This window comes from Dermacentor silvarum, chromosome 4 (assembly GCF_013339745.2).
Source record: "Dermacentor silvarum isolate Dsil-2018 chromosome 4, BIME_Dsil_1.4, whole genome shotgun sequence".
Classification (NCBI taxonomy): domain Eukaryota; kingdom Metazoa; phylum Arthropoda; class Arachnida; order Ixodida; family Ixodidae; genus Dermacentor; species Dermacentor silvarum.
The window spans coordinates 79,424,327-79,496,415 of NC_051157.2; the positions used below are offsets into that span (position 1 = coordinate 79,424,327).

The 72,089-nt window shown below is 45.5% G+C and overlaps 1 protein-coding gene and 2 long non-coding RNA genes across 3 annotated transcripts; 2 read left to right on the forward strand and 1 right to left on the reverse strand.

The window, feature by feature from the left end:
* The first annotated feature begins 8,735 nt into the window (after positions 1 to 8,735).
* LOC125945189 (uncharacterized) lies at positions 8,736 to 11,358 on the forward strand. The gene is made up of 3 exons (XR_007466683.1): positions 8,736 to 8,913; positions 10,223 to 10,310; positions 11,274 to 11,358. It is a non-coding gene; the product is annotated as an uncharacterized LOC125945189 (long non-coding RNA).
* Positions 11,359 to 17,394: 6,036 nt separating this feature from the next.
* On the reverse strand, positions 17,395 to 33,105 carry LOC125945190 (uncharacterized). Its single transcript, XR_007466684.1, has 3 exons — positions 32,907 to 33,105; positions 23,859 to 23,993; positions 17,395 to 19,810 (listed from the first exon to the last, which is right to left on the reverse strand). It is a non-coding gene; the product is annotated as an uncharacterized LOC125945190 (long non-coding RNA).
* A 27,868-nt stretch (positions 33,106 to 60,973) lies between these two features.
* LOC119450294 (protein pinocchio) lies at positions 60,974 to 67,211 on the forward strand. The gene is made up of 4 exons (XM_037713716.2): positions 60,974 to 61,255; positions 63,146 to 63,353; positions 63,848 to 63,977; positions 64,578 to 67,211. Exons 1-4 carry the CDS (start codon positions 61,189 to 61,191, stop codon positions 64,662 to 64,664), a joined length of 492 nt encoding a protein of 163 aa, XP_037569644.1. The 5' UTR covers positions 60,974 to 61,188; the 3' UTR covers positions 64,665 to 67,211.
* The last annotated feature ends 4,878 nt before the right edge of the window (positions 67,212 to 72,089 follow it).

A 72,089-nucleotide genomic window follows, 5' to 3' on the forward strand; every position in this document is an offset into this window, starting at 1 on the left:
AGTGTGCTCATGTAACCTATATGGAACAATCTAAAGAATGCGAGCGCCACCTCTAACCGCAGTAAGGAGGTGGAATTGGCCAAAGCAGCATATCCCATAGGAGATCGTCATACAAGTAAAGCAACACTGTTTTTGTCTCTGCATATTTTCCTATTCGCTGGATAAACTCTGTCTCGCTAACATATTAGCCTCTATTTCAAGACACGCCACAACACTGTCAGTGGTATTGCGAAAAATAAAAATGCGGTCATCGACCGATGTTCCTGTTGGCCCGGGTGTTGGCTTGGAATCTAGGCATTAGTTTTGTTGTTTGCCTCCGAGTTTCGTTCGGAAGGAAATGCGTCGTCGACTGAAACAATAAGTCAAGAACCACAGCACGGGACAAAGGATATCGCGCTGCACTCACCGAAAACGGGACCTGACTTTCACAAACACTGCTCAGACAGCGTATCTCTCGCGTGTCTGCAGTGTGTACCCTTGACAAAAGGGAAGTACGCGCGCCGACACACGGGACGTTGATGAAAAACGGGGTTTCACACTTGTGTGCGCAAAGCCGTTAAGAGCGGCCCGTCTTTCATATCGCCACACACCATTTTTTCACCTTTAATTCCCGAGTCGTACACCCACCACCACACGCGCCCAGACTGTAACACACTTCGTGGCGTCACGTGACCACACATGATCTAGTTTCCCTCCGGCCTTGGCAGAGTATCAATCATCTGCGGGTGCAGCGAAGAATATACACAGATACGACAGGTAGTGTTGGCGTGAGAAGTTTGTAGATCCGAGGATACAAAAAGAAAACAATATTGAAATTTGCGAAACCTGCGCAAAGTCCTAAAATTCAGGAGCCAAATTAAAGAAGTATTTCATTCGTAAAAGTTATTTGTCATTTACCAGACGGCTTTGCTGATAGTATGTACGACATCGTGCACTTGTGAACAATTATAGGGTAAACTAACGCTTTTTTTTTCTGAATCCCAGCCTTGGGCCCGTATTCACAATGCCAATAATACATAATTTCCGTCAATGATAGGGAATTGCCAGGCGATCACCCCGATATAAAGCTGATCGCTATCATATATGGCGAGCGCGCAAACACCGAGTTCGGGAACACATCCAAGTGAGTTGTCTTGCGCAAAAAAAAAAAAAAGAAATATAAAGGCCCTGACAACCTGCGTGCACTTGTACACACAGCGATCAGATTGTAGTACTGCTTTACTTGGCGCTTGCACAAAATCCCCAAGAACACAGTTTTTGGCGGTACCCAGGCCTCGCGAACTTTTTACGGTGATTGCACACGTGCTTGACTTTAAAACAGCGCGCTGTCTCTATATCTGCTTACGTCATGCTCGATGTTTGGCGCTTTGTTTAGATTATTTCGTATCCGTAGGACAATATGAACTTGCTGTTGGGCAGACACAATAAACTTGTTGTGTTATCTGCCATGGAATTGAAAGTGTTAAAGCTGTGTGCTTGGACCCAATGTACGGGACCTTTGCAAAAGTGCGCGCGCACCGTCATCGGCGTCCAAGGCAATATGAGGAGGCGGAGTTCCGGCCACCGCGGTCTCCGGAGACTCAATTGCTCGTTTTGCCTGCAGCGTACGAGCCGCGTGCGGACCGGCACTCCCTTCTCCCACACTAACCTAACTAACCTAACCACCAGTGTCTAACCACACTGGGGTGATTGCCAAGGCTTCTTAGCTATTACTGTCGTAAGACAGCTGTCGTTGTGATAATTTTACTTACTCGATCAAGCGATAGACCGTGAGGACGGATGCTATAACGTCGCACGGCTTCAAGGGTACAGTGAACTACGCAATCATTCGACATGGCATGCATGCCCTTGCATGACATGCGCATGCATGACAGGTAAAAAACGCAATTGACACACGTAGTCTTGCTTTATAGCGTGCGATAAAAGAGAACGTACCAAGTCGAAATACTAAGTGGATGCTTAGCACTCTAAGTGTCCAGTTGCTCCCGATCCTCGTGTTCGGTAATGCCGGCGGTGCTTCATCTGTACATCCGCGTAACCAGGGCAACAGCAGCAGCAGCAGCAGCAGCAGCAGCAGCTCTGCGACACACACGCTTTCCTCTGTTTAGCAGACACGAGACAAGAACGAACTATCGACAAACACAGGCACGGGCTTGCATATGAATTTAATTGAGTTAATGGGCGTGACATGTAAGATACACAACAAAAAAAAGTCGAGTAACCAAACTTATGTGACGAAACTAAAAAAATGAAGATGACTGCAAAATGTAAATCAGAGCTTGAACCCATTAGGCCACAACAAAGTAAATTAGCATAACGAATGCATTAACTTTTGCATAACGACCACGTTATACAGAACTGCGGTAGCAAGTTAATCGCCTGCGCTCAAATACCAGCAATTGTTACAGGAACTGAGTCATGCAAAACTGAATCGTTTTCGGCAAGTTCATTCATTGCGTATATAGAACATGAAATTCCAAGCGCCGTTTAGGAAGTTTCTAATGTTCCTCGTAACAGTTAGTAGTGTAAGCTTCGAAACAAAAGTAACATACTCTTATTCCGAGGGCAGCATTAACTCCTACCTCAGTATCAGCTTCACGGTAGAATGTCCAATTCAGATTAAGGTCGTACCTAATCTCCTTTACACAGCCCATACATTAAGTTCAGGCATTACGTACATTGTAACGAGATGTTTGTGTATGAGGGATCCCCTTGGAAATATTACCTCGAGTAAGGACGCGTTGGAAGGACATCTACGTAATCGGTGCTCTCCGCTAGACACACTCTCACTACCGGGCACAGAAAACAGAACAAAAAAAAACTATAAAGATATAGTCGTCGCTGTCGGTCATTTCAAAAAAATGGTTCTACTAGCCGCGTAAATACTGAGAAAGCCCATCGAATTTGCAATGCAGCTCGCCCTTACATGGAAGTGCCTACGTCAATACCACTACATTACTTTCCTAACACTTTCCCTAATAGTCTGTGTGATGCGCGAAAGTAAGAAAGCTGTGTCATCATTATCAACAGCGCACGCAGTAAATGCAGCCTTAAGACCATATCCCTATCAACTGTGTTCGATATGACAGTAATGGCGACCAGTGCAACAGCGTCGTTCCACAATCACAGTGCCTTCCCAAAAAGTCCGGACTGTATACCGCGGCGGCCATTAAGTCAAGTATCCGCGTCCAGTACAGCCCGCCTCGTCCCAAGCGTCATTATCTGTACGCACACCAAGTGCTCGATTCTCTTTCATGTTCCCACAGTAATGAGCTGACCAGCCGCATAGCCGCTTACGCAACAATAAAGCAAAGGTCGCCGCATAGAAGGCCACTCGAGAAACGACCGCTCGTCTCCACCCCTCTCCCCAGCCACGAACGACCCTTCCTTCTTAAGAGATTGATACGAAGAGGTCGCGCAGAAAGGAGAGGGTTATACAGTTATGGCGTCGGGCCGGCCTGCTCGACAGCCTTCCGCAAGACGACGAGGATCGAAAAAGAGTTCGCCGTCGTCTGGCAGCGAGGTTGGCCGGCGCGCCGCTGAAGGCCGCCGGTTGTGCGGCGTCTTCGTCTGATTGCTCTCGCCCGCCGTTTCTTCCTCCTCCTCGTGCTCCTCTTCCTCCGTTGGAGACCCTTCCTCGACGGCCACGTTTCCCCGAAACAGAAGATTGACGCAACGCACTTTTTCGTATGGAGAGCTTATCTTCAGGTTTTGACAAATCGAATCACTAGAGTACTGAATCATTCGTAAAGGAACGACACAAAAAGAAGAAAAAAAGAACAGAAGAAGAAAAGGAAAGGTGATTTCCGGGGGCTTACTGGAAACAACCTAGGGTGTGAGGCCGCCAGTCTGCTTCAAATTCATGTCTTGCCACAAGCGGCTTTAGTGAGATTTTCCAAGGAAATGGGAGCATCTTTAAAACACCGTACGCACGCGACAGCAAAAAGGTGGGCGATCTGCGGTTTCAGGTCGCTGTTCAAATTTGAAAGTCAGTATGTGGCAGTAACGTGTCCAGTACGCATTCTACCGTAAAGGCCGGTTTGGGACTGGAGGCAGATACGACGTATTCATTGAAACTTACGAGAAAAGCCTGCACAGGAAGTAATTACATCACTTCACAATCGCCGTATCGCTGTCCTCTTCATAGCTTCCCCATGGCCGCTGTAGATATACGGATCGCAATAACGCACAGCTTTTTACCAGAACTGTGCAAGGGTACAAGATCACGTGGTCCGTAGTGACGTAGGTACGTCAGACCATAATCCTTATATAGCACTATACGAACGAGAGTGTACAAGCGCTGCAGCACTGATTACGTGCAGAAAAGATATTTAGACATGGAAACAGTCAAGCAATTAGGTGCATCTGCTTCATAATGCACCAGAATCGTTTACGCAGAAGCATTTAGCTGCATGGTACATAATTTGCAGCATCACTGCCTTATATCTCATACGTACTTATACACAATTGGCGCCTCACCACCAATGCACCTTTCTCTGCAGCAGTCATAAGAGCTCACAGCGCAGGGTTCCGCTGTTACTGAAAAAGTGCAAACTGATGGGCTTGCAAAATCGAGGGAGTGAGCTCATCATTGTATATTGACCGCGAACTGACCACGGACATGCAGCAGGTGCCCTGCTAATGAGAACTATGACACCTAGTGGGAGGAAGCAATGAAAAATTGCGACACCCGTTGCGGCGACCAGGTCGTGTCAAGCTACTTAGAGAACCAATGGCCACAAATATCACTCCCATTGAGCTACCGTAGCACTGGAGTAGTCCTAAACGTTAGTGCGTGCACGTTTTTCCAGCAAGGCAAGCTGGCAACTGGTCAGCTCCATTTAATATCGGTCTCTGTCCCTCAAAATGCTGAACTCCCCTTACAAAAATGAGTTTAGACTGTCTGTAGAATGTCTATAGACTTCTTCTGGACAACTTTGCCTTTCTATAGATTTGTTCTTTTGATGATAAATAATCTATAGACTGTCTATAGACACAAGTTGATAAGATTTTTATTTCTTTTTGTCTACTCACATTATATAGACAGTCTATAGAAAAAAGTCAATAAGGTGTTTGTTTCTTCTTGTCTACTTGCTCTCTATAGACTATCTATAGAAAAAAGTCGATACAGACTCTATTTATTCTTGTTCATTCATTGTCTATAGACTGTCTATTGACAAAAGTTAATAAGATTTTTATTTCTTTTTGTCTACTCCCATTCTATAGTCGGTCTACAGAAAAAAGTCGATAAGATGTCTGTTTATTTTTGTCTACTTCCTCTCTATAGACTATCTATAGCAAAAAGTCGATACAGTTTCTATTTATTCTTACCCATTCATTGTCTATAGACTGTCTATAGACAAAAGTTAATAACATTTTTATTTCTTTTTGTCTACTCCCATCCCATAGTCGGTCTACAGAAAAAAAGTCGATAAGATTTTTGCTTATTTTTGTCTACTTCCTCTCTATAGACAACCTATAGAAAAAAATTCGATACGGTCTCTATTTAATCTTGTCCATTCATTGTCTATAGACTGTCTATATACAAAAGTTAATAAGATCTTTATTTCTTTTTGTCTACTGCCATTTATAGTCAGTCTACAGAAAGAAGTCGATAAGTTGTTTGTTTCTTATTGTGATCTTCCACTCTATAGACTACGTATAGACCAAAGTCGATACCGTGTCTATTTATTGTTGTTAATTCTGTGTCTAAGGACTGTCTATAGGCGACAGTCGATAAGGTGTTGATTATTTTGTATACGCCCGGTTTATAGATTTTCTATAGGCGAAAGTTGATAAGGTGTCTACTTCTTTTATCTATTCCCCGTCTATAAATTTAGTCTTGACAAAAGTCGTTAAATTGTATTTTTTGTCTATATTAGCGGTCTATACGCCGTTTATATGCAAAATTTTTTCTGTTTGCTATTTCTTTAGCCGATGCCAGTTTATAGAATGTCTACAGAGAAAAGCAATAAAGGTCACCATGGCATCTCTGTCATTGAATTACGCAGTCCTTAATTGTTATTTTACCAGATGATTAGGTGTTTAAGAGTGTGCTAGCTCACCGAGTTTCATCCAGTATTGCACTGGTTGTTAACATGTAACCACTGGGCCCGGCCCCTATAGTTAGTCGGGAATGCATCCCCAACGATAATTTTTCCTTGCGAACCACACGGAGGCGGCATATATACTTCTATGTGATTGCAATTATTTTTAATGGCTTCCTATATCCCCCCCCCCCCCCCCCCCGGTGAAGGCTATAGGGTGGGATATCACCAAAGATCATGTTAACTCGAGCGAACAGACCGTATACCGATTGCGGTATGCTGTGAGATGAACTAAAGGACAGGCGATATTGTAAAAGTGTTATTGCTTCAGGTTTACTTGCCGTCTATAGACAAGAGCACGGTGTAAGATATATACTCTTTAGGTGGGGACACTCGCGAGGCGCGATCGACCAGATAAAGTAGCAACAGCGCGCGTCAATCGGTCAGGTGCCGGCAGCGGATACCTATCGGCGGTACGAGGCAACTTCAAGACAGAAAAGGTTTTATCTACAGTTGCTATAGCAACCGGGCGATTCGCGGGAAATCCGAAATGGTTGCGCGACGCGTGAAAGTAGGTCACCGTGGTGAGGGGCGCGAGGGAAGAGGGCATCGCCTTGACGGAGCAGATACGGCGGCGCAGAAGCGCCGGTTGCTATAGCAACATTAGATAAAACCTTTTCTGTCTTGAAGTTGCATCGTACCGCCGATAGGTATCCGCTGCCGGCACCTGACCGATCGGCGCGCGCCTTTGCTACTTTATCTGGTCGATCTCGCCTCGCAAGCAAGCCGAGAAGTGTCCCCACCTAAAGAGTATATATCTTATACCGTGGACAAGAGTCGTTAAACTCGGCCCAACCCGTGTACGCTGTAACCAAGCGGAGTTACAGGCGGATAATACGGAGCTACGTTTAATATAAGCCACTGGGATTGAATATACTGCTGACATTTCTTTAAAGCCTTCTTGTAGAGTTTATTATAGACATGGTGTATATACTTCCGCATTTGTTCACCACATTATATGACCTCCGTAGTCGCTCTCGGCAATCCCAAGACAGTCTTTACAGTTGTTTTTCATAGCATTACTTTTGCGGCAGTAAAATAAAGAAAGCAAAATGCCGATCCAATCATGTAAATAGAGGTTATGAATGCCAGTTTTAGCGAGAAGCGGATTACAAACAGGCATCACGCTAACAGCACAGAGACTTGTAATGTGTACAGCTGACAACGCAGAATTTGCTAGTGTGCGATAAACCGATGTCGTGTATGTGGTGCGTGCCTTATGTGTCGTCTGATTCTCAAATACTCTTTAGGTTCTCCCCATATCTAGGCTGCATCACCAACATCGGGTGGTTTTTCGCAGACTGATATCCCGCGCTATAAATTCATTAAAGCTTCTCGTTCACTTACAATGTGCGCTGATACTCTGAGCCCACCCAGTCCTTTCCAGGCGCTATATGCCTGTGCGGCCGAGCATATGCGTACGTCATTAGTGTATTGATTGCTTTGACAAATCACCGGAACAGACTGCACTAACATGTGCGCAGCTAGGTATCCCATTTGGCGGTACGTTGAAAGCTATGCTAGAAATGCACTACATTACTCATCGTCGCTGGCCATAATGCTAGCGCCTGACGTGCGTGCTAAGGGTTTTTACAAACACTGCGTTCATCCAAGTGTGCACTCCTGCTGCATGCGATAGCCCACAGCGTTTGTAATACAGCGCGCCAAGGCATTTCCTTCTTCCATGGAAAGAACTGAAAAATGGAAGGTTAAAGCAACCGGTTTCGCGCGCATGGAACGCAGAGAGAGAGAGCGCGACAATAAAAAAATGTCACAGTTTCGCCCTAAGGGCGAAGCAATGAATGCGATAGCAACACAGCAATGTCATACGAAGTAAGGTGAGCGGCTTTGGTAGCAATATGAATTGTAGTAAACATGAGCTGATTAAGTAAGCAGGTGTGCTGCGGCGTAAGTAGACCGACATGAAGAGAGACTCGATGACCACGAGAAGGCGCGTGTGAAACGGTGGTGTTGATGAGAAGCGCTGCCCGTGGGCAGCGCGTGCGAAGGGACACACCTGTAGCGCTGCACTGCCGATCCGGGCAGCATTGCATGTGTAGCGTGCGTTCGAAAATGTGGCCCGACTATGACTAACTGTGGTGTGAGCGCGCACAAACAAACATGAATAGATCACACTGAATGACTGCAGACAACGACTGTCAAAACGCTGGCAGCAAGCGCATATACGCCGCAACGGGGAAGGTACGTGCGGTCTATCGCTTCAACGGAAACTGAGCGGCGAATGTAAAGGTCAGAGCCGTGTGGAGATAAGAGACGGTGCGAGCGAGCGACGAGCGCGGTTGTTGGCAGAGTAGAAATGCGCCCCCCCCCCCCCCCCCCTCCCTACGCTCCCTCCGGCGCTCGCTTCTCGCTTCCTTGCTTGCGCGTGGAAGATTGAGTGCGTTCGCTCTCCGTGACAGCGTGCGTCCCCGCACGCTTCCGCTCGGGCATACGGCGCGCGGCGAAGATTTTATCTATACGGAACCTCACGGCGACGGCGACGGCGACGGCGACGCCGACGGCAGAAATCCGGTGGAAGTGTCCATATAATTGCTATCGCAATAAAAAAGAGAAAAGAAACGGGCAAAGGCGCTCAGATTTCTCGGAGCACGTACGCTGTCGCGGCCGCAGCGCCTGCGCATGCGCAGCGGCAGCAACGGCGGCGCGCCATCTCTCCGCGTCGATTTGAATTCTCAACGGCTGCGCCAGGCAAGTCAACGCTTGTTGCTGCTGGTGAGCTGCCTGCACCTTGGTGTCTGTGTATTCGTCTCGACTTTGTGGCATCACACGTCAACTACACTGAACGGTAAGTTTTAGCGAAGATGTTTTCCGTCACTAGCTCATGACTAGGTGAGCGTATTTCGTAGCGCGAACCGGCTGCATGTAATGTAGGCGACTCGGGCGTAGTGTCGGTTTGTCGTTTGGTTTGTAAACGCGCTCGGGTTCTCGATTCTATACTATAGGGAATGTTTAACGGCAAGCGATCGCTCGCGCTTGTTCATTTCACCGTCATTGTCAATGTCCGTGAAAAAGGAAATACACCATGTTTAACGTGGATACTGAGCAGAAATAAGCGCGGATTGTGTGTGTTAAGCGGCGTACCTTGGGGCAGGTCTCGTTTTGTGGCGCTCGATCGGCGGCCATAAACGCTGCGCTGCCTGTCTAATAAAACTCATCTAAAGCGCTTTATGCATATACCTCGAAATTGTGCTAGAGTGACGAATTGTCTAAAAGAGACGTACTATCGCGATGGAAAGAAACGCGAACAGCGGAGCGCGTGGCCGAAGCATAACTGAAGGCATAGTGCGCGCCGTCCAGTCATCACCATGGACATGCGCGCATGTCCGGTTTGATTGCTCTGTGCGATGATGCACCCCCTATACTGCGATATTTTTGTTTCTGTTAGTACAGTTTGCGCTCTCATCATTACTGCGACGTCACCTTTTGTCCTTTTAAAAAAAAGAAGTAAAATAGAAAGAAAATATCGGAATATAGGGGGTGCCTCATCGCACAGCGCAATCAAACCGGACATACGCGCCTGTGAATGGTGATGACTGGACGGCGCGCACTATACATTCAGTTATGCTTCGGCCACGCGCTCCGCTGTTCGCATTTCTTTCCATCGCGATAGTACCGTTGAATAAATGCTAGCGTACTCAGATGAAAGGCCGTGTTTGCGGGTCATGCATCAGCAAGCAGCGTGTGCTGCCGTTTTCGTAAGTCAAAAGTCGGTGTATTTATGGGGCTCCTGGCAACCAGTATAAATATATATAACCGCAAAAGCTTTCAGAGCACGAAAGTCGCGATAAGCTCAGTCAATCGCAGCTTCGCAACTTAACCGAAAGAATTGGAGAACAATAAATTAGTGGCTCGGGGAAGCACGCTTTACACGTTTGAAACTGAAGCCATTGGGTTTGAGGAGAGTTTGAAGATTTTCTGTGCTGTGCTCGTGTTGCCATGAATTACGAACTTCGCCAAGCCCTTGTAAGCTTTATTAAACAAGTGATTCAACTCAGCTGAATCTAATAGTGCATTTCAAGTGACTGACGTGTCATTCTTTATAATTACAGTTATGCAAGCATTAAACCACAATATTTTTTATTGCCCCTAAACAGCGGGTGTCATAGACTGCCAGGGAATTTTCATGAAAACAGCCAGGGAAAGCTTGGAAAAACATCAGGGAAATTGAAAATGACAACATAGGTATGCTGTCTTGTTATTTCCATACAATGTGTCCAGAGAATCGCTGTCTTAAACATATTTTTGAAGCATTTCAACTCCCCCCAAAAATTACAAATTGGTATCATTTTCTGAAAAAGAAATGAAAGTGAAGCATGCTGACATGGGGGAGGGGGGGGGGACATTTCTTACTCAATCTTTTTGCATTGCCTAAGTGTCCTGAACCTCGAAACTCTAGAAAAATATACTTATGTTATAGAGCGCCTTCAATTATTCACTGTGATAGCATTCATTGTAATGACAGTTTCAGTTTTGTTTCCCAGGAGGTGCATATGTGTCGTGCCACAACACAGAAAGTGCTCACGGGGTATTTCTGGTGCTCATGTGGTATACCTAACTTGCAACCGTGTCAGCATGCCCAAAAGATATGATTATCTATAGGAAACTAAGTGACCATATCAACACAATCAATCCATCTGCCTTCTATTGAAGTTATGGCCAATGATGTATCAGTTAAGAGTATGAGAAAGACATTTAAATGTGTATTAAGGAAAATAAATTACAATCTTTGTCATGATACGTTCAACACTCCAGTCACTCATCTGAGCATATTATTCCGCACGGGTATATTTAATTACCAGCCAAAAATGTAAACAGTCCAACTGTGTAGCCTAGTTTCAGCAATTAATATACAGATCATTTGGGTTAATTAAGTACATTGATGTGTCATATGGGCTTGTCATAAAATGTAACATACTGTTGCTGGCGCCAGCAGCAATTGTAACAGTTTAATTGTTCATCATACGGTAGAGTGAAACATTATGCGATGGTACTGTTTTGTATTGACAAGCAGCCATTAGGCATAAATAAACCGTAATAAGGATTGACTTAAGTGGTTTGAGCGAATATATTAAGCTGCTTTATGAACGTAAAAAGAATACACATTTGTTATTTTTGCCTCACATTGTTGTATCTACATATTTGCAGCATGCACCTGCAGCACCTTCGGAACGGCTGACACGAAGGTCAAGGCCAGCCAGGCAACCGTGCTTGCCAAGGGGAAGCAGCTTTAAATATGGAAATATTCTCTTTTGATGATAGCATAAGACATGCATTCTAATAAATTAATGTATTATATCGTTCAATAAAAACAGTTAATTCAATATCGGTGCACTTGATTTCTTTCTGCTACATATGAGAATACAGCTGGTTCGGGATCATTATTAATCTATTAACATGAATGCATAAATGCAGATGGGAAGCAACAGGTGCACATGCATAATGTACGTTCAAAATTTTGTTGCCGCCATATGTAAACAAAAATTTTAACTACCTTGTAGATAGATTTCATTCAAGCGAATGCATTGCATGCGACTAAACTTTCTTCAATGTGCAATTACACAAATGCTCATGCAGCTTTACATAATGATTCACGGCTGCATACATTTTAGACTGCTTCCATCTGCATGCATGCTTTTCTATGTACATTTTTTTTATAAATTTTTATAGACATTTCCAATAAACTGCTTATTAGCAAACCCCAGCAGCGAGTGTTTATAGAATAACATTGCCTGCCGAAACATAGTTAGAAAAATGTGGTGTATTATCTAGTATATATGGTGTCCCAGTAATTTTAGCCAAGCTGGTCAATGAAAATGAAAGGTTAAAAACAACATGGTGCAAGATATATGATCATAAAAAGACCTGAAGGTCAGCCCTCTGAATTCAAGGCCGAATGCACGCCATAGGTCTTAAAATCGGATCTTATTGCACCGTCTTTTCTTAATATTATTTTTCATCGAACAGCTTCAGTAAATTTAAGTTAGCTGGGACACCCTGTAAAATTGTAAGGCTGAAGTCTATGGATTAGCTATAGACTGATCTACAGGAACTCTCTGTAGGTAGAGTACCACATTCTACAAAAAGTGTAAGGCCATAAGTCCGTAGACAGACTATAGACCGGTCTATAGGAATAGTTTATAGTCTATAGACATTTCATAGACATGTCTACAAAAGTAAAACTATATAAGCCTATAGACTTTTTGTCTATAGACACTCTGCAGACATTTGTCTACAAAAGAGAATTTTCATTGATCTATAGACCGTCTATTGTCAGTCTATAGAATCAGACATTGTGTAGACTAGCCTACAATTAGTGTATGGCCATAAGTCCATAGACTGTCTATAGACTGGTCTATAGTAATAGTCTATAGATAGTCTATAGACGTTTGTAGATATTTTATAGACATGTATACAAAAGTAGAACTAAATGAGCCTATAGACTTTTGTCTATAGACATTCTGCAGACATTTGTTTACAAAAGTGAATTTTCATTGATCTATAGACTGTCTATAGTCAGTCTATAGACTCAGACATTTTGTAGACTGGTCTAGAAAACGTGTATGGCCATAAGTCCATAGACTGTCTATAGACTGGTCTATAGGAATAGTCTATAGATAATCTATAGACATCTGTCTATAGACATTTTATAGACTTATTTCTACAAAAACAACTATATAAGCCTATAGACTTTTGTCTATAGACATTCTACAGACATTTGTCTACAAAAGTGAAAATTTATTGATCTATAGACAGTCTATAGTCAGTCTATAGACTCAGACATTTTGTAGACTAGTCTACAAATAGTGTATGGTCATAAGTCCATAGACTGTCTGTAGACTAGTCTAAAGAAATGTCTACAAAAAGTCTGTTGACTTCATAGACAGATGTCTATACACTTTCTATAGACTTTCTACAAAAATTTTTGTAAGGGTCCCCCCAGTATTATTTTTTCTACCTTGAGCGACGACATCGGCGGTAAATGAGTACATTGGGTTATGCTAGACTGATAGGCGGAACTTTTCGAATAGAGAGTACGCCTCTTCAACTAAGTTTTTTTTTTTTTTAGAAAGCGTGGCATGCAAGCAACGACTGAAGAACAAAAGACCGTTGGAGACGTCACCTGAAAACCCACACTAGCTCCACGTGCCCGGTTAAATCACATGACAGAATATACAAGCCCCGATATACAGCAAAAACTTGTCATTTCTGAAGATCTAGCCTTGTCATCGCAACACGTTGGTAGATTACGACTGGACCTGATGGCAGAAAAGCCCAACTCATTTCGACGGCGTGACAGCTAGGATGTCAAGGTGCATCACAGAAATTTCTGTCAGTACGAAATATGTACGTTTTGTATAGGCCCAACAATGTACTATTTTTATTATGTGCGATAAATTTGAATTTGAATTTCAAATTTTTTTTGTGTGACGAACGCCGCGTCCCTTCAAGTGCCACGAAGATATCTGCACTTATAAAGGACAAAAAAATCTTTATTATCATGTTTCTTGATTGAGAGCTAATTTCTCATTAAGAATAAGAAATATCAGCTGTGTAATCTAGCAGACTCCAGCTTGTCTTCGCTCTATCAAAATGGATGCGCCAACACCACGTGACGTCGTCAGATGTACGTCGGACACGCATCCCGTCTGCTTGTCATGGAGAGGAAATGCATCAAATTGATCAGAATCTTTCTTTAATCAGAATCAATATCTTTTATAAAGAATTAGCGTTTTGACCAGATGAAACTGATACTGGAAGACTCAGAGTACCGCTGAAAGCCTGATGTCACGCAATGGCATCATCAACGCCGACATTTAGCGCCGGGATCGAAGGGATCTTGGCAATGTCTTTTTCTTTGTTCAGAAATGTCTTCTTTCAATGACACTTGCCCTTTACAAGTGAGCGGTGTGTAAAATGGCGCTGCTGCAGCGCTAACAACGCACCAAACGGAGATGTCAGCGTGTCTATGAATTTTCTAAAACATTGGCATGTTTTGTATACAGTCCCCTCACCTCTTAATGTGGTCCGGTATAGGCATTCACAGCCAAGCACAAGACACAGTGAGTTACCGCTATATATCACTGCAGTCGCTGCAGAGAGAGAGAAGGGAGGAAGGAAAGGCAGGGAGGTTAACCAGACTTTGTCCAGTTTGCTACCCTACACGTGGGGAGGAATAGGGTGGAGCGAAAGAAAGAGTGTGTGTGTGTGGCTCGAGGAAAGGTACAAGAGAAGGACGCCCCCTTGCATCCTTCCAAGGTACTCTTGCGTGCCGACCGGGCATTTGCAACTCTTCCATTCAGCCTTCTCTTCTGTTTCTTTATTTTATTTATGTGGTCAATGCTGTTCCCTATTCTTCTTCCTTTTTTTTTCTTTTTTTCTTTTTTAAACAGGGCGCCCGATTTCGAAAACTTATTTTGAATTACTTCGAAGGTGGAAGCTTTGGTCACGGCAGAAGAAACAGCCGAGAAATTTCAGCAATAGGTAATGCTTCTCCTGCATACTGAAGCCTGGCCTTTGTTCCTTTTACCCTGTATTCTGATAGCCAATTTGTTGGGGGTGATTGATTAAAGGAAAGACCATGCATGCTGCTTCATATTTAACTATGTATATAGTGAATAACACGTCAGTAACGTATAGCAATGAAATTGTTTCTTTTTTAATATGATCACGCTATTATATAACGATAAAAAGCACAGTTTAACCGAAGGCACGTCAATACTAGCTTCATTTCTTATTTTTTAAGCTGCTTAAGTTGTCGAAAGCACTTCATTCGGGTGTTTCGTGTCTCTGCTCATAATCTCTCATTCATTCCCTCATCATTATGTGCACAACTGAAATATTGGAAAACAAGTTACCCTAATTTACGCCACACCGAAAACAATACTACTCAAGTGGAAACACACGGTTGGTGCCATTCGTCATAGTCAAGTAACGTTCCCGTTTATAATTGGGAGAACCTGAGTTATGATCCGTTATGAGAACCTCCGTTATGATCGATCACACACAGCACAAAGATAAAAGCACGGCAACCAAGCTGGGTCGCTATTTGCCGTGATTTATATCCGCTATAAAGCATTTCTAGCACGTCTAAGATTCAGTCTTATTGCCGGGACACACACAACCCCAACATCGCCGCCTGTTGTCATCATTATCGCGCGTTAAGTTATATGCAGTATATGCATGTACTGCTGACTGCGGTCGTTTTGAGAGAAGTTGTGATGTTGGGTTTTTCCTTGAAAGCGGGGAGATCCACGTTCCCCTTTTTCTCGCTGCTATACGCAAATGACGTGGTTCGAGATAAACGCTGCCCCTGTTTGAACACAAACACTAATTTGCGCCTCGGCTCATGCACGCCTTATCTCATGCTCGTCTCGGGACTCATGCACGCCTTAAGAGCACCGGCGCTATAGCAAACTCCTTAGGTATCACAAGCGCTGAGCAAGGATCACATTAGTTTCACAGACATCTAGGCGCCTTTTTTTATTTTTTTCCGACCCGTATCAGGGTCTTATGCAACGGTAGAGTCAAGATTTCAGAGAAGCGCAAGTCATCGCAGTTAACTGTACGCTGTAAAATCCGCTTCGCTTGTGCTACAGATGAGGATAGCCTAAATCCCTGAACATAAATTTATATTGCCTCTACAACACAGAATAATCCAACGCATGAAGGTAGGCCGCCTCTATTCTTCATGTACAAGTTTAGTCGCGTCATGCTAACTTCAGCAATAAAAGATAGAGAGCAATATAACTTGAAGGCCACTCCGAAGAAACGATGCCTAGCAAGGCTGTCAATTGTCGTTGTTACGAGAGCGACAGGGTTGCGACCTCCGTGTTGTTCTCTCCTACTTTGGAAAGGTGTTTCAGACGTGCTGTTCGCACGAAAACACCAGATTTTGTAGCTCTTGTTAGTGTCGGGGGTGTTGGCCGTTATTTCTTCATTCGTGAAATGACACACTGGTACCAAAGCATGCCAGACTGCAACGTTGCTATATTCTCGTCTATCTTCTATGTCTTCGTTTCGTGCTGAATAGGATTTTTTTAATACCGGACGGAACGGCTATTGGTAATTATTTTCAACTAATGTATGGATTCTTGCGCTCTGTTTTATTCCACGAGTTCATTCGCAAATTAAAAAAGAAGAAAACATTTATTTGTGGTGATGCTTTGTCCAAATCGCCATCTATCACCAGCTGTACAAATTAAAGAGTCATCTAGGGGTGTGAACGCTTACTTATATATGTCTCATTTTTAGACAAATACTTTTATTGCTATGTGTACATGTGCATATTTTTTGTAAAACTTGTAGCGTTCATCTGTGTATTCTTTTATAGGCATGAATGTCCAGCATAGCTAGCTGCTTTAATAGTTGCTTTCTCATATTGCTTATTGTATTTTGTCCTTTTTAATGCTTTGCATATGTTCACGCTAGGAAATATTTTAGTTTCTGCAAACTTGTCTTTTTGCATTGTTTTCATGGATGTAAACTACTTCTTCCCTCCCACTCCCTTTATGCAAAGCCCTCGGGCCGTTAGGATACATGACTAAGCTTATAGCCTGCGATGCAGCATTTATAGTGCCTTTGTGCGATAGAAACCTGATATTTGTCGAGCCGTTTACACCAGTAGACGAACTCAAACTGACGCGCTTCACAATTCTGTCTCTTGATAGCAATATTGTCGAAAAGACAAGCGATAAAAAAAGGAGAGAAACCGAGGACGTTACCGAGAGGTTAGGGCATTGGCGTCCTGATCTACAACACTCCCGATTGCCCACTGCGGACTCATCAGAAACTTGTGTGGCTGGCTTCCTTATCATTTACTTATTTTGAATCCCACCACGTGACGAACAAACATTTGCATTGCTGTGACCACGCGCAACGGCCGTGACCCGGAAGTGCCCTCGTAAATAGAAAATAATTCAGAGATTTTACTTGCCAACACCACGATCCGATCTTGACCGCCTGAGGTTCTTTTCAAGCCCACCCAATGCACGATACACAAGCGTGTTAGGTATTGCGTCCTCATCGGAATGCGGTTGCCTGCGTCGGCATCCCACCCGCGAACTCAGGCTCATCAGCACGCCATTGCCACTGCGCAAAGTGACCCCGTGGGCTTATCGCTCTCAAATATTACTTCCTATTACCTATTACTTGCAGCTCAAGAGAGTTTGTCTCTTACATGCTTTATTTTTAAGCCTATAAGTTGTGCCTGATACCAGGTTCCATGTAAAGGATTTTTGCACAAACCTAACGCTTGAATTTGATCCTTGAAATGTGATTGGAAAAAACAGAAACTATTGCCAGAATTCAAAGAGTTTTTAGGCATGCGAGACCTCCAACGCTCAATGAGGTGAGTTAGTATGACTGACTCCATAAAACAGTGACGAATTCGGAAACTGTTGCATTGCCCCTGATGGAGCTGATACAAGCACGAGATAGGCAGTCCAGCTGTAGAAGGGAACAAAAATTCTAAAAGGCCTGCTAAGACTCTGACGAGATTTCCGTGCATGCTATCGTGTTGTACCGCCAGTTCAGCGGAAACCCCGACAGCAACTAGATAATGCCACTTCGGAATGTCTGTGTTAGCATGCCTAAATGATTGTCAGCAACCTGTAGTTTCTTTTCGGATATGTGTACCCGTTTTGTTGATTCAGTGACTAACCCGGCTCATCACGCGAGAGCTGACGCCTGCATGCTCACGTAAACAATCCATGTACCGCGGACACCCAGATAAACGAGTTCATTCGTTCTCGGTCGAAAGCATCCCCGTTCGTCGCGTCGAAACGCTCGAGTTTCACGGAACTAGCCGCATTGCCTACTGCGACGAAATCTGCAATGACATCGTTTAAAATCCAGTCACTGCTGTGGGGTCATTAGTCCAGGCAATAACTTTTCTTCCTGAACGCGGCGTCCTTTTTTCCTTGTCCTTCTGGTTAATTCTGAAGTAAAGACTCTAAAACTTGTCATGAGCTGTCTTATTGCAGCTGTCTTTCTTGTTGAACGAATCATTTCAGAACGAGTGCTTTAGTTGATATTTAATGTCTGGGTATTTCATTGGCAGCACCCGTGTCTGGCTTGCAGTTGTACGTCTACGAGCAATTAACTGTTGCATCAGGAGAGAGACTGGAAGTGTCTGCTCCCAGCAAAATGTTTGGAAATAAGCGTTTATCCTACTAAAAGACAAATAAAACAAAAGCATTAAATGCCAGACGCACAGTTAGGCGCACAGACGCACATACTGAGAGAACTAAAAACATGATAGAATTTGACCATGATATGGACGGGCACCATTTACCCCCAAGTTAACTTTTTTAAATACCTTGGAGTACTGGAGTACCTTGGAGTACTTTCAAAACTGGAAAAACACACAATAATGACATTTGCTCAAAAGCTTAGAGTAAATTGTGGTTTCACAGATTGAAGTTAAAGCTCGCTACTCTGAAGGCGAAATTAACCGCGTATGTAACCCTTTTGCGTCCCTCGTTATACAGAGTATGCGGGCGTTATACAGAATCCGCACCGAAAAGGTCTTATAGACAAGATTGAGAAAGTCCAGTGAAGACCGGCTCGATTAATATTATCAAGATACAGACGCACAGACTCTGTCATTATTATGTTAAATAATCCTCAACTTCCTGAGCTTGCTGAACCTAGAAGAATCGCGAGACTAAAATTATTGTATCAATTACCCCGTAATTTATTTAATGCCGACCTTCACTTAAAGCTGCGTTCCTATCGCACTGTAAGAGGCTCCTGCAGAGAACTTTTACAATCAAACACAGCGCAAGAAAAATGCTGTAAATATTCATTATTTCTTAAAGCAAAAGCAGAATGGAATTCCCTACCCCCCGCAGTCCTTCAATCAGTATTATTAAAACAATTTGAAGGGTGGCTTTCATTGCATTTCCATTGCGGCAATTAATAATTTAGGGATACCTCGTACTACTGATTTACAAGAGGATACGGCACTATTTATCTTGTTTTACATTATTTTCTGAGTACTATGCATTTGAATGCTTAGCCAATTTTTTTTCCCTCTTTCTGTTGTTTTTCTTCTCTTTTTCTCTTTTTTTTTCTTTTTTCCCCCTCTTCTTCGGTGTCCCACGTGCATTCTTTTGTGTTTTGAGCTATATTTCTATTTGCGCCTTTAAATCTGTTTATGATTTCTAATATTTAATGTTCGGCTAAAGGACTGCCGCTTATTCATGCATTGTGTTATGTATTTTCTGTTTATCTACCTGCCCTAACGACTCTCGGGTCAACAGTATTCATAAATAAATAAAGTAGCCTTGCAAATCTGAAGCTCTTCGAAACAAAACATGCAGTGGGATGCAGTTTTATAGCCACACTACACTTGCGTAGCTTTCGCAGCACATTGGTTACGTCTCGACACAAAAAATATTGTGCGTCACTGCAATAAAAAACGTATACGCAAGTATATGAGAAGTTATTACCGTAGTCTACGTAACACTGCCTGCGTAAGCTATTATCGTGAGTAAAAGGTATTGCTTTGAGGGTGTAGCGCTCCGCGAGCGCGTCAACACGAAAAGCGCCGGAGTTATACATTTTCAATGACCGTCCCAGTTCCGTAGCTTCCGTCTAGCTGTGAGATTGTCGTCTATAAATATGAAACGGCGTCCAGATGCTTGAGCGTCATGAGTCCTGCAGATGTCCCACTTCTCCACCTAGAAGGGAAAAAAAAAGCGGTAACTCTCGGAGCGGCCTTTAAGCATTTTACAAGCACAGCAAGTTCATTGAATCATTCAAAAAGATGGCGTGTCCCTGTTTCCCCCTGCCCTCACTGAGTGGCATGGGCGCCTGTATGAAAGTGGACGCCAACACGTCACATGCGATCGATGCTCTTGCTCGGCAACCATGAAGCGCGCCGACCGCATTGGGTCACTGGGCCACGAGAACACACGTTCAGCTCATCATATACGACGAAGGCTGTGACCTCAGCCGGAGACGCTCGAACGACTTTGCCGCAATACTTCGCGGGTTCTCGTTTAATTTCGCGTGTAGAAGCACTCGAAAGCACAGCGAGGTTTCCACAGAACTGCCCTGCTGGAAGTACGGAGAGCCAGGAGGGACAGGGAGCTATAGGACGCGCCAAAGGCGATGCAAGCGTTGACATTCCTGACTTTCAAACTTCAGTACTCGCGGGTTCGCACATGATTTACTTTGCACTTGTGTTCTTAGCCATGAAAACAAAAAAGGAAGCAAAAAAGTCGCAGTTTCGCCCGAAAGGCGAAGCATCGATTGCGATAGCAAATTAGTAGACAGCTATACGAAGTCTATACGAAGTAAGGATAGTAGTTTTATTGGTCATATAAGTTGTAAATATTCGCTTACTTACTAAATAAACAAGCACGGTGTCACGCGCGCACAGGTAAACATGAACAGATCTCTCTCGATGACCGCGGGATCTCGTCAAAACGCTGGAGTGAGAAAGCGCGCCAGCGGCAGTGAGCAAATTGACCTTCGCGCTGGCTCTGGCTTCAACGCGAACGAAACGTCGAGAGCGCTGCGCATACGAAGCTACCGGCACTCGTCGAATGCACTTTGGCCCATCGCAGATCGCTTTGAAGAATAGCTCCGTGAGCAGCAGCCGCGGAAGCAAAAAGCACCCTCCCCCCCCCCCTCCCGTATGCGTCGCCTCTTCCCCGTGCCTCGCATGTGAACGAAGACCGTGCGCTTCCGGCCACCTTCCTCTCTAGCATGCGCGAGATTAAGCTGCGGTTGCCGGCTCATCCTCGCACGCTTTCATTCGCACAGACAACGCACGGCGCGCGGCGACGATTTTATCGCCGTTGGACTTTATACGGAACATCATGACGACGACGACGGCGGCGGCGACAGTGACGGTGACGACGACGATAAAAAAATTGCTTGGAGGGTCCATATAATTGCTATCGCAATGAAAACTAAGAGCATACTTCATCAATTTTTCGCGCTCTGAACACATCTGCTGCGACCACCAGCAGTAGGCTCTGACAACGAACACCGTCCGCCTTCTCACGAACAACGTTTATTGCAATGCGCACAAGACGCTCTACAGTGCTGCCTATTGTGGTGTCTGAAGTTCAGACGCATGTATTTCCACTCTCGGAGTTTGTGCTGCGCATATAATCCTACACAAATTACCAAGCGTCCATGGGCGTTGCGTGCTTGCTCAGTGGTTAGCGCGTCCGGCTCTGAAGTGCACATTTCCGCTGGAGGCACGCCCGTATTATACGTACTAGCATCAGTATCCGTTCACAGTACTACATATGGCGTCAGTGCGTGATCGCGCGCAATCCCGTGCAAGAAACGCATCTTATGTGGTAAAGGCAAAGGAACTCCAAAGCTCTACAAATGACCGACAGACACAAAGCGTCAGTATCGGCATGCGATTTGTGTATTTGCGTGCACACGAATTTATTTCGGATCATTTTCATCTTTTTTTTCATTATTGCGTTTCTTTTTTTTTTGTATTTGCGACAGCTACGTGCGGGGGCACAAAACACAATCTTGACATGCGTTTCGAATGCAGTGACCCTGACGAAATGCGAGACTGCCGCGAGGAAATTTTGGCCCGCGCTCCATTATTAGCGCCATTCCTATACCTCGTGTCGTACTCCGGCAATCCTCGCGACCTTGGCGTTGAGCAGGAGGCAGGCAATGTTTCCAAAATGTAAAAGCCATGCACGAACACCGCAGTGGCTCTGACAACGAAAAAAAAAGAAAGAAAAGGTGGCAATGAAAAACAAAATTAGGACCAAGGTCTGACTTCCAGATCTCCAGAGACCATGTGCCCAGTATCGCCTTTCCGGTATCTACACTCTCTCGGCTCTTTAACGCGCCTGCTGGTTCGTAGCTACTACCCCTGCATGCTCTCTGCTGCGTACTCTTTGCTTATCGTTCTTCTTCGTATCTTCAGTCCTTCATTTTTCTTGCGGCTGCCACGTGCGCATAAAACGTCTACTTCCGAGCGTCGCCATGTTAGAATTTAGTGTGTAAAGTGTATTTGCTTAGAGACGATTTTATATTCGATTCATGAGCGCCACCATCTTGGGCTGCTGCACAAACAATTTTTAAGTTTTATGAGAAGTGAAGTGACGTAACATTGTCATGAAACGTTGAACGTATTTATACAACTGTTTTCATGCTTTCAAATCGACAGTAGTAACGTACATATCGTTCAAAATTGCAAACAGCAGCGTTAACAGCCCAGATGGCGGCACCTAAGCGCTTCCGTAAAGTAGTCTATATGAAGATGTTCTTGGTAATCTAACTCTCTATAGTGACAGCGAATCGCACGATGCGCACTGGTGAAAGCTAGGTAGTTTGAACGCTCTGATCATTCAGCAGTACGCGTATAGGCGACCTCTCCAATTGAAATATTTGGCACTCGCCAGAAACATTACGCATACAACTCGAAAAAAAGAAATGGGAGGGGGGGGGGGGGGATATACATTGTACGATAACCGTCAATAAATGAAGAACGCAAAGGTGAACTTGCTGATGGTTTTCTGCAAAAACGGCCTAAATGTCGTCTGCCAAGATCATTTGCCACTGTACCAATCAATATCGTCACGTTTTCCTTTTGTTTTTGTTTTCTTGTGGTTGGTGTATTTGTTGTTTTCTTTTTGTCTTTGAGTGAAAGACTGCGCGTTAAGTAAGTCTATTCGCCCGTTCATGTGATCGTTTCCGAGCACTACAGTAAGGCTTCAAGGTTAGTTTGGCAAGGTACTTTACCTTTTGCGTGACATTAAGCACACTCCTATAGCGTTAACAAGCCGCAGTGATGGTACTAAAGTCATTTGTTCATCTAATACAACTTCATTGTAGTTTGTATGCGACCATCGAGCACTCTGACAGCGCTCTCAAACGAGCAGTCGAATGTGCTGTTATATACAGTTTGCACGCTCAGGTGGTTTCCCTCCATCCGCATATATGGTATGCCACAATTTGTCACCAAGTCGCCTCAATTTCTCTTTCCGGACTACTCAGGACTGCTCGAGGTGCTGATTTCTGCTGCTGCGCGTGGAGTTCTGGTGAGTTCCAGACGACAAATCGAAGAGGCCCACTATAGGCCCAAAAATTAGAATGTATTTCGGGAGTCGTTCTCGATCGTAGCGCAAACCAAACAAGTCACACAGATCGGGCACTCGGAAAATGACGACAGAAGCAACCGCATAGGGTTTGCGCAGTCACCGCGACGTTGAATTATTACCATGTACGTAGTTCAATTTAAGGTACATTTATATCTCATGAGCGCAAATGCAGACACGCCTATTTGTCTACAGCCTTTTCTGAATTTTAGCAAACACGTTTACCGTAAGCAGGTTAGGTGATGGACGGTGTTTTGAAGCTCTCGTGATAGGGCTGGATGATCAAGTGTTTGTAACACTTTCCTTATTCGCAATAAATACCTCACCTTGACGCTCGACTGTTTGCATAGTGTAGATGTCGGATGGTCTCCAAGGAAAATAGTCTTCTATGTTTTTCCCTGTCACACGACGAAAGAATTTCCTGATGGCATGCCTTGTCTCTAGAAACGATGGTTCCCGACCTAAAATTACACCTGAGCAAGCGATCCCAGTCTCGCGTCTGTCTAACGTCGTTCCCACGCCATACATTCTTTATCGTGGCCATCGTGTCTTCAAGTGTCATTAGATTTCGCAAGGTTCTTGTCGGAGAAGCTTCCTTGAAGACGCATGCCTTGTGTAGCTATATCGGGAGTGTGCTCACATTTTTCTTGGGCACCCGCCGGCAGGGTCAAGAACCGAAGCCAATATCACAACGATCCGGAGGAAGGAATACGTCGAGTTTAGTGACAAACGTTCTTCGTGGTTATTGAGCTTATCTTGAGTCATAACCTGTGCACTGCAAAAGAACACATGCGTAGGTTTACGAACAATGGCCGCTAGAACGCAAACATTTAACTGGGCACAATAATAATGAGTTCAGAATAAACATTTCTCTGGGCTTCTTTTCTTTATTTATTTATGTTATTTATTTTATTTTATTTTATTTTATTTTTGTCGCAAGCAACGGCAGCAGGCAGGCTTTGAAGTAAGTTCAAGTTCGCCATCTTTCAAGGATCCCCTACCATCACTTGGCTTCCCTGCCGGCACAGCGAGCCCGAGCTACGTTTTAGCGAGTGATTAACGCTCACCACGACAGTATACCATCGCTTATACACCACTGGCGAGACCTTCCTCTACACATTGCTGTCTTCGACATTCCACAAGTGTACCGGTTTATTCCAGGAATGACTAATAAAAACATTAATTCGACAGTGGCTTTGGCGCAGATGACGCTGCTCTTATTGCATGAAACATACGGAGACCGCATGAATATTTATACTGATGGTTCGACGTCACCTACCGTCACGTATGAGTAGCTGCTGTTGTGGTTCCGGCAAAACGGATCACAATGCAAATCAAAGTTTTGCACATAACGACATCTACGGCGGCACAACTTGCGACCCTCCATGACGCTGTAAACTATGTCACTGACCAAGAAGCAGAGAAATTGGTCTTGCTTTGTGACTAAATAGCAGCTCTTAAGAGAGACAAATCTGCTCTAAGTCACGGTACATATGAGTAGATGATATCTGAAATAACATAAACCATTACGCCCTGCAAAAAGGGCACGATGTCATCTTTCAGTGGCTTCAGGGTCATTGTGGCACTGTCAATAACGACCTCGCTGACAAGGTTCTAACGACCACCTACTATGGCTGTTTCTGTCCACGAATGCGTGAAGTGGGCCGTGTGTGAAACGTCCCATGTGTGTCGCGGCGCAGTTTTGGTATGTATAGGACTGGCTGCAGTGGCTCATGCAACAATGGCATTTCGCCACTGTGTGTGAGGTCACGGCTTCGATTCCCGGTCACGTCGACCACGTTCCAATGGGAGGTCAGTGCAAAAAAACTTGTCTACCATGCTTTAAGTCTATACGTTAACGAACCCCATCGAAATTCAAAATTCATCCGGAGCCTTCCATTACGCCGTGTCTCATAATGCGTGAATTTCTTTGGGTCTTCAACATATTATTTGATGTCTATTTTATTTTATTCTTACTTTTCTTACTTTTATGTACACCAGTGATGTGGCATGTTTCACAGTGTCTTGAGACTACAAAACAAAAAAACAAAAAGGCATCTGCTTTCGAGTGCAGTGGACTTTGGATAAAGAAAACTCGCTCAAATGGAAACGCCGGATTAATGGGTCGAGGTTACAAGCTTTGGTTGACCACCCATAGAAACAATGTTAACAAACTTGGTTTAAACGGATCGCTTTTTCCTGGAAACTGGAACGGGAACTGGAGCCGAATATGCGCCTACCTCATCGGCCGTCATACTTCATGTGAAACAGGAGTAGGTCGACAAGCACGTCACATGGTGATGACAAATAGTCCAGAAAATCCAACACATCATCCATTTGCGTTGTCGTGGAATTACCGCTGCTCTGCGGCGTTCACGTTGCCTATTTTAACACGAAAGTGTTTTATGCCGGGGTCCACCAAGACTTCACTGACGTATTTCCGTCACGGAAATACGTCATAGAACATAATACAAAGAAAGAAACCAGAAGAAAAAGTTCCACAAACATGCAAAATTTCGAAATCGAACCCACGACCTCTCGGTCCGCGACGATAGATCGCCGAGCGTTTAACCCATTCGCCACAAACGCATTTGCAGAGAGCTACACAGACGCGCCTTATATATCTAACACTCCTCCGTGTACCCGCGCTCTTGCTCGGGGCGGTGCCGCCGCCTACGAGCAGAAAAGAGAAGTACTGCATTATGACACTAACGCGCACCGACAGTGAACGCTTCGGTGGTCTCAGCACTACGACGCCTCGATGCCAGCATTCGAAGGGACGCTGCCATCAAGAAGCACTACGAACGCCACCTAGGTGGCGTTCACCGTACTCAGCACAGCGGAGCGTGGCCTCCGCAATTAGCTCTGAAAATGTTTCTGAAGTTGATCGCGGAGGCTGCAATTACGACGCGCTGTACGCGCTGATTTGACTCGGTGACGATTCAGTTACGTGCTTTGTCTTGCGCGTTGTATTAGTGTGTCAGTTAGGTGCTTCGTCTTTCGCGTTGTGCTAGCGTGTGCAGCGTAGTGCAGCTTCCATATGCACGACGGTTGCTCATGATCATCGACGTTGGTAGTCGTGATCGAGGAGACGTGCCACCAGGCGTCAGCGTGGGTGCATCAACGCCTAAGGGCGCTTTAGCCACAAAACACCAATAGACATTATATATCAATGTGCAATAAACATTACACTACTTCTGTGAAGACACGTTTCACTTTCGTGTTCTATACCGATTCCTATATAAGAGGGATCAACCACATTTTTTTCACTTTCCTTTGTAAACCGTGATGGCGAAAGTCGAAAAGCAAGAGCGCATGCGAAAAAAATCTGCGTTATTATAAGCGGAGTACAATAACCTCACTTCTGTACTGCAGTGAAATTAAAAGCTTGATGCTTTTGAAATGATCTTTCGTCATTTCTGCGTCCTTCGCATACACGAAACTTCTGATAAACCGAACTGTATTTGCTGTTCCTTCGAGTGGCGTTTAAGAGGAGTCTACGGTATGCGCAGGTCAAAATTATAAAAATTAATTGCAATTCAGATGAACTCATAAGAAAATGCAAACGTAATGCACATAGTCGTCATTAAAAGTTCGGGCAACGTCAGAGCAAGGTAGCTTCGACTGCGGGTGTGCGCACACTAACTCTTCCTTTTTTGTTATCTTTCTTTCCCCCTTTCCTCTTTCCTACGTGCAGGTTAGCGAACCGGGCGAGACCTTGCCTTACTTTTCTTTGACATCTTCCTTCCAGCTGCATATAAAAAGTGACCTTGACGCCTAGAATGTGGGCTATAAGGTCAGGCCAGGCGACTAGAACGCGCGACCGTCGTAAGCCGCGGTGGCGCGGTCTTGCTGCAATTGGTTCGAGTACATGGCCGTGGTGTGATGGTCAAATCGCGTTTTGCGCAATCGTTAATCGCCTGCGCAAGGCGATCGATGGCCTGTGTCTCCAAGCTCACTTGTCATTAGCTGCAAGAACTCGCGATTTTCCTCTCTCTCGTTATTCTTCAGCGAGAAAGGGCCGACATTCGCAATACGCCGTGTTCTTTGTTAGCACTACTTCGACCTAATTATAGATGTCCATTATTAGCTTTAGTTGCTCTTGAAGTTCGAGGCGCTAAGCTGCAAAGAAAACACTAGAACAGACCGAAGCCGTGTACCCAGAAACACCGGAACGACTTCACGTAAGTTTAACCTGTAGACTGATTATGAATTATGTGTGTCATAAATGCAGCCTTAATACAGCTGACATGTGATCTAATCAGCATTCGTATGCCAGTAAATGGCTATGCTTTCGTATAGTGTATATGGCACGCAGCACACAGACACACGGATAAGTTATTTGTTCCCCAGTTTATCAAATGTGTCAGCGTGAATTTTGCAGTCGCTGTGAACTATTTACGGCCACGCAAACGCACAGTAGTGTAGCAAGCACGCGTGCGGATAATAAATGTGCGAGATAATGAACCGTTATCTCGGAGATTAAGCAGCGTTTTCTTATTACTTTCATTTTCACGAAGCGCCTGAAGACGCACGTGGGGTACGCCCCGAAAGTTGACTCGATAACACCGAACAGCTATCGCTGTAAGAAAGAAGGCTATCGCTTCAGCATAAAGCGTGAACAGAAGAAACCGACAGCGACAGAGGCTGAGAGAGCATACCGCTGAATGTGCGAGGGGTGGAAGTTGCCGCAAGGTTCTAGCAGCTTTAAATGTAAGCAAGTAAACAAACGTAAGTAAATGTAAACAACGGAAAGGAAAGCGTGTACGCATATGCCTACGGCAGCACACGCACGAGCCTCTGCGACTAAAAGGAGACACCCTATAAATAACTCCCGGAGGGGCGTCCCCATACTTGTCTGCAGAGAAAGCTTTTGTAAGGTCACCAGCGTCGCAAGGATTCTTTTATACGAATCGGGCATGGCCTTCGACCGTACAAGCCGCAGCAGCGTCGCATACTACACGGAGAGTAACGACGCGACCGCGAGTGGGGTCACGCATTTCGATGCACGTGCCAGCTTGCAGCATACCAGTTACAAAGCTCAATGCAAACGTAAACAGAAAGGAGCTTGGCGCATGTACAATGTGGTGCCGCGACGCAGTAGAGTGTGGCCATGCATGTGTTGAGGCACCGCTACAAAAAACGCAGATTCCCCCTTGGAGTACGGAGAGAAATTGGTATAGAAGCAGCTCGGAAGACAGCTGACGGTAGCCTAAGGCAGGCGACACATTTTGGTGCAATTCCTTGCAGAATCCTACGTGCGAAGACCTCCATCAAGTTACCAAGTTTCATTAGGCGGCGCGCCGCACGGCGTATCGGTAGATTGTAATGAAATACCAAGATATACACCCGTGGCCAGGACCGTGCTGGGAACGCCCTCCTTCCTGTTGAGCTTAGGTTCAAAGCAGAAAGGAGCGTTTACTGGATAGCGGTCCGAGATAAGCAGCAGATGTTAAAAGCAATAGTAGAGAAAAAGCAGGGAAGAGGTGGAGCCACGGGTTCGTTACAGACATGGTTATCTTTGCAATATAGAGATAGAAGTTTCAATGAAGCGAAATCACGTAATGTAGAGATAGGCACATGTTAGATTGCGATAGATGTATAGGATCAGGAACTTTTTTTCAATCCAAGGATTCAAGAATTCTTTTTTCTCCAAGAGGCGCGGTACAGGACACGCCGACGGCGCGCAACACCGCACTGGAAGTGCGTTCCCTCTGGTCTCCACTACACCTATCATTGGTGCATTTCTGCATAGAAAGAACAAATTTGAATCGGATGCAAAAGGTATGCAGCAGGGCCAGGTCAGGTTGAGTGCCTCGTGCGCCCTAAGCCGTGAGCTTGTCGTCCGGTTCGGGGGAATTCCCCGTGTAGCCGTACGACGCGTGCGGTCAGCATTCCAGGCAAAGCCGGACATGGCCAAAGCACACACACGCACGGCCGGTCAGCATCTTCTACGCGACTGCAGCAGCCTTCTGCGAAATCCAGTTTCAACCGGTGCGTGACCCAGCGCCTCGGCGCATATATATCTGTCCCCCACGCAGCCGCCGGCTTTCCTCTTCCCGGTTTCTTTTCTCATCTCGCGATAACTCCTACCGGACAGACAAACCGCGAGAAAAAAAAGAAGGCGAGGACAAACTTGTCGCTGACAACACTGCGGGATCAGCAGACTGGACTAAAAACTACATTTGATTCTACTACGAAGTAGCAGTTAACGCATGACCTGTCAGAACTTATAAACTGTACTTTAGGGCACAAAAGTTTTGCGGGCGATAACATTTCACTGTGACTGAACCCACTGCTCTCAGTTAAAGGAGCGAGCCGGCAACGTCGTTCCTACAATACGTGGCTTCTGAAACTCGAGAACCACGAGTTGAGCTTTTTCTTCGTGTTTCTCACCGGAGCGCAGCCAACAGCGTCTGGTATAGAATGAGTGATTTGTTTGGATGCAGATGGAAATGTGGACGACCATATTCTGACATCGGCTCCTTCACCAACTATACGTTGTTTGATGAGTAAAAAGATTATGACTACACGTAAAATGATGGCGATGCGGCAATAAGGCAGTTTTCGGGCATAATACGCGTGGAAAGTGAAGCCCACAGAGACGCATACGCACACTACACAGCAGGAATTGTCCCGCACTCATGAGGGTGACGTTCCGAAGAGCCATGAATTTCACATTGTCACAAACAGTCCCAACCGCCACTTGCCTGTTTGCCTGAATTTGCCTGCTTGCAAGTGCACAAAGTCGCAACAATTACTGAGCCCAACTTTCGTAATAGCAAACTTTCCAGATAGCAAACAATGTAGCACACTAGCACAACTTTCGAGAGAGGCACCCTCAGAATGTGCTACGAAATACACTTAGCATTTCTGTTAACAGTTTCATAATATATTACCTCAGCTAAGGATGATCTTAACGAGAACTCCGATGCACTCTTTCGTAGATTTTGGTGACGGGGACCTCCAAAGTCCTGTTAGTCAAAGAATTTCTGCCAAACATACATGACCTTACTTCGGAACCGAAACGTCTGTTTGTTCCTATGTTCCTGTGTTCCTCTGTTTCTGCTGGCTCGTTTACTTTACTATATGCATCAGATAACTCCAAGCACTGAGAGCAGCAGTGGTTCGTGAGGCAGCGGCTGCAGAGTGCGCCGTGGTGCACGAGACAGAATACTTGTTAATTAAGAAGTAAAAGACAACAAGGAAACGTAAGAAAACATGCGCTGTTGCCGTTATAATGCCGGTTATTCGACTAGACTGCGAATTCTTTCTGCACTCTATTCTGAGCAAAAGAGGTCGATCCTTTCTTTGCCTAATATTGCACTAACCACGGGATCCCATGCTTTGCATTTCGAACGAAATTGTAGGTTTGTTTTGAGTTCTTTGCGTTGAGTTTCCCAGTTATTATTATTTTTTAAGTTCTGCGCAGTTTGCCTTGCTCATACTAGAGAAACACGGGGTAAAGCACAGCCGCGCACATATGCATGCGCGAACACGCACACGTGGATACAAAGCAGACGAGCATTACATTTCTTGCTCAAGCTTGTATGTGCGCTCGAGTGTGATTGCAAGGAGCGTTAATTAGCGCTCGTACGTGCGTGGCAAACAATGGCGTGATGCGCGGTAGCGGATCGCGAGCGTTGTCTACGTTCCAAGGCACAAGTAGCCGCCGGGTTCGCGAACCTCATTACAGCGGCGGCGTCTCTTTGCACGTCTCGCGTAATCCTCTTAACCGTTGTCGTTCCGAACAGATTTGCGCTGCAAACAGTGGCAGCCGGGAGAAGCCCGTAGGAGATGAAGGGTTAAGAAAGCGGTCTCATGTATCACTCGCTCTCTCTCCGCTTACAATCTCTCATACGCGCAAAACATGCGGACTGAGGCTTCCTTCCTTCGATGCGGTCGTGTTCTCCTTATCGAGGTGTTGTTTCTCCCAGGACCAAAGACATTCCGGAGTGCATCGAACTCGAAGGCGTATGGGCAGAGTGCGCCTAGCAGACGAGGGCAATCATCGACTGTTGGGCAATGCCCTTTGTATAAAGCCGAGGAAAGGCCCTGTTGTCGACTTTGAAACTGCCGTGCGGGTCAAGTTCACTTCACGCAGACTGAAAAATAACGAGAGAGCGGAAAGGTGATCGCCCTCTGGAGTAATTTCTTTCAGATTTTTGGGCAATCCCTCGTGACTTCGCCATCGGTACTTCCTCAACTACACCATTTGTATAGACTCGTGAACGCAGAGATTTGAAAAAAAAATACAATTGAGCTCATCGGATCTGAATCGTCTGTGCTGTATGGATTTGGTGGTACTTACGTCTGACATCAAGTGACGTGCATTTCAAGCGCGCTGCGCCTTGTGAGAGGTTCTTTCGATCGCGCATGGTTTTTGTCTCTGCTGCATATAAATTTCCAAAAGCGCGTGCTCTCAGGAAAGTGCGCGACACGCCTCACTTGGAAAGCGTTTCCGTCATCCGCTGCTCGATCGAGCCACACTGTCTCAGCAATTTCAATTTAAAGAATTTCTGGGAGGCACAAAAATTGCTGAAAATGGCTATAGCAATGGGTGTTCTGCATGAGTCCTATTTACGGGCACGCTCCTGCCATGAACCATCGCTTAATTACTAGAACCTAATGTGAACTTATAATCACTATGCTTCAACTTTACTTTTATTTCACTGCTGTTTTTGGCTGTCATCACTTGCTGTGCTATATGTGTTTGTTGCAACGCGCAGTTCGCTTATTTGAACAATGTGCTTACTTAACTTTCTGTTAACAGTGGCGCGCGAGTGCGATCCAACTTTTATTTGCATTTTATTTTATAATTATTTGACTGCCTGTTTGAGCCGATCTAACATTGAAAGGAACTGCTTCGCTAAGCAAGAAGGAGTAGCCGGCATCACACATGATGCCAAAAACTCCTACACGCACATGCATTCTGCAATAAAGTAAAAGTCATTTTCGGCATGGCTGCATTGCCGTTCAAGGTAACTTTCCCAAAGCGTATCTCTAACAGTTAGGGATAATCTGCTCTGGAAGGTCGAGGAATTTTCAAGTAGATTTTCGGAACGGATATCTCGAAAGCGGGATGTGAGTCTTCGTATATCTGCTAAGCAGGCATGAATTCACTACTCCTCGGCTTCAATTTCCCAATTACAGCATGTGCCATACAGTGAGCGACGAAAAAATATAGCAGATTTTAGTTAATTTGTGAAATTAGCAATAATTATTTTCTTTCTGCTAATGTCCTCCTACAGTGTACACAGACTTACAACCTTGAGAATATTTAAGGGTGCAAATCAGTCTATAACGCACACCTTTACACTCTTATGGGTGTAATGCTGTTAGTTGTGGACAGAAAAAAAAATCCATAAGGGTGTAGATTGGCTTACACTGTAGCCTAAAGCTTACCCGCAAATGTGACAGCAGTCTCGATTTTTTTTTTTTTTGTAAATGTGTTCCGCATAAAAGGAAAGCCCAGGGCCGCGATTTTGTAGCGATGCTTTATGACTTATTCTATACTAGTCTTATCATTCATCGCTCACGGCCGGCTGATCCCGTTGATAACGCGAACGGAACGTCGCTCCGACCACTGACAAAACGCTATAAGCGCGAAAAGGCATTATTACCGGAAAGGCATCGCTACAAAATACCGGCCCTGGTATGTTCCCAGTGAGGTATTTGAACCGCTCACCGGTGCGTCGCATACCACGATGCGATTTGTGGGGCGCAGTCAGCAAAGCGTTCTATGGGTTGAACGACACCAGTTAGTCTCGTCGGAGTGTGGCATCACGTGGGGCACTAAATCAGCCATGTAATGTTAAATCGCCGCCACCGCCGTCAAAGGCTGCGAGACGAAGCTGGCATTCCGTGACGATGGCCCAGACGTGGCAGCTAAGAGAAAGACAAAACGGAAAAAAAAGAGAAGACCAAGCTCCACTCCGCCGGCACAACAAACGACCGCGATCTTGTGAAGAACGGAACAAGAAGGTGATAAAGAAAGAACGAAGAAAGTAAAGGAAGGTAGGAGAAAAAAGAAAGAAGGAAGGAAACAGAAAAGGCAGCACCATTGACTGCATAGACGCGATAAGGCGCCGTGCTAGCAGAAACGGAGGAAGATAGTAAATTGTCGGCACAACGGAGCGTGGCGTCGATGAGGAACGCTTTGTCTCGAGCCGCCGCAACGCAGCAATACAGACCGCGCCGCAGGGGTTCAATACACCGCATGTACAGGCATCGTCTTGGGAGGAGCGGCACATTCGTGGGTCTAACTCGACGACATATTTATGTATTCATTTGTTGAAATACCCTCACTGTCATTACGGCGTTACAGAGAGGAGCGGGAGTAAAGCATGTTCAAAATGGAAGTCTTGAATGAAGTATGATCCGGGTTGCTGGCGATTGAGGCGGTTAGTTGACTCCATTGAGATAGCGTCTTCGGCACGGACGAATGGAAGTACATCTTGGTCTGGCAAAATGGCACTTGAACTTTTAAGCGATGGTCGAGACTATATGAAACGTAGCAAGGGGAGAGAACAATGTTGGGGTTGGTAATGCAGACCTCATGAAAAATATACAAACGGGCTAGTTTTCGTTGTTTAGAAAGTTTATAGATTTCAAGAGGTTTTATTGCAGTAATACTGGCGGTACAAGTTGGCAATAATGAACCTAGCTGAATGGTTTTTGGGTGGTTTAGAGTGCGGATACAAGTGTAGAAGGGTGGAAGTTTGTCCATGGTAGCATCGCCGTATCTACCATTATAATGTCTGAGACGCTTGAGAGTCTGCTTTGAGTGCCAGGCTGCAATATGTTCCCTGAACAAACTTGCTGGACGTGCGGTGACGTAACCCGGTGACACTTCAAGAGATGTAGCAATTTCCGGCCACAATCGGAGCTAAATTCGCTTGCAGTTGCAGTACGTACGATACACCATCACCAACAGAGGAGGTTGACTCTTATGGGGGCCCAACTACAGTCGCGTGCCTTTTTCGAACCCAGAACACTGCTGTCTGCGAGAATTTCGAAAATAAGGATGACTTGTTGTTGTTCTGCGCGTTTTGCTCAGCGCAAGCGACATTTATGTGTCTGTTGTCTGGTTTCGACGAAATTTCTATATGTCCTTTTCACTTGCTTCAAAGCAATGCCATGACTTATTTTTTGTTATCCCTACATTGCGAAAGTACGCCTGCAGAGAGGTGTATTAACCTACTGTGTTCAAATTTTAGATCTATTTCTCAACGTATGTGTACCCTGATTACGCATAAGACGAAGCATTGTACAATAGAGTTTCATGTGAAACTTTTTTTACTATTACGATATTACGATAAATGTCACAGAATACTGTCATAACGTACAGCACAACATAAATCTGAACAAAACATCAGGTCCTAATATAAACCGAGATAAGCAATACATTAATTCAGCTCATTCAACCCAATGCGCATTTAATATTTATGATACTGTCATAATTGCAGCGTAAATTTCATGAGTCTTCATCCATGCGGGAAAAGAAACGTTAGTTAAATCTGGTCGTTGATCTCTTTTCCCAGTCTTCTCCAGCATAGACTTCTCCAGCATAGCCGATTGGCGTCATAGCAAACCTTGCGTCCCGCAGCACTCGAAATATCTGTTGTCCGATCATCTCATAAAACACGCCTTGGTCCGATGCCCTTTCGGCGGAGATGTTCCCAAAGGATTCGGCCACCCATGTCGGGCAGTCAGTTGCCTGCTCTTGCCATCAATTAGCTTGTATCAGGCATCGGGTTTTGAACGGGCCTACGCAACTGTATAGAACATTTATTGTAGTAGTTCTCTCTATAAATACTGAAACGCCATTTTTGCTTCAAGTGGCAAGTGAAAAAGTAACTGTGGTGGAGCGCGTAAACCGATGTTAGTGGAATGTACACATGGCAAGAACTATGTACCCGCAAATCAGAGACGAAAGGCATAGCTGCTTTAATGAATACTGGAAAGATGCTCAGGGCCTTCTGCCTTCAACACTGGCTAAAGCTGATGATGAAATCGGTAAGACGAATGACTGGAGTAATAGAGAACACATTTAGAAACCAGCAGGTCAACATTAAAGGGAGGTTATAGATAAAAAGAACCATAATATCAGTGCTAGACAGGCTGATTATTGTTACGAAGCTCACTCGCAATTAAGTGACGAAAAAAACAAACAATAAAAAAGCTAGCTTAGCAGTGATAATAACACAGCATGAAGTTATTTATGTTCTTGTACAGATGACGCCAATTTTTTCGCAATATTTCTGCACTTTCAATTCGTTCTCGCACAGAAGAGTTGAATGCATCAAGTTGGCTTTGTGCTAATTACTGAACGAATTGCTCTTGAATTTTTTATGCTGCTGAACAATTTCTTCGAACATTTCCACATTTTATGACATTATGTAGGAAAGATGAGGCCCTCGCTTGCTGATGAGATGGAGTTAGAGTTACCTACGAGGTAACGAATTTTGCCGGATATTCACACTAGAAAGAACAGTTCTAATACCCGCACTGAACATTCAGACTAGTTTGCCTTGAGCTACGACTCGCATACGTTTTGCCACGGACCCATGGGCGCGTACTTTGCCGGTGAATCGCAACAGGTTCGTCTGAGCTTCTACTCTCAAGGACGCGCCCTTTTGCACAAGGTGGGGCATCCTCCACACTTTCGCCACTTCCGGCTGACCTACCACCATAGACCACAATTCATAGAATCGTTGTGCGAGCGATACCCCGCAGTATGATACGCAGATGTTTTCCACACCTACTGGTCACGCCCTCTTGCTAAATCATCACCGTAATTGCATCCATCTTTTTCTTCTGCCTCCATCACTTCCCCACTCGCGTGTGAGCTCGACCGCTCCACCAGAACGCCTCCGTGCCTCACTCCCATGCTTTGGCGACTCCTCGTGCAACATATCAGGCACGTTCGTCAAATTTCCCTACCGCAAAACAATACTTGATGTGTTACCAGCCACGATGGTTGGGACAATAAGCTGCTTAGACAATAAAAACAATATCTCTCTCGCGTGCCAGCGACAAATATACATACATACATACATACATACATACATACATACATACATACATACATACATACATACATACATACATACATACATACATACATACATACATACATACATACATACATACATACATACATACATACATACATACATACATACATACATACATACATACATACATACATACATACATACGCACACACGCACGCACGTACGTACGTACGTTTTACATTCAGAAATACAAGATTTCTGGTGGCAATTATCGACTAAAAGCTGTTTGTTGCACACAGCTTGACTGGGCCGAAGGTCCATTACAAGGCATACATGGTGGTGTACCGACTTAAAAACACTATTAGGCACTCAAGATAAGTTAACTAATCCCAAAAATAAATGCACACAAAAGAAATAAATAATATGAAGACTAAATAACATATTCGCCCACCTCGGACAATTTTACCGTCTGCTCATTTCTTTAAATAAAGTTTATTCCTACTCCTCTATACGTCAGCACAAGTCCAAGGGTTGCATAAATGCACAACTCTTGGCTCTGAAAAACGACGTCGAAATCGAGAAAATAAAAAATGAATAAAAATGAAATAAAAATAAACGAAATACAATCGGTGATCACGTGTTTACATAATGCGTTCAACGTCCCCTGTATGAAGAAGCATTTAGGAGTAGCCGGCGCCACATATAGGCACCAACATCTCCTTAAATACATTTAATGTAAAAAAAAAGCATTTATACATTGATATCGATTGAACATGTGTGGTAGATTATGCTGTAATGACTATAGCTTATAGTTATTACGAAGTTCTTTGATACTGCTGGCCCATGCGTCATGTCGCATATTACGCGCGAGAGCTCCCACGCTGTCACTTTTATAAGCAGATTATTTCTATGTGATGTGACGCAGGCGAAAGACGGTGGTAAGATTGACTATTATTTGCGCGCTTCATGCCTGCCTCTGCGGCCTAATAATAACTGCCCTTAGCACGTGCAAGCTCGTAACAAAACAGCAGGCCACAGTGCGAGCACGTTGCCTACCACGTGCTGTCGCACGTAATATGCGACGTAATCGTGCCCTTGGCTCGTGGTAAAACCTGTTGCTCTGTGACGTCCACGTGCCTTTTGCAGCTTTTATAAACCCGCAGAGGTAGGAATGAAACATGTGAATAATGCATAAACCAAATAGATATGAATTAGCAGACACAATTCATACACATTTACGAGAGAGAGAGAGGCTCTTTATTGAAACATGGAGAACTTGGCCTGTTGCAAACATAGGACGGTAATCTAAGTGAATGAGTTATAGACACATAACGCACAGAAAGAGAGAGAGGGAGAGAGAGAGATTTTATAGATAGGAAAGACAGAGAAGTCGATCTGAGCTAGTGCGCTATGGTCTGGTACTCTGCACTGGGGAAGAGGTGAGGGGAGCGAAAGTACTTGGATCGATGATGATGAGAAGTGTTGAGTACTTATTTAAATTAGAGGGGAACCCTACTAGAGCCACTCGTCTAGTTTCGTGTCATGCAGGAAACAAATTAATGCATCTCATTGAGACCAGCGTCTCGTAGAAAAGTTAAAGGCGCCTTCGTAAAACGAGACACACACGAGGCACTAGTAGACGGTACAAGTACATTGCGTACCTCAAAGTGCAATGCCTGAGAGTCAGTCAAATGAAAACCTTAAATTTCATGCAAAATTTTTAAATATTTTTCCACTGACTTGTACTTCAGCTAAATTGTTGCCAGCAGTGTAAAGAATGCTCAGTACGTGGCAAAAGCACGCAGAACAACAAACTTCGATGGTTGGAGTCCGCGCAAGGAACGATGACGAAGAGAGGGAGAAAACATGTGTGTCATCTGGATGTCTTCGCATTCCTCCTTTGCGCTGCCCCCAACCATGAATCTAAACAAACATTATCAATTATCTGCTCTTCTGAACGAACATCGCCATAGACCCAACGTAAAGATAACCACCGCACTGGCGGCATACGATAAATAAGAACAACTTCTGTTATAAGATTTTTACTAGAGAAGGAGTAAAAGCTATCGAAATTCATGGAATAATCAATGTTAACTATGGTAAAGCATATTTGCCACAGCAGGATGCGCACGAATGGAGTGGAATATCACAACTATGAAAAATCACCCACCGGCCGCAGTAGTTCAGTCCCTATGGCGTTGCGCTGCCTAGAACGAGGTCGTCGGTTCGATATCGGCCGCATTTTGATGGGAGAGCAATACAAAAATGCTCGTGCATCGTGTATTGGCTGCACCTTGAAGAAACCGGGGTGTTCAAAATATATGCGGAGAATTCCCCTACGGCGTCCTGCATAAATCCACTGTGCGATGTGAGGACATTACCTCTGCCTTAATTCTCTTATGAACTATCTCTCTTTCGGGACGCTCTACCACAGGATCCGCTTAATTTTTTAAGCTTGTCCCCCAAATTAAGCGCATAGAGTTGCGACGCCAGAGTGAAACTGCTCGTCTGCATACTAGTCGTGCAACAGTTTCGACCGTTCAGGACATGCACTGTGAGAATCCCTCACATTCTCCTTACTCTGACTGGTTGCGCCTCCAATGAAAATGAGTGTTGTTTTTTGCCCATGGAATGCAGGCAGTCTGTGGTTTGTTTTAAGGCCCTCCGCCTGGCACAGCCACTATGTTACGAAATCATTGAATTTTTCAAATTCAAATGCGTCAGAAAATTCGTAAAGTACGACTTACGCAGCCTACAGACATGATAGCATCGTATTGTGATTGGAATATGCGAGAAAACATAATTCTATTATGCGGAAACTCAAACACAAACCCCTTTTCCAACCGCCGTTTTTTGGGTGAGCACCCCACAAAAGATACCGACCAACTAGAGGCTAACAGCTTCGATGTAAAAAAGTATTTTGTATTGGGAAAGTTATGATGAATACCGTGCAGATATGCAGGATCACGCCTGTCAAGTCCACAGGGCTTGCGAAATTTGAAGATTGGGCCATAAGTGCGAGTAGTTGTGTACAGCTGCTCTGGGTAGGTCCAGCTAGCAAGCTGTGGGTGCCACACAAAAGAAGACACTATAGTTGAACCCTTACTCCTAGGAAAAAGTGTAACAATTTTCTCAGAGGAGTTGGGTGCTGAACCAACAGGGCAGTCTGTCTGTACTCTGTGCATTGCCCGCTGTGCCGAAGTGAGAAGGCAGCCACTGCAGTACACTGTGCAGCAACCCACAGGCCTTGGGGCACAGACAGTTTGTCATTGAGAAGCTGGTCATTGGCGCGAGGCGCTTCATTGAGAATAGGGCAGCGTGGGAGTGATTTATATACCCAGGCGTTGGCTGAATGCTTTAAAGCCTTTTTCAATGATTCACGCAGGGCAGTCAGCTCCGTGGCAGTGCTAGAGGTCCCATGCCTCAGCTTAGAGGACATAGTAGCCCCTGTTGATGGAACCTACACGGATATAGCAGATCATACAGGCGTTACAGGACCGTCGGTGTAGATATGACGCCGTTGTTCGTAGCAACACGCGATCTGTCAAAGTGTGAAATACATCATTGCTGACCCTTGTGTTCTTGATTTGCTCTTTATGCTAAAAGCGATAGTCCAGGCAGCGAACTTCCAGGGAAGAAGTAAAGGCACAAAGGGGCTCTGGTAGCGATACGGAAGCAGACGGCTCATTTCAGAAATATATTTGTCAGAAAGAAGATGTTATGAGACTTTGAAAACATAACGTGTGCGAGCGCGAGCAAACATGAGAATCTTGGAGGCAATGCAAGCGCTAACACTCGGGAAGTGTCTGTGCCTTAACGCGAGGGACACTTCAATTATGGTCCCGCTATCACAAAGTAGTCGGCTTTCGCGGCCAATTCTATTTGACCCCTTAACCGCCTTCCCCCTCTGTAGGGTAGCAAACAGGGCGCGCCTCTGACTGATGTTCCTACCTTTCATTTCTCTCTTCCTTCGCTCCCTACGACGGTACACTTTTGAATTGTGCAGCAGTGAGTTATGGCGTTTAAACATCTTCCACAATGAGCAAAATAACTAGCGTCACCTTTCAGCTTCCGCAGAATTGGGTTGTACGCACACAGAAGTGCACAACACATTGGCATCTGAAATTAGATTATGTTCTATTCCATGCTACATAAACATTTCACTGTTTTATGCTTCGAACGTGATCCCGCATAATTAATGCCTTCTTCTACCACAACACTTTCGGCGCTGGCGCGCGCTAGAATACTAATAAAATGCGAATATAACTGGTCGATTCCGATTCCCAGCACGGTGAGATGTGGTGTGTATGAAGTTGACAAAACTGTTTGCGCAGTACTAGCCTACGCACTCGATCGACAAGAAAACCCCGCGTTTTTATCGGTTGAGTGTCGTATTGCGTTTGAACAAGGCTGTTTTTCGGTCTTTCCGGAAAATGGAAAACAGTTCGCGGGCAGAATGTGAAACTAGGTTTACGTTCCTGCCGGAGCGCAAGATATGTTCAAAGAACGTTTAGGGGGGAGAAGGCGGGTAGACGCATTCTTCAGAATTCCACAGCTACATGAAAACACGCCCATACCGTCCCAAGTTACGAGCTCCTAATCACAAGAAGACGCACACAGACCAGTGTTCACGTAATTCTATGGACGCGGGAAGACCAGTGAACGGGCAAACCCACCTAAGAGAGCCAATATGAATAATGTGATAACTTTTAGATGATGACAAAAGATTGGAACGGCTCCTTTCGCGCACCACGATGGACCACAGAAACGAGAAGAAAAAAAAACAAAAAAAACAAAAGAAAAACAAAGCTCGAGCACATCTATGCGACGTCTTCGCAAGCAGGTACACCAAGGACAACCCCCGTCGGACAAGACCAATTGATGTCGTTATCAGATGTTTCGAGCACGTTTACGCCGTCTCCTAGCCACTGCAATACACAAGCTGTTAATGGTTCCTTTTATGCTTCAACCACAGTTGCTATCCTTGGTATATGCAAAGAGTTGCGTAGTTCTGCTGGGTTAGTTTTCCTACCATAAGTTTGACATCGTGTCGAAAACGACTCAGTCATCGATGTGGTAGTGCCGACGTTTTCGTCGTTGTATCGTCGTTGATACCTGTCTACGTTTTTTCCGTAGCAACTGTTGTAGAGCATTCACAGCACAAATGCTTAGCAACGCCAGTTTATTTTCCGAGTCCAACAAAAACTTAGCCTCAACCACTGGAGTCATGCATTACCAGTAAGAATGAGAGGGGCGCCTGTGATTGCTGGTTCAAGTAAAGCATAACCACCTCCGCCCGACATACACTAGCTCGTAGAACCACAACACACAACTCGTTCACCAACTAATGAAGCATGCTGCAGTGCACGCACAAAGCCAAGACTTGCAATTACTTCCGGTTCAATTCCGGTGGCTGTGGCTGCATTTCGATGGGGGCGAAATGCAAAAGCGCTCATGTGCGACTTACTGCTTACTGCGCGGCTTACCCCAACGTAACGTAGAGAGAGAAAGAATTCATAGAAAGGCAGGGAAGTTAGCCAGATGTAGTTCCGGTTGGCTACCCTACACGGGAGGAAGGAGTAGGGGGATAAAAAGAGAAAGAGAGTGGAAGGGGGAGAGAGAGAGACGAGCACAAACAAACTGCGTACACAGTAACGTAACTTTCAGTTATCTCCTACGGCGTGGAGTAGCATTCACTAATACCTATTCCTTCCTTATCGAAATCCCAGAAGTCCGATTGTTAAGTTCGTGAGTGCAATGAGACGGCTGCCCACCGTATGAATGATTCTCCTCATTTCAGTGCAGAAAGAAACGTGTTCTGCATCCCGCTCGACAAGCTTAACAACCTTATAGAAACCCGTATTTTTAGACCCTGGTCACAGCCTAAGTGAGTCCAAGTTTTTTTAGAAGGAGTGGTTTGTTTTTAAAAGCATCGGGACTGAATGAAAAAATATATTCCTTGTCCGTTTCCTTCCTCGCGCTTGTGTAGACTGACCTAGTCATACCGTCTCTCCTTTTCTCCTCATTGCTTCTACCCTTTCCCCGTCCCCTAGCGTGCCAAGCTCGGGCGTCTGCTTTGGAAAGCACGTTTACAATATAGACCCGCCACTTTCGCTTGTGTTGTGCCACAGCCTGCAGCGAATATCAAGCGCCGAAGATTTTTTCAGGAGCGGCACGCTGCGTAAAGGCAAGGAATTATGCAACCCCAATACGTGTACGCAGTTCAAGAAATAAGCGGCGAAGTTTCAGCGCGGTGTCAATCGCAAGTGAAGCGAGTCGCGTGCGAAGTTCAACTTCAGGTAAGGTTTTCGCACTGCTAGATTCAGGCACATAAACGCGAGGAAATACTTTCTATAAAAGAATTCACAGCAGCGATAAGCAGACAGCATATGTACGGAACTGCTCGAGCGCACGACGGTACGCGCCGCGCCAGCAGCGGGCTTTCAGCATGCCGCGATACGGTGGGCTTCCTGCAATCTTTGTTGACTGCATGCCGCTAAACAAGTAGTCATGCCTGCGCTGTAGTAGCGGCCATCTGTCCCTTTAGCAACTGATAAATAAGTGATGCAATGCATATGAGCTCGCAGTAACGTACGTGCGAATCGCGCTGCAGCGCGAGCTCGTGCGCTGCTCGCTTGATGTAGGTTTTAATGACAGTGCTCGAACATCGATGTAATTTAATCAATACTGCCTTGCTGCGCTGCCTTAACGTGTTGGCTTGAGTCTAAGGATGAGCACATTTAACTCTCGAACCTGTGCTGCTCGTAGTGGGGTAGTGAAGTTATATCCACTGCGTGAGGCCTTGAAGGCGAACGGTAGAATTTGATGTTGGGATTTAGGCCTTCTTGCTCGTCGCAGCCCACGACGCTGCAGTAACGACAGTGACGCTTTTTCGAGGCTGAGCAAGGTCTCTCCGTCGGAACGACGTCGTTAATTCCTTCTGCTTCCAGCATTACGTCCCACGGCATACGGAGCGTCCCTTTTCGTTTAAGTACGGCCAGCTCGCAGAGTGTCTGTGACAAGCGAACGAGCCTTTTCCGCACTCACAGCAGGGCAGAAAAAAATGCGAATCGACGCGAAACTCAGGCTAGAAGCGTGCTTCGCTACAGCCAGGGCTCACTACTAGAGCACTGCACGGGCCGATTTTTTCAGCCCGGGTCCGGCCCGGGTCCGTTTTTCACGTTGGGCAGCCCGCCCGAGCGCGACCAAAAGTTTTATAGCGAGACCTCTACCCGGCCCGGGCCCGGAAATAATCTACATTACCCGCCCGGCCAGGCCCGCCACCCCTTTACCTTAGGCCCGAACCCGGCCCGAACCCGGCCCGAGACCGAAAACGACATGTTTTTCGGAGTCGAGACGCGCGAGCATAACTCGCGGCGCGTTACATGCACACCACCAGAAAGTCCGAGCCCGGCCCTGGCCCGCGTCAAAAAATTAAATTATGGGGTTTTACGTGCCAAAACCAGTTCTGATTATGAGGCACGCCGTAGTGGGGGACTCCGGAAATTTGGACCACCTGGCCCGCCTCAAAATACCCGAGCCCGGCCCGGGCCCGGGTCAAAAAGCACATGCCGTGCCGGATCCCGGCCCGAGCCCGTGAAAAAACTTCCCTACCCGGCCCGGCCCGGGATTTCGGGTAAGCCCGAGCCCGTGCAGTGCTCTACTCACTACTACCCAACCTGGTACTACCCAGCCAAGTTTTCTTGCCGACACCAGGCGCCGCTACTATACCTCAAACTCCAGCGCAAGAGGCCTATACAACGCTTTGGACTGCCATAGCATGCTTTACGGATGTATTACGCGTCCGTCCACGCGTAACGTGAATGTGCTGAATAAATTATTTATAGCTGGCGTTAAATGTGACCATACGTGCGAAAAAAATGTTTTTGTAAGAATGCAGCAAGGTCTTGTCTTGGCAAACAGGCTGAAACGTGGCACAATAGCGCAGTGGTTTGCGAAACAAAGAAACACGCTTTCTGTACACGTGTTAGCGCCGGCTCCACTTTGGATGCATTCGGGTTTAGCGCCCTTATTGCACGCCGCATTATACGTACAATGGCTCTACAATACAAGCCTCTAAAACGTTTCCAGATGTTTTTAGCAGGATAATCCTTCAGTACTGCAAACCTTCTAGTTAGCAAGAAAGAGCTTTCTCACCATTCTGCAACGAGCTCGTTAGGCAGGGAAATCAGGTTTAGAGTTTCAATAATTGTAGTTAATGGGTCGATCTCACTGCACTCTGTAGCTTTTACCTCATCAATCATGACTGGTATCTCACTCACTCTGCTAATATGATTTAATATATTAATATATGTACTATTTTATTTTTTGCAAAGGTAAGACATTCTAGCAAATACAAAAGAAACATGAGTGCTGGCTAGTCAATAATTTCCGACTCGAAGAGGCGTAGCGCTTGCATACTCGAAAGTTGAAATGGGCATAATAATTACGAAGAGCGGGGGACGAAGAAGAGAAGGCAAACGGAACAATCTTAAAAATGAACCCCACGTATACTCATATATGTAGCAAGAAAATGATGCCAGAATGTGTAAAATAGTAAGAAGTCAGTAATGGAAACATCGAACTCGAAGCACGACACTCAAGGTTTGAAGGGTGCATATAAACTATACGCATATACTATACGCATACAAAATATACGGACCGCATTAAGGTTACAAGGAATCTGTGTGTAAATTAAAGAGAAAATACTACATTTAAATGATATCTCTAGGCCTGCATTTTACCATATCTAGACGCACCGCCTATAGCAGCGTGTTATGCAATGCAGTGCACTGCAAGTGCCGTAAGCAGTATCGTCTGTAAGGTACAGAACCCCTGCGTTCTGAGTGTAGGATATTCCGATCGATATTAAACGATGCATTCGGCACTGACACAACCTAGACGCTCCAATAGATTCATCTACACGAGGAAAATGTCCTCATTTTGCTTCTATAACATCGATTTCCTTCTAGTATTATCTAGCCACCTTCCAACTCTCGATCCAAACCTCTCCGGTATCGCTACAGAGGTCGAGTAAGAAACTAAATACAAGCTTTATTATACGAATAAGCTGGAGCCAATGAGAACTTTCAGGCCGGATTATCATTGTTAGAGACCACTTATTCTCACTACAAAGCCTGTAGACTGTCTACACGAACTCTGCTACCCTGCTAAAGCGTTCTGAAATTAACTGTGGTCTAGGAAGCGCTGGTATAGTGTTCTGTCGTTTCTGCGGGCCATCGCACCTTGGTCTTTACCCTTTTTTTTTTATCCGAAAGCCCGCCACCAGCAGCACCACCCTGTTCCCTTTAGTGCGCTTGCCTGCTCCAGTATCTGCCGTCGACCGCGGCGGCGCCGAAGTTATTTCGGTTGTGGCTGGCTGCTCGATCTGTTCTCGTATTGCGACACATTCAAGGACACACAGTCGCCGCCGCATGCTGCCGAGCAGACAAGGTCGCATCCCTCCCGGCCCGCCTAGAGTTCGTGTAGCAACCGCGCTACTGACAGTCCCAGGGTCACCGGAATACTCGCCGGTCCCCATCATTTACACTGCTTTGCATGCCACTCTCGCCACCTTTCAATATCGCGAGCCACCGAAGCCGCCAACCACGAGCGTCTGCTTTGCGATCTGAACGCGTGCGGGCGCGGCAAACAGGGACGCGGTCATGCAAGGGCGCGCAACATTGTTCACTCGAGACGGGAGGCAATCACTGCATTGAGCGATTACGAAACACTTCCCATCATTGCAATCCATTTTGTCGTTGGTGGAGACGGGAGCGTGCGATGACTGGCATCGACGGCCGAAATGCGGAAGGCTCATCCGGCTGAGAGTGTGGACAGTATTGGTTGTTCGCTGAAGCTCGAGAAGAGACCTCGCGGTCGCTTCCGCACATTAGAGTACGCCGAGAGATGAGTTCGGTCTGCTGCCTCCGACACTGTTGCGCAACTGATTACAATAATTGCTTTTTCTTGCACATTGAGGGGATTGCCCTGTAGTTAGTTTTCGTATTGGTCCCCTGAGGGATACGGTATATTTTTGCGATAGCAATTATGTGAACACTCCAGGCGCATTTCTACTGTCGCCGTGAGGTTCCGTATAAAGTCCACGTGCGATAGAATTGGCGCCGCACACCCTATATGCTGTATGTGCGAGTTAAAACATGCGAGGATGAGCCGGCGATATATCGGCTCAATCTCGCGCGCGCAAGAGAGGAAACAGGGAGGAAGCGCGCAGTCTTCCAGTCGCGCGCAATGCTCCTGAGGTAGGGGGGAGAGAGAGGGAGGGGAGGGGGGGCGTTCTACGCCGGGAGACTGTGTTTTCGCGGCTTAGTTCGCGTTGATGCTAGTCACTTACTCACAAACGCCGCGCTTACTACTCACTACGGGGTTTTGGCAGCGAGTTTCCGCGGTCAGCGAGTGAAATGCGTTCATGTTTCCTTGTGCGCGCGTGACACCAGGCTTGTTAACTTAGTTAGCATGCCTATGTTTGCAAGTTTATGAGGCCGATAAAACTACAATCCTTACTTCGTATAGCCGTCCACTAATGGGCTATCGCAATCGATGATTCGCCTTTTGAGCGAGATTGCGACTTTTTGAGAACCCAATTGTCTACCTAAAATAACATTTTTTCGAGCATTAGCCAGAGAAAATGCTAAACAGTCAGTAAACGCCTATATACACTACATAACTTTAGACTGCAAGGGTATTCTTTTCAAACACGTTGTTGTTAACCTGAGAATAAAACTTAGCTTTCGCGAAAAATTGATTTGGTCTTTTCCTGATCTTTGTCATCAGTAAACTCACAGCGATAACGGCAAGATGCTTGTCCATTCCTACGGAAGTTCTAATGACTCGGTAGACTACCAAGGTCGTCAGGTGTGGACCAATAATTAAGAAGGGTGGGTCTCATACGTTTTACGTAAAGGATAAATATAGTATACAAAACACAGTCACACATTCTAACGGTCACCATATTACGGTGCGAGCCGATACCTACCGAACGCCCCTAAAGGCGTGTTATGGGTCAGATGCCACTGATATGAGGCGAAAACTGAACCGCTACTCATGGGCTCTCTCCAGACTAGCTGAGCGCGCTAACCACGAGACTTCGCCACCGAGATAACTCATGCTGAAAACAGTCAGCCTTTGTATGTCGTACAGGAGGACTGGTGGCAGCGCCTTGTCAAATAACGCAACCGTTACATCCAAGCGCCCCTGTACAAATCCAGTAACCGATTGCAGTCTCACCTAGCCGCATGCAAAGTTTACTTCAGACTTCGAAGCTGAAGGAGATATAAAAGCCCCGTGCAGTGCTCAACACTCTAAGGTTGAATAAGATAATAAACACGGTCATCCCTAACACGTTTTATTTGGTCTAGTTGGTGCGGCATTCTAAGTACGTCAGGACAGCACTTGACTAGAAGTCAACGGAGTAAATGTTTTCCGGCTCCTATACCGGCTCACTTCTGACACGTTTCTTTGTTTCATTGGTTGTTCGCGCCTGCTTGTTCCATTTCGCTTTCTGCATTTAGACAGGAATCTGTAGGAACGAAGTATCCGTTGTTAGGCAGCACTCCGTCCTGCCTGGTTCCTTACTGAGTCTATGTCTGCTCGCGCTGTACTTATACTTGCAGCTGCCATAGAGCTTTGTTCGGACAATGCCTTTCGAGGCATTAAGTGAAACCGAGAAAAGAGGAAGAATCACGAGCTGAGCTCCCCCGGAGCTACAACAGCTGTCACTAGATTAATCCGGAGCCCTCCACTACGGCGTGCCTCGTAATCAGAACTGGTTTTGACGCGTAAAACCCCAAAAAGAAGTTTCGGTAAATGTGCTTGCAGTTCCCTATTCTCTTCATCTCACTCCTCCTCCCTCTTTTTTCTTTTTTATCATAATCATTTTCTCTTAATTTCATATTTTTATGCTTCGTTATCTTCATCTTCTTCATAGTCATCTACTTCCGCTTCTTCTCCTAATTCTCCGGCAAGTTGGTAAAAGATAAGAAGCAGGTTGAAATAAAGCAGCCTTGCCAGTGGCAAACTTACAAACGAGATAACGAAAGAACTTACACTTTTTTTAATGTGATATTAATTTTCAACAAATGCTGCTACGGGAGAAGGACTCGCCATCACCATTGTGACGCAACAAAATCTCTCTCTCTCTTTAGCGTTATTTCTATGCTATGAGATAATAAAAAAAAAACAGGTGCACAAGTGCATCCGTGAGGTGATACCGTCCTGCAAATAAGAAAAAGGAACAATGGTGTCTTAGCAAATGCATCTTTTTTTTTTTTTTTTTGCCCATTCCTCCATCACCTACCTAGCGTGTTCTGCGAAACCAAATAGCATTTATGTTCTGATGTAATATGACAGCGCACTTCCAAACAAAGGCGTAACACAGAGTGAACAAACACGAGCGCTGTTTGTTCACTCTGTGTTACGTCCTTGCTTGGTAGGGCGCAGACATGAATTACGCCGACCTAGAACATGTTTTTGACTATAGTAAGCTGTACACTAGCTGCATGGGCGCTTTGCATAAGACTCTCTATCTTTCCTTCTGCGTGGATAACACTACGCATTTAGGACAAGTGAAAGGACAGCATCCTTATCCTGGCGTAGGTATCCTGGCGCAGTTTCGTCTTCCACCATTTGCGCCGTGCCCAACTTTCTTCGACGCATGCATCCGTGCTTCCACATATTTCCAGACGTGTCACGGCTGCCACGGACGGGCGCCTCTTTATTATTATCTGTGCTCTTTCTAGGAATTTAAAGTGACTTAGAGCTAGGTAGGCACAATATAGGATCTATCTTTAAGAGCAATAACATCCCCGAGCTTCCGGAGTCCAAGAAGCGGCGTTGACAATGTATACATGCATCTCAATGTTCCACGTTTGCCTTCTTAATTCACCATCTTGAAGCAGCTGGTGATAAATATTCTCTCTGAAGAGAGCAACAGCTTTTCCTTCTTCATTGTATCGTGAATCCACATGCTGCTCAGCTCCTTCTTCCATCAATATTTTCCTATACCTGAGCCGTTATTATCAATATTAGGTGCCTTCCTCATTTTTTTTTATTCCCTGCTTGATTCCCTTCCCTCTACGGACAGTTGAAAATCTAGACGGATCTACCACAGAACGAAATGTCGGCTCTCCATAAATATGTTTTCTTTAATTTACTGGAGTGGCCTTTTAGGTGCAGTCCTAATTGCACTTTTGAGATGACCGCGCAATGATATTATTTTACGATTAAATGGACGTTTTTTGAGATAGCCCATGCTGATTTATGTCTGCTACTTTGTTTCTCTTCTATATTTACCAATTGTTGCTTTAAAGGCCTCTGGTCTATATTTTCCTTATTTAACAATTGTTAGATATAAAGCAAGAGCCTTTAAATACACATGGTTAGTTTGCTTTTTGCTTCTGTGTGCGTGCGTGCGCGTGTGTGCGTGCGTGTGTGTGTGTGTTCGCGGCAATAAGAATACCGCTAATGGCTTATGTAAAATTGCAGTGTGCCTGTTCAAATTCTTTGCTGATAGATGCACTTAGAGTACAAGTGCCCTACAGGGTGAGATATGATGTAATGTGGGCATACGGTTTTTGGCATGCGACATACGGTCCCTATTTAGTTAGGGGTTAATTGCAGTGCGGCTGCGTCAATGCACGGTTCGCAAGATCGTAAGAGTGCGCGGAAGTCCCCCCTTATCGATCGCAATAATTACCAGGCGTAAAGTCCCGGTGGCGTCACAGGAACTGCCACACGTACGTTGGCCACGGCTAACCAGCGGAATCTCGTTTCGCCTAATTACGTTAGCGCGAGTTATATCGTACTTCTGCGTGGTTCTCGTAATTGGTGCCCTTTGCGAGGAAGTGTAAGTCCGCATTTACGTACCAGCACGGTCAGTTTGTGCGCACACACATATCGTACGTATCTGCATGTTTCGCATAATTTGCACTCTCTCCCTCTAATCACCTGTCCCTTTTTTCCCCAGCGTTTTGCTTTTTATTCAGTTTCCTGTCTGTGCTTGCCACACTGCAACCTTATAAACAATGACTCGAGGCATTTTCATCTTCTAGTAACGTCATGCTCTGCGCGCCGATATGGAAACGCTTAGGTGGAAAGGAAGCACTATTGTGGATGTTTGTTTCTTATTCGTGGGATTTTATTTCTATTTATTAATCATTCCTTCAGCGTGCTTATCAAACAAAAACAAAAATAAATAATTTCCACAGCATTGAGCGCGTTGCGGTGTCAAAATTTTATAGGAAAGCTGCTCAAAGTTCTTAATATACTTTTGCAGACATCATGACAAAAGTGTCGGGCACTTGAGTAATGAAATCTTGCACAGAATCCAAGGGTACGCATTTTCTTGGAAATAACAAGCGTTTCTCTCTTTTTGCCGGTTAGAGAGATATTTGGAAACTATAATACCTCCAGGTGTAAAAACATCAGTTGGAAAATCAGTCATCTTTATACTTGCTTCTCAGCAGCTTTCCCATTAAGCAGTATGAATTTGTAATTTTTTTATAACTTTGAGCGTTGTTAAATTTTACTTTTATTATCTCTAACAAAGCAATGAATTAGGTGTTTACTAGTCGCAGGTTAGCCAAGCCACTGATTGGTTGTCTTTGTAAGGTCGGTATGCAGCTTCAGTCTGCTTTTCTTCTTGTTTTTCCTCGTCCCTGATCGTTGAACCAGAGTCAGGTAGTTATGCGTGTTCATTATTAGCGGTTTACGCCCATTCTGAAACACGCGCCTTGAAAGGTACAATACTGTTTATAACTGGCTATAGAATACGGGGTTACACGTGATTGCAGGTAGTGCGAATTTGACAGGGACGCAGGAGCATGATCATACGTGATGTTCCAAGTGTTCGCATGGGTAAGCCAGTTGGTAAGCACTCTCCGCAATCAAAGAAAAACACGGCCTGTCGGCAATCCAGTCACGGTGGACTTCGAACTAATTTTGGCCCACGTGGTTTCAACAAGGGCGCCAGGGAGCTGTTGGCTGACATTTGGAAAACTCTCCGTCACCCAGAAAAAAAGGACTGGGCAACACGTTTGAGGCCCTTCCGCCGTTTTCTCCCACTATTTCTCGGGACTATAACCGCAATCACAAATGCAGCGTTCATATGTACAGGTGTCGTTGGCGACGTGATTCAGTTGGCGACCACCCACATCATCAGCGTTTAGAAATTCACAAACACTCGCGTGCGTGCATACCAAAATGGAAGCAAGTAGAACAGCGAAAAGTGCTGTTGGTTATTTTTCACGGGTGCAAATAGCGCCACCGCCAAGCCTATTTTGCGCGGCAAAGTATACTGGCTTCACGGGCAGAACGAACTTGAAAAAAAAGTGGTGCACTTGATTGTAGAATGTAAGCTTGCGTGATTCAACTATGCGTGACTGAATTCGCATAGCACAATGTTCATTTTTTACGGCGTAATACTGAGCTATTTTTTACGATAGTACCAACCTAAACGCCATGAGCAATAACGAAATATGTCTACTTGGCCCGTGCCATTTTGATGAACGCACGTGGCAGTGCTTTCCACAACTGTGTTGAAAAACGTATGCTATATGTTATGTGAGCTTTTATGAAATTACTGTGTCTGTCTTTTCCCAATCACAACTCAATATAAGTATATATGTTGTATATATATATATATATCGAAAGATATAGCGTGCGCCGCAAAGGTTGGTTTGAAAAGATATACCATAAAAAACACGCTGCCAACGTTATGGTCATTTTCGATCCCGAAACCTTCACACAGGCTAACATATAGCTACTGTTGGCGACACTCCCACGCAGATGTGACATATTCTTGGCAGTAGAGACGTTTACTGACACAATGACCAGCTGTTGCCGGAAGACTAATGGAAAATACGCTCCGCAATATCAGTACGCCCTAAGTAATTCCTAAAAGCGCGGCTGCGCAGGCAGTGAGGTTATTTGGATTATTGTCCAGTCGGCACGGTACATACGAGCCATTGGACATAGGAAATGGTTTCATCACTACTGATTAGGTAGTTAATTATAGAACTTCGGACTCCGGCAGGCGCTAATTGCGTGTCGCTCATGCCGTCGTTATCCCACGTCTTTAGGAACGGTCAACCTGGACCTTAGAGATAGCGTTTGCTCAGCCGCGGTGGCCGCGTGTCGTTGGAGGCGAAATGCAAAAACGTCTGTGTTTTTGGGTTGTAGTGCACGTTAAGGAACCCCAGGTGGTCAAAATTAATCCGGAGCCCTTCACTACGGCGTACCTCATCATCAGAACTGGTTTCGGCACGTAAAACCCCCGAAAAAGGAAGAGGAGATAGGCTCAGTGGTCTGGAGCTTGCCCAGCAGCAGAGAGGGACCTAGGCAGATACGAGGTGACGTCAGCAGTAACAAAACGTTTAATTACATCGCTACGTAAGCAGCCTTCAACAGAAGCTTAGAGTGTCTCATTCCACTCAAACAGTGCTTACTTGAGTGGAAAAATTCGCAGTATGATGCGCGGGAGGATTCTGAACGCATTCACTTCATAAGGGAGTTGAAACATAAGCTTAACTTAACCATCCGTAGCGGGTCGCTGGAAGCATGTCACCGGGAATACTCACTAAAGGAACGCAGGCGAAAAGCAGAGAAGGACTTGCGATTCAAAAACGCAGTGTGAAGGCAGTTGAGCTTGAAACAGCAAGACAAATCAAGTGGAATGGCAAAAAAAAAAATCCGAATACGTATACGCTTATTTTAACGCAGGTACTTTTGTCCTTTCATTCACATCGCTCATGACAGTAACTATACATATTGGCACAATAGCGCGAAGAACCGCGTTATCTTTCTTTTGCATTTCTTGAATATTCTTGCTTTCGAGTCGTATTGTTCTTGCGCAGGCTTCTGCGTTAGTAGCGAACAGATTTTCATGCATTTCGGGGCTAAGCCAAGTATACGACAGCCAACGCTTTTGTGTGTAGCCTGGTTTCCTCGGTATCGTTACGTGTGCGTTGGTCGCTTCTCGCTTTCTTTTGTCAATTGTCTGCGTTCGACCATCGTACAATAGACCTGTTCTCTTCTTGTGAATTCCTGCAGTATTTCTAGAAGTTGACAGTTTCCAGGAGGATTATCACTACTGTACACGAATGCAACTATAGACAATGGTTGGCCACACAATGGAACCCTGCCTGCTTTCAAAGTAGGTATAGATAAAAATATCTATTTCATTTTTCCTCTTAACTTTCGCAGTTCTGTCGTACTATTTCCAGTAGGAATATGCTTGAAAACACACTTTCCAGTATAGCAATATTTGCCTGCGAGAAATGTTTGTGTGCGATTTTATTTTTCTTTCTTTGCCCTCGGTGTGTATATACAAGTTCGTGTATGCATGAGCATATATATATATATATATATATATAGTATTTTACGCGCTAGCACCACGATCTGATTATAGGCACGCCGTAATGGGGCACTGCGGAATAATTTGGATCACCTGGGGTTCTTTAATGTGCGCCTAAATCTACGTACACGGGTGTTTTGCCTTTCACCGTCACAGAAATAGTGTGTGTGTGTGTGTGTGTGTGTGTGTGTGTGCGTGTGCGTGTGCGTGTGCGTGTGCGTGTGCGTGTGCGTGTGCGTGTGCGTGTGTGTGTGTGTGTGTGTGTGTGTGTGTGTGTGTGTGTGTGTTGGCCTCGCAGGTATCATTGAAACAAAACATCAGATCACCCATCTTCCTCCTTGCATCACGATTGTCAGTACCAACCCTATCATCACGTCAATACAAGCTGAAGCGCGTGGAAGCCTTGATTAGGCGATGCTTTATAGGTGGTGGTGGTGTCACGTTGAAAAGTGGGCCGATCCTGGTGATTGTGCAGAAAGGGTCCAAACTCAATGACACATACCAGGGACAAAAAGAAAGAGAGAAAGAGACAGAAACAAAGAAAGAAAGAAGGAAAGAAAGAAAATCACCGGCCCTTTTCCTGTCGAGAACATGAGGGTAAGCGAAGCATGTCGTGTGTGTACTTGACCTACTACTTTCCCTTCCCTTTCCTACTACTTTTCGTTCCCTTTCATAGTACTTTTTGTTCCCTTTCCTTCTACTTGTGTTTCCCTTTCGTGCAACTTTTCCTTCCATTGCGTTGTACGTTTCCTTCCCTCAATGCATACAATTAACACACGTCGTGAACTTTACGTCCTGACGTGTATCTGACCTGACAAAGGTCAGATACACACACGACAAGCTTCGCTGACCCCCATTTCCTCGAGAGAGGAAGGGCTGGTGATCTTTTTTTTTTTCTTTCTTTTTTTAAGGTTTATTCCTGCACCCCAGCGAAGGCAGGATCACTGAGCTTATTGCGCACGCAAGGCTCTGTTATTCGCCTTTTTCGTGTTTTGTGGGGGTTGGGTTTTGTATCTTCTTTGTCACTTTTTTTTTTCCAGGTCAGACGAAAGAAGTCCTACAACATTGTCCTCTCACTTGCTTGCGGCACTCAACGCGCTCCTTTTATTCAAAGGCTAAGTGGTGGGGAGGTAGGGCGACGGGATGTACGTAGCCCAGGATGTCACTCACATATAGAACGCACACACACGACCCGCCTTGGCTGCTTAGTGACTATGGCGTTGGCCTGCTATAAGCACGAGGTCGCGGGATCAAATTCCGGCCCCGGTGGTCGAATTTAGATGGGGGCGAAATGCGAAAACACCCGTGTACTTAGATTTAGGTGCACGTTAAAGAACCATAGGTGGTCCAAATTATTCTGGAGTCCCCCACTACGGCGTGCCTCATAATCAGATCGTGGTTTTGGCACGTAAAACCCCATAATTATTTTAGAACACGCACGCGTATACACACAGTGCCGTCTGGGCCGCCGCTATAAGTGCACTTTAATATAGTGTTTTCATGTTTTTGCGTATTTTCACCTGAACACTAGCAGAAGTGGAGGAATATGTAGGAAATCCGTTTGGCAGAATGTTTCCTCCGGTAGCACTTCCAGGTCGACCATCCCGTGTTCAGAGGCTGCGTTTGCAAAGGAAGGTGCACCGGTGATTCCCTGATGACTGTCAACAAACTACTACGTCGGTTGCGGTAGTGGCAGCACGCGCTTACCGTGACGTTCGCGGAACTGAACAGAGCTGAAAGAGGGATGGATGGTTGGAGCGAGGGGTGCGTCAGAGCGGAAGCAGCAGGCGAGGACCTACCGCCGCGAGTCTGTCGGTCGCAGATGGGCGCGCAGTATGCTACGCACGGTAGGCGCACAATGACACGTATAGGGGGACACTGCGCAAACGCGCGGGCTGTTGACGAACGCTGCTCGCCTCGTTGTCTGGCCTCTACGTGCGTATACACACAGGCACGCGAAAGCATTTGACCTTGCTGAACCTCGTCAGTGTACGCGTACCCTTTTCGTCATTGTCGAGGCTGCAGCAATGTTTACAGATCTGTAAACATTGGTCGAGAAAGCGTCAATGTTTCATCCGTAGCCATCAATACTGCTTAGATTACCTGCACATTGGACAGGTCATTTTATAGCACTCAGGAAGCTCTATAAAGGTCGCATGAGAGAGAAGCTACAACCTTTAGAGCGTACATTAGCGGGCTCCAGTGACGGTATACAAGATAATCGCTACTGTACCCTTGTATTATAGTACACAGCTTTATAAATCAACGACATTTGTAGCAGAGCCATAGCTCTCGACTGCACTTGAGCTAGTTTGTAAAATCCATGTCTACAGGCACTGAAAGACTGGCGGAAACACATCGCATAGACGGTGTGAGAGCGCCTGTTGTCGGTTCTTGTACTCTGGCCTGTTTTGCACTATTGCACACAAGTTCTGTCGGTAGAACACTTTTGTAGGCGCTAGCGAACGTTTATTGATATCTGGTACAAATGTCATCGGTGGCGCCAACGCGGCGGGCGCTGAACGGTCGTTGACCCTGCAAATATGCCTTTGCTGCAGGTTCATCGGGTTGTAGGTCATTGTGAAGGTCATGCGCGGGATAGTCAGGCATGATTGTACTCCCAGCTAAAATCCTGCAGCAGTGCCTTTGAGGCAAAACCTGCCATCTTCTGTTGCGGGTAATTAATTTTACCGCGCCTCTTACAACACACTTGAGCGCTCCGCCACCTTTCTATAGCCCGTCTTCACACGTGAATGTCCTTTACTGTTCATCCTGACTACATCCACGTACGAATAGAATGCAGTAACTATACGCTATAGCACGACTCTCCCTTATACCGAAGAAAACACCACGTTACGGCGTAGCGAAGAATATTAGTTCAATTGTAAAATTTTGCTCGAAGAAAAACAAAGTTGTCGTCCCTCAAACTTAAACAAGAATGACAAAGAAAGGTTGGACACAAAACCAGGTGGGAAAAATGTGGCAAGATGTTATAGCGAAGAAAGCATGAAAATTCTTTAGTAAGAACGTGAACGGTAAAAACAGCCCTATTTTTGACAGCTGTGTGGAACAAAAAGGTAGAGCGACTGCAACAATATATCCCTAGCGTCTTACAGTGTACAAGAGAAGCTGTCACAGTGCAGTGCAGTGCTATTGCAAAAAAAAAAGGCAAGAAACGAAATGCAGACTTGTTTTTGCGAACGAAGGACAGTGAATGTATAACTGGATCGGGAAAGTGTTGAAACGTTATTTTTGATTATTTTATGCTGTTTCATTTTTATTTCCTGCGACCAGTTTCTCGGGCTTTTTAAAGTGCAAACTAGCTTCTGAAAATGAGTATTCAGAGCACGCTGGCTTCACTTTACAAAAAAAAGAAATGCAGAGAGAGAGAGAGTGAAAGAGACCTTCTGCTGTACTTAAAGATAAATGTAATATCTTTCTTGCCCTGATTTATATCCCTTTATTTCGCACACGTTGCGCCCGCCAGAAATATTTTTTTTTTTGCGCGTTGTTAACATTTAGTAGACGAACTCGAAACTTGATCAGCAGAAAATGAAACAGAAATGTCCTATCCCCGAAGAAAGGAAAAGTAAAAGACAGAAGCCACTTGTGGTTTCAATGTCAGTGGGTCAGTATACTGTCATGGGAAAAAAATAGAAAAAATATAATAGAAAACGGCTGAACAAGAAGAACGTATTAAGCAAGCGTGGAAATGAGGACACCAGAAAGAAAAAACAAAAGCTAACCCAAAAAGGCGTACAAGTATAATATAACAGTCGCCCTGCATGTTTCTTTTGTCATGCGGTCCTTCGTGCCGCCTCCTTGGCGCCTGTTCTGGCAAGAGCAAGAGTTTCTGACGATGCCCGTGTAAGTGGAGCCAGCAGCCGGTCAATGGGGAAGGAGGAATAAAACATATCTTTCTATTCTATCGGTAAAAAAAAAAAAAAACTTTCAGCAACGAGATTCATTTCACACGTTTGCATCTTGAAATCGTATAGTGATAACCTCTTTCTAATACCTACTCTGTAGAGGATGTGTTTTTTTTTTTCTTTACATTTTCCGTTTGTTGTTGTTTTCGTTGCTGTTGCAAGCTTGTACACAATATAGGTGCCCACGTGCGCTCACAACAGTACACCTAGTGCGTAGAGAAGTCTCGTTGAAAATGTTTAGATGATATTCTGATATGCCTCCGATCCCGCTTAAGTTATTTGCTCAACGTGGCAAGACTGCCGAATATATATCTATATAAAAAGGGCAGTAAGAAGAACAGGGAATAACGAAATAGGGAAAGGAATAGAGCTAGAAAGAAACACAGCCTTTCCGCACCTGTGCGTACATAGGTTTTATAATGGCTTCTAAGCGTGCGCTGCTAAAGCCATGTCATCGCGAGCAACGCGGAGCTCACGTTGAAGTCGGTGAAAAATACCGTCAACTGTTTTATAATATCTGATATAAATGCTTGCGGGCCTCCTTTGTTGACGTCTTTGTTCTATAAGACGTGTTTCGTTTTCTCGTTTAATAATTGCGTAGCTGTATTCGGCAAGCTTCTTCCATTTTTGTCCCCATCTCAGATTTGAGGCTGTCTTCTGCGCAGCTTCAGTATTGGTTACATTCTTGACGAGGAAAACACCTTGTTTGTCCTACGCTCCTAATCCCTAGATTCATTCCGTTTCAGAGAAGAGAAATCAAGGAAACAGGGAGGTCAACCAGACGAGCGTCCGTTTCAGTTTCAGTTTACGCCGATGTTCCCGGGGCCTTGACCTTCCATCAGATGCGGTCGCTCTTTCTAAACAGCTGCGCCGGTTTCCAAATTCGGGTTTTTGTGGCACGAGCAGCGAGTGACACTCTTTGTTTCTTAAGCAGCGACCTTCCGGTCGACCACCGACTTCCGGTTTGTGCTAAATAAAAAATAAGATATTTCTAAATTCAAAATAGGTCATTAAAAATAAAAACTGTACAAAATCGATGGTGCTACTTAATGTTGATAGATATGACAACGGAGCATAAGTTTAGTTACGAATTGAATTAGTTAAGTGACAGGAATAATTAGAAACGATTAAGGAAAGTATAATTGCCGTCGACCAAAACACCCAATCGTACACTTCAGATACCCACCGCACGCATCCGTAAGGTTTGGCTCCATGTGTGTGACGGTTTCCCGCCAGTTCCGTTCGCTATGGAAGTAGACGAAGAGGACGCCGGGCCAAGTGCTGTGTGCCGTAGAGTTTCCGACGACAAGGACGCCGGGCCTAGTGTAGTGTAGTGTAGTGTAGTTTACATCGTTTACATCAAGAATTCACCAACATTCTCTGTTTCTGTGTCGTACTTTACTTTAATAACACAAAGTTAACACAAGGAAAACACAAATTTAACCCAAGGAATACACCAGGGCACACCAACGCTGAAGTGCGATTGCCACTGCCAGACACCAAAGTGAGGGATGAGGGTAGCCTCCAGCTCTTTAAAAAAGCACTTGCGTAGCTGAAACAAGCTTGTGCTGAGATGTCCGTCATAGGCTTTGGGCGTGTATGTATGTATGTATGTATGTATGTATGTATGTATGTATGTATGTATGTATGTATGTATGTATGTATGTATGTATGTATGTATGTATGCGTGTGTGTGTGTATGTGTGTATGTATGTGTGTATGTATGTATGTATGTATGTATGTATGTATGTATGTATGTATGTATGTATGTATGTATGTATGTATGTATGTATGTATGTATGTATGTATGTATGGATGTGCATGTGTGTATGCATGTATGTATGTATGTATGTATGTATGTATGGATGTGCATGTGCATGTATGCATGCATGCATGCATGTTTGTGTATATATGTATGCATGTATGAAGTAATTCTTTAGATACGGTAGTTAATAATTCCTAAAAAGAACAGGCGCACGTACAAAAAAGAAAAGCTTTTAATTGGACGTTTTGGCTGGGGACGGGCCTTTTCAAGAGACAGTTTACAAGCAGAGAGACTTCAGTTAATACATTTCCTATTGAATGCGGAGCATGTAGGTACGTTCAGTAAACACTCGTTTAGCTAATTCATCGGGACCGAAAATGGACTTCGCACTAAGTGGTGTATGTTTTGATTATGCACAATGCTGGTGGCGGCGAGTGCTTCACAGTGGAGTGCTTTTAGATCAAGTACAGGCCGTCCAGAAGGCCCACGACACGGCGGTAAGGTTAAACCTTACTGTCCCGACGTGGGAGCTGCCTGCGTCATCCTAAGGGTTGATCTTCAGGACCTGAATAAAGTTTATCATACCATACCATACCATACTAAGTGGTGTAATTGCGGAGAGGCTCCAAATTGATCGCATTAATGTGTCACGAGCACTGCAACAGCGCAGAATCTCGTAAAACGTATATTGGAACAAAGCCTCTCACGGTAGTGGCGACATGACTGTGTAGAAATTCTGCTGTCTGTCGGTAATCACCACGTGACACAGTTAGGCCCAAGGAGCTGTCGTCGCGTGGTAGAGTTACCCTGGCAAAGCATTCTGGCCTCTCCGTGCAGGTAGCCACCGAAAACAGAAAAACGCAAAGGGTCACCGCCAAAGGGCACCAAGCGTATTTCCTCGCTCCACTGGATACAAATGGCAGCCAGTGGACCGTGCAGATTTCCTGCTTCGTACTAAGTGTAGTGGGCGCCACTGCACTTCGAAAAATCCAGTCTAAAATGCAGGCGCTGCGGATAGGGCCGCGGCAAAACATCGAATGAAGCGATATCTTGAGAAGAACGATTTCGTTGTAACTAGGGGTTGCTCTATGTGTGCGTACGTGCTCGTGTTTGATGTGTTCATAGACTGAGCTAGAAATAATACACGAACCAATTCAGTTTGTGCTGGGCATGTGCGGATCTTTGCCGTGCCGTGCGCGCGGCGCTGTTTCCTGACCGGACAGTTCCGGACAAAACCGCAAGAAACTACGCGCGACGTTTTTCTCGAGCACCGTTGGCAACCGCCTCTGCATTTCCTTCCGCGCTTCTCCGTACTTCGGGAAGACCATCGTTGCGGGCCTCTGCTGCTTCCAGACGCTGACGTCGTCATCCAGCCGACGCGTCGAGTTCCTCGGGCAAAATTGAGCGACGTCGGCAACATCGAGGGAGAGGCGTCCTGCCGTTTCACCAGGGAAAAACCAGGCGCGGGCGGTCGCGTTGCGGCTCGAGAGTCGGTTTATCGCGACGGTTGCGAAACAGCGGCTTCGAAATCGCGCCGTTTTACGAGACCAAACAACCGCGGCGGCGCGCGACGGCTCTCGACGTAAGCGCGACGCCACTAACCACTGCGCATGCGCCTTGTAGAACGGCCGTTAGGCGGCGCTAGCGGCGCCCTCCAAATGAATCGTCTGCTCCGGCGGCGTTCCGGCTCAGTCGTCTCCGAGCAAAGCTCCGGCGCGTAAGCTTTCTAATCGGCAGAACCGAAACCTGTGTCGCTCGCGCGCGAAGCCAGGCTGCAGTTTTGTGTCAGTCACTTGACCAGGAAGTTGTGACCAGGACTATACCTACTACGCACTCGTTGTCTTGTTTCCTGCTGTTTCTACTGCACTTAATTCTTGGAGTGTACGATGGCCACCGGAGTTCTAGTAAGCTACCCGGCACTTCACGAATCGCGACCCACGGTCTTCAAGAAAGGTGAGAACCATTTATATAAAGTTGCCCACATTTTTCTGCACCACTTAGACACAAGTGCGCAGAACTCTTCGGGCTTTTGGTGATTGCTTGGGGCAGCCAGGAAGACAGTTGTCAGTCATTGAACGGCGCATATTTAATTTCACACGCGGGACAACACTATTAGATTTTGCTAAGTCCGCACTTGGAATTCGCGACTGAATGTCTCACCTTGCTCTTCTTCTGAGGTGACGGCACATTTAACAAGAAAACTTGTTCTGCTTCTTTTTTAAACTTTTCTTTTTCTTTTCTTTCGCACTGCCAACCTCCGGGAAACGCTCTATACCATCTCAAGAGAGTTTCGCATGTTTCTCACCTTTTTTTTTGTGGTTCGTATTTTTGCATACGAACCACAAAAAGGGTGAGAAACACGCGTTTTAATTCTACCCTATATATGCGTTTTCTCACTTGAAACAGGTACCAACAAGGCCCTCATTAACTTCTGTAATACGTACGCACCAGGTCATTTTAGGTTTGACAGAAATGCGGTGGCCTTGAAAGCGAGCGATGGCTCTCCTTCAATTCGCGCGGAACGCGGTGTCGTCGTACGCGTGTACGAAGTGCTACGGACGAAATTACGATGCGATGCGTTTGACGATGCTGCGTCGCAGATACGAACTCAACCGAGGGAGGGCGGAATCGCGTGAATTTTGTCGCCCAACTTGTTCGCGCATTTATATAGCTATTGCGCTGTTCAAGGTATTCGCGTTTCAATATTGGAACCGTCGGTAGTTTGGCCGGCTCGCGGTTCGTGAGTTCGTCAGTATACAGTGGCATACTGCTCATCTCTGGAAAGGGTGCGATCAACGTTTACGGAGTGCCGTTGGCGACGTCACAACTCCGACCTCTCACGGCACCTGCGTCATAGAAAACGAGCTTTCAAACTACATTCGCTCCCGCTCAAGCCGAAGCGTGCATTGTGTTCAATCTGCCACACAGGCGTCTGACCGCTCGAGAAATTTTGCTTGGCTGAAAACTGAAATTTCTTCAAGTATCCCGCACGCATACGCGAAAATTGTCTTGTTTGTGCTAATTGAGAGCGAAGTAAAGGTTGCGGAACATCGTGGTTACATTCTGTTGTGCCCGGAATACGCGTGCTGTTCTTAAGCAAAGCTGCAGGGGGGGGGGGGGGGGGGGGGGCGACATCGCCTTAGCCTTAAGTTTCTTTCTGGCTATTCCCTTCCGCTTCCCTTACACCCTTGCCTGCTTGTCAGCCAGCTGGTACTTCACTTCGGGATGCGGCAAAATGGAATGCGGAATAGACGCCCTTCAATATACAAGGCTTCCGCTCTCTCCCATTCATGCGTGAAGGCCGTAATGCGAGGCGCTTGTCATTGTAGAGCGACCGAAGCGCGTTCTGAGAGGCCGTGACAGATCGGGGAAAGAGTGTTGCGGAGTAGGAAGGGTATGGCTCAACATCGTGTTGGCGCTTGGATGTTTTAGCATGTTTTAAAAGTTTCTGTTTTATATGCGTGCTGACTTTGCTCTCCGTTATCCTGCTTTTGCTCTCCGTTATCCTAATATCCGGCGTAGGAGAATCAAGGAATAAAGGGAACCACTATGAGCACTGGAACGCATCTCCTTCTTCTGTCAACGGGCAGAAGCTCATCGGGGACCGGTTAGAGCGCGGGAATCGCCACGAGGGTGTACTCTGTGGGGTGTAACCGCAATATAATCATCAATAATCAATGATCGATAACAAGGGCGCATTGGAGGGCTTGGTGACGAAATGAATATTTCGTATAAGGTATCATCATATCAGGCTCTTATGGCTGTGTTGCAAATTGAATTGTTGTGAAAAGGGACACACAATATCCTTACGTCCGGCGTGCTGCTCTGTTTGATCATGCGCAGATGTGTCCATCCGGCACTCTAAGTCAGACCCCATGCTGGTGGCACTGTCGCACAACTCTATGGCTTGCTGCTGGGATCGGGACAACTGCTGGGACCAGGACAACTGTTGGGACAGCATAGAAGATTTGGCAGAGCAAGAGCTGCTGGCGCAAGGAGCCGACGCAGTCACCTTGGAGGGCCTCAAGAGCCTCTACAACTGCTGCTTCACGTGAGTACTCGCTATTCAATGCAGTTTGGTGCTTTCGTTATGTCCAAATGCCAGTAGCGTGTAACGGCGCCGCAAATTAAGAAGGTCACTCAATACCGCAAGCGTTAACAAGCACTTCCAAAAAGAAGTGACGACTCCCAATACGGCGTGCCACAATGTTTTCAACTTTCCTGAGTGACGCCACAAAACGTCTCACGATTGACACTCATCTTGATAGCTCATACAACTTTCCCTATATACATAAAAATCCTCTCGTAACAGCGATTCTTGTAATTTGCTTATGCTTTAGCTATATTCAGGTTGTCGATCAGCTTCATCGTTATTGTGCTGGGCTTCGCTCGTTCGCCCGCCAAGTACAAATTGCTATTACATCAATTTCCTAACAAGTATACATATGCTCTGTGCACCCGTGTTTCTTAAAAATGCGGCAAACGATAAGTCGGAAGCCTGAAACGTATCTAGTGTAAGCAGCATAGGTGTTCTATATTCTGCAGGTGCGGGGTGAGTTGGTCTGAGGACCAGGCTTCTCTGGATTGTGCCGAGTGCGGAGGTTACGCCCTGCACCGGCCTTGCGTACACTGCAATGGCAGCTGCGGCGGAGCCTGGAGCAGAGACTTGGTTGCTGTAAGTATATTTGCTATCCTTTAAGATAGAAAATACAAAAACAAAATTTCATAGCTCTTTCCAATTTTATGTCTCACATAAGAAAGGTTTCGCTCACAGACGTCTGCTTAAGAATAATGTTCGTTATAGAAGCTTGAGACTCAATACAACCTGTCGTAAGCGTGTGAATTCCAACGGTCGCATTGTTGGCGTGTGCCACGTCACACGTGTCGAGAATGCTCTCGCCAGGTGCCCTGCTGGGCTCTGTTCTCCCTGCACACGAGGTCTAGCGGCTACAGTTTCAGCGTACAAAAGCTGGTATGCTCTGACAAGAGTGCTGGAATTTACGGTCTTGAAAAAAGACTGCGAATAGTTCAGGAAAACGTCTGGAAAGCCATAGCGCCTATGGTTAGCTAATGCACATGGCCTAACTTTTGGATTACTTGTCTTAGGTTCTACTTTCTTAAGCTTTAACTTGCGTTAGAGGCGCTAACCTATACTAGGCAGCGGGTCTTCGGCAGGCAGGCATTATTAGAGCTCTTTTCTTTCAAACACATAATACTGTGCTGCGTTCGCATGGCTGACTGTCTCTTTTCGCTCATTTTTCTGCGCCACTAACAGTCCCACAAGCTGAGGCGTGCCCAATGGATCGGCGAGTGCAAGAAGGCACCCCAAGATGCTGCTGTTTCACAGAGCCAGGACTCCTGAGGAATCTGCTTTCTAGAGTGGCTCTCGAGAAACAGCACTTCCGTCGACTGTACATAGGCAGGAGCTCGTCGCTCCAACCGTCTCACCTTCTCCAGCTCACCTCAATCAGAGCCTAAGCATTGCCGCTGCGCCAACAAGACCACTACATGTGTTTCGTCGGTACACCACCGGTGACATTCCGACCCTCTATGATGGCCTCGCCGTGAGAATTCGCTAGCCACGGATTCAGATGACACTGTGCTGTGTTGAAGTATTTCATATTGTCGTCGCCCACCATCTACGACCACGGCACTCTGCTTCTCGGTCCCGTCTGCAGTACCAACGCTGATGGACCCTCTGCCACTCCATGATGGAGAAAAGGGCCCCACGAACGGGATACCCGTGGCATCTGGAACATTCCAATGTGTGCAAAGTTAATGGCTCTCAATGAGGTGGTCTAGGGGAGCGTGTCACTGTGACTGGGAAATGTTCTGTATATACGTACGTGATTCTCGTTTCACACATAGTCGTCCATTCTCGCGATGTCCAGTACTTTCGCTACTTGAGGTTTTCATTACTGAAAAAAGTATTGGTGCTTATAGTGCTTTCATACCTGAAAACCAATTCGTACAATTACCTACCTATTCTTGCAAACATTGGCATATGCTCAAAGAGATGAACCGTCGCTTTCTATGGTGTTTTTCTGAAACCTAGTGTAAATTATACCACATGTACACTGTGTGAAATGATCTTCAACCTCTCATGCGCATTTTACCTTACTGCTGAGGCAAGTAGGTGTCGTTTAAGTTAAAACTTCTGTCTGAACTCCTCAAAATTTAAACGTGCATGCTGAGCTTATTTTTTAGCAGCACTCAAGCAACGGCTAAACACCAAAGGCAACATGTTTTCATTTTTATTTTGAGTATAAAGCTGCTACTAAGGTAACCTTCGCCTGCTTAAATTTTTAATACGGTCCTTGCAATGCAAAGATAACTCAAAACATTTCATTGTTGTGAAAAAAAATTTTGAAACCATGTTGTGTCGAGTGTGCCATTTTCATCACCGCTTGTTGTGTTTTCTGGCAAAACGTCACCATTGCTTTGCACGAAATTGTCCATCTGTACATTTAAGACACAGTAGAGGTATGAAATTGTAAGAGCTGCTGTCAAGAGTGTTGCACAAGTTTTCCAAAAAAAAACAGGCTGTTTGACTAAGCCAGCCACCATCGAAAACTGTACTTTAGAAGTTAAAGGTTTCCACCTGGTGCCGGCAAAATGCGTGCACTATATGTCTAGTCATTTCTGGAAGCACACTGGTCTTTCAAGAAATTGATAAACAAAGGCGAGCACAAACTTTGTCTTCTAGATTTTACGAATGAGTTTCAATACCGCATTCTGTTTTAGATGTCGCATACTTCAAACACATGCCGACATGTCTGACGGCTCGTTACGAGCAACAGTAACATTACACTTGATAATACCACCAATGACTCACAGGCTACACCTGTAGCATCTGACAGCCCATAAAACCTCTGTCAATTTCATGCCTCTATGATTTGCACCTCATTATGCTGTCTTTTGAGGAAACAGCAGCAGGTTTGTTTTTAAGTTATTCACTTGCACACCAAAGCTGCGTTTGTCGCATGTGTACGATTTCTGTCTCTTTTTGAAGTAAGGAAACTGAACATTTTGTTATTGTTGTGCCAAAGTTGTATTTAATGTGTGACGCAGACATGTTTTTCTATTGTAAAGCATTGCTGTCACCAAATACTATCTGGTCTTGCCACCGCTTCCAGTTTAGTTCTAATTACATTTGTGAAAGAAAATGGATCAAACGATGTCCAAAGGGAACGAGTGCTTTGAGAAAATGCTTCACAGAACCATTTGTGAGACAAGTGCCTTGGGAATGCGAGGGAGCAATCCACAGAGTGTGTATTTTTGTAAGCGGAGAAGACAGATGCCAGAGATGCCTAGGCACAAGTTGTCCAACTTTACCAAAGGATTAAAGGAAGCGAATGAGCCTCCAAATGGTTGAAGCCAGCGTGAAACAGCAGATCCAAACAAAAGATTTCCTGTCTAGTAAGGTGCCTCAAATGCATCAACGGTAGCACTGGTTTCATAAGCCACCTTATTAATTTGTGGGTCATCATGCATTTGCGATATGCAATTTGTGCAAGATAGCTGTTGTACAAATGCTCGCGGTGAAGTCAACTGCTGACATTATGATGGTACATTATGCAGCGGGCATGCTTAGCCACCGATTATCTCTCAGTGCACACTTTGTCCACTAAGGTTTAAAGCAAATACAAGCAAGTCGCCATTGATACAACCTATAATGGTTTACAAAGGCACCACAAGCATTCAACTATCGAAATGTCCGTGTAAACGAATAACATGGCCTACACGGTTCACGCTTTTAGCCTTCTGGACGCCCATATCAAAATTTCTGAATCCGCGGATGTCAAACCTCCAACAGCTCTGTTCACCAAGCGTGTTTTATTTAGATGTATTGGACCGAGTATTATTTTTCGTACTTTCTATGGTTTGCAATAAAAATGTTGTCACAGAATCATTCACCGTGACCTGCTCTCCTATTTATTTGCCTCCCAACGTTACAACACTGCTGCACGGAGGTGGAACCACTGAATTGCTGAAGAAACGCTGGTGTGGCAGGGAATCACTGATGAAAAGGGGGCTGCGAACTTCGTTTATTTGTGGTAATAATGCTACAGCGCCACTCAAGTACGCAGATCACCACGACAATATGTAGAGTCTAGCTGCACAAGCTAGAAGTTCTTGCAACGTTCATGTTCCGAACATACAAAAACGCTCGTGTGATGAGGCGCGCTACAGTGGATGACTCCGAAGTAAAACAATTATATTGTAACCTGTGACTATACGCTCATACTCAGCAGCTCTATGCCATAATAGCTCCCAGATTGTCGTGAATTCTGCTATGTTGTACACATTCTGGGAAAAATTTTCCTGCTTGAAAACTATAACTGCGTTGACTTATGAGCACTGCGAAGTATATCAATCTGTCAGAATATTTCTTGCTGGGCTTTCGAACTGCTAGTTCATCCCATCTTTCTTACGTGCTTGATGCGCTGATATGAACTAACACCATCCCCCACACGAGCCTTCCTGGGCGCCTACAACTGGGCAATGATGTCGCCCAGTTGTAGGCGAACGCTTCCAATTGCCAGACGACTCTTATGGATTCAGCAGTCCTGATATCAGTCATATTGAGGCCAACACTCGGAGATTCCTCATTTATTGGCATGTTAAACCTGAAACGAGCTTAGCACAGGCAGAAACTCAAGCAAGACAAGCGATTTACAAGAAGGTGGAGATGCATTGACGGACAGTGGCCCAAAAAGACAATTCCAAGCCTGAAGCCTTTACTTCGATGAAGTCCCCCTGTCAGTACGTGAACTTTTGGCTGAGAATTCTCTTGTTCGGTCAATACTGATCATGAAAGAGAAAAACTGTCAAGGAAACCTGAACGAGTTTCTCAGAAAAAAAGCTTCGCGCTTGAAGAAAAATTTGTCCTGGAGGTGGGATCGACTGCGGCACCAGAGCCTTTCCGGAGCGGTCGGTATTTCATCAGAACTGACCAGGAGGCTAGCAGACGTAACTGACAACTCGAAGTAGAGTGAAATTGAATATTTGCTGTTCATCAGTACAGCCACAAAGAATTAACACCATGTCAGGCATCGTTAAATTATTCGAGCCACGTTTTCCCTCCCTGTGCCCGTTTTTTTTTTCCACCGACGTGATCCATAAGCTTTTTTTTTTTTTTTTGCAGCAGCAACCGTTAAGAGCGCTTCCAGCAAAAGCACCACCTCTGATATGCGGTTTCGCTGCTTGTAGGCACCACAAACGCACACGACAGCGTCAGGCGTTGAGAGCTCATCTATGCTCGTTGAGCAGCTATACGAGCCTAAGAACGAATTTCAAATAAATTTTAATCGGCACGTGAGATGTATCAGAATGAAAGTTGGCAGGAACCGAGAAGACCTTTGAGATGCCTACAGCAACCTTAAAGGGTGTGGTGAAACGCAAAAGCAGGTAAATAATTACCATAGGTAAGTCAACCTTGTTGGTAGGGCAGGCACTGTGGCAACCGGCGGAACACATTCTGTGATTTTCTAACGTTCTTGTGTAAAATTCTTCACATTTCAATTAGTGATCACCATTCAGACTTCAGTCAGCATCTGCAAAGTCCCGTGACACGGACAGTGCAACTCTGACCACTGAGAGCCGGTCGTGGGAGGGAGGAAATTTCCGTCCGCTCTCGATCACCAATCCTGTTTACCCTGAAAGAAGGAACGCCCCATTGCGGATGCTTCATTCAACTCAACGTGACGATAACCGAGTGCAGCAGCTTGAGTGGGCGGCAGCTTATTTGGTACTTTCCGGGTCCCCGGCTGTGTAAACAACCGCTTCGGCCCAACCAGAGCATTAGAAAAGGCCGCCGGTGGCATTTGTTCTGGTTAAGAGACCGCGTTTCATTCGCTACTTTCTTCATTTCTTCATTCACCTTCTTCTTCCCTTTCCCCTCGTCGCCATCAGCGCTCTTACATACCCCATACACTCCAGAGCCCTCCTGTTCCAAGAAGCAAAATATTTCTGACAGGGCTCGGAAAACGGAGGAAATCCTTTTAAACTGTGTTCTCAGTCTCTTTATTTGTAATTTTCAGTCGAGTGGTTCTGCTAACGTTTTATCTCACTACTCTTAGTACTTTGTCCTAATTGCCCTTCCATATGCACTTCCGTTACTGCGACTTCATTTCCTTTGTTCGTATTTTGAAAATAATGCCATTCGCATTTATTCAGAACAGCGCTGTTCGAAACTGAGGCCAGTCAAATTCCGCTAAAAATCTCGTCGCATTATGAAGTTCCTGTAACACCATTACAGCATTAACGAAGTCGCAGCATTCTTCATGGTTACCACTCCTTCGACCTGTAATCTCTTGCGTATTGAAACTTCGTGATAGAGTGAGAGAATGTGGGGTAAAATGCTGGCAATTAACACATGGAGCTCGTATAACCATATTCTGTGCGCGACGGATTTGTGCATTCGGCAACGAATTCTGGGCGCGGTGTCAAGTGTGCGTTTTGTGCCGTGCAGATGAGTGCTAGATAATTATATGTTCACAATTCAAAGTTTCAGATTGAGAAATGAGAAGCAGTGCGCACGACACGCAGTATTCTCACCATCTCCCAAATCGTGTACGCGTACGTCAGTGTTTGCGAAAGGTCAAGCGCCAAGTTTTATATTCATCGTCGACAGTTGTGTATATTTCGAAACGCCTCACTTACTCCTCTCCAGACAAGCGCGGTTGTTGTAGTTTTCCGAGCCCTGCACCGAACTATAACGATCACAACGACAGACTGCGGCTTTCCCCGGTCGCAAAGGAACCTTCGGGAAAGCTGCGGGCAGCCTGACGCGCCCGTGCGCGCCGTTGCCTCTGGAGGCCATCGATTGGGGACTCCCGGATGACGTTCCTGCTTACGTCACTCTGGGCGAGACAACAAGGTTAGGGAAAGAGATCACGCGCTTCCTCACGCGACTCTGAGACGCAGAAAGAGTGGTTTCACGTGGCGATCGAGTGCGCGCAGGTGGCGAAGCCTGCATAAATAAGGTCAGTCTGCGAGCAATGAAACCTGAACACCAGCTGCGTGTAAGACAAGGGGGTTTTACGCAGAGAAAGAGCAAGCGGCATCGTGGTTAAGGAGGTGCCGGTTAATTATTGGCAGAAGGAACGCGGACACAATAGAGAAATTCTAAGAATGCCAGGAAATTGCTCCCAGCAGCCGCGCGCATTGTTCCGTTCACTTTTGTCTTCCTTGCTTGTTCATGGATTATGCAGTTTTTTTCGCCCTCATTTAAATGTAGTGACTGGGTGTCATTATCACTGCCTAATGACTACACACGAATAACGCACAAGAAAGAAGTATTATTAACTGTGAACGAGCCTTAATTTTTCTGGTGGACAATACATCACAGGTTGCCAGATAAAGACGGAGGAACTGCCACTGTTTTGCGGTTTTGTTCTGCGACAATAGACGGCGGGACCCTTGGCAGCACGCCACTGCGCCCATGCGAGAGGTGCAGTGGCCTGTTCTAACACCACGAAAACAAAGTTTAGAATTGTGAGTGATTTGAACTCACTCGAATTTCCAAACTACATTCCATTTTCGGGTCCGCATCGTTCAATATGGCACTTTACAACGTCGTTTGCCTTGTTTGACCTGGGTTTCCATTGTCGACAGACACCACTATAAGTCCATGTCTGTGTAGCTGCTCGCTTCCGCGATGGCAAGGTGCACGTACGACGGTGGTTCTACTTCTTTCCTTTGTTATGGAACCAGGCAGGCAAAGCTACCTTACCTTACAGTAAGGTTACTTTACTGAACGATGCGTACCAAGAAGTGAAAGAAAAGCGATGTTACGGCGTCCTTGAACAATCAGAAATCAGTGTCAGCGCTAAATCTCTGCTTCAAGAGTTCCTGGAGCACTCTTTATCGAAGTCGAGAAATGCATTTGACGCAATAATTCAGCAATGTATTGCAGTAAAAAGTACTTTAATGTGTTCAGCAGAAGCCTTAGTTATTGGCAATCAAAGATCGCCTGTGATCGCCTTCGTGGTGCTCCCGCTCCTTCTTCAATGCTTTGCCCTGCGAAGGCTGCAGCGGAGCGGTGTGGTGCCCACAACGCTCCGCATACCGAAGGTCACCATGGCGCGCAGTTTAAATTATATTTTGGATGCTTAAAGGGCAACTCCGGCGATTTTTTGACCTCGTCAAGCTAATAAAATATTTAGGTTCCCGAGACCCTCCTGTGACGCGCCTGATAGGATAATTAATCCGCAAATTCGAAAATAATTTTAAATAAGCAAAAAAGCGCCAAAGCGAAACCTAAACCTGACCAAGCAGCCGAGCGAACCTCTGCGTGTGGCGTCACGAGTGTGTACCCCCGGCGGGGAAGGCACCCAACGCATGCCGGTCTCGCCCGCGGGGCGAACGAAACCGGCGAAGAGCAGACGCTCAGCTTATCCGTGACCGCGACGGACCTTCGGAGACCTCCGGGTGACATTGTAAGCTGCACCGCCCTTTCGGATCTGTCAAACAGTGACAGTTATGATTCAGACGAATTCAATAGCCACAAATCGCCGCCCGCATTCGACCCGCCACCACTATAGAGCCAGCGCCCATGCGAAACATATCGCGCTGCAACATGAAGACCAGGGGGAGCCCTAACCACTGATTGGTATACGTGCTGCTTGCTATGTTACGTGTTTTACCCCTTCTCAGGGAACCACTTCGCATTCTCATTGCGGAGCACGACTTTCCGCATTTGTATTCCGCAAGAACGCCGCTGACAGTCCAAAGCACCGACCGGTGCATTTGTTTACATCCGCAGGTACAGCGACCACTCATC

Excerpts from the sequence above, each read along its gene's own strand:
- LOC119450294 (XM_037713716.2), top strand. The coding sequence starts at position 61,189 with ATGGCCACCGGAGTTCTAGTAAGCTACCCGGCACTTCACGAATCGCGA. Across the intron at positions 61,256-63,145 it reads ACCCACGGTCTTCAAGAAAG|ATGTGTCCATCCGGCACTCT; the intron begins GTGAGAACCATT and ends GATCATGCGCAG. Across the intron at positions 63,978-64,577 it reads GGAGCAGAGACTTGGTTGCT|TCCCACAAGCTGAGGCGTGC; the intron begins GTAAGTATATTT and ends CGCCACTAACAG.